We start from the raw sequence: 72089 nt of genomic DNA on the forward strand, positions 1-72089 counted from the left end.
AGAAGAAGAGGAAAACAAAAGTAGGAGAAAAGCAAAAGAAGAAGGAACGGGGTAGACAAGGTTTTGATTATAGGTTAACCTGTGTGTCAGTGTAATTAAAGATGCGGAGTCTGAGAGGTTGGAATAATTTATAAATTGTTACACACGCGCAGGGCTGTTGGACTGACGCTTGTCGAGAAAATGAGTGTCGGGTTACGCAGGGCTGTTCCAACTGTTCCATGAACCTTGCTCTTATTCGTTCTTTGAGTTCCATTATCTCTGTCGGCAAAAAAATGTCAAATTTTGCATACAACTATTGTTAAATTACGATCGTTTTCGCAATGCAATCCTGGGGAGCTCTCTGTAGGTTACCGACAATTATGAGAAAGTCCCAGTTTAAGGTCTAAATCATATAATTGATAAAAAGTTTGCTGTAAATGTTGCTTAAAATTCCCTCAGAATTTCAAAATTTTCCGCTCGCGCTTCGGACTCAAGTAAAGATACAGAGATTGTTAAATTTGATATGTATATCTCAATTTGTTCCTTTTTTTGGAAAATGTTAAGTTTCAAGTCAGAACATCAACAGTTTTCAGCTCGCACTTCTGTATTGACAGTAATGAGAATCTCACGGTTTGGAGTTGCTCTAAATTTCTAAAATAAAAAAAAAATCAGCTAGCTCTTCGCGCTCGCATCATATATACCGTGAAAATGTTGCTTAAATTTCCCTCAGAATTTCTAAATTTCCGCTCGCGCTTCGCGCTTGCATTGACACACACAGATTATTAAAGGTCAAGTCCACCTCAGAAAAATGTTTATTTGAATCAATATATAGAAATCAGACAAACATTAATGCTAAAATTTCATCAAAATCGGATGTAAAATAAGAAAGTTATGACATTTTAAAGTTTCGCTTATTTTTCACAAAATAGTTATGTGCACGTTTCGTCGCACGCACCACGAACTGCCTCTCCGCGCAGTTCGATGCGAAAGTTAGTTTTGCAGAGAATCCATTTAAAAAGAAGGTTTTTTAAAACCAGCAATAAGTGCACCTACAAGGAGAGCAAATTATTTACCAGTGTCTTCGTTCGATAGTTCAGGTTCCAAGGTTTCATCCCGTATCTTTACATTTTCTTGAAGTAAATTATTATATTAACGCCACGGTGGGCATCGTAACAGAGAGAACGGTTCGTGGTGAAATCGCGAGGCGTGATAGCGCACTGTATTTGCGCAGAGAGGACGGTTCGTGGTGCGTGCGACGAATTTAGTCACATGCAAAATAGAGAATCGATGATGTCACTCACTCATTATTCCTTTTTTTAATTATACAATATTTCCTTGTTTACAGATTTGACAATAAAGACCAACTTGACTGAAAAACAAAATTTTAAACACAGGTAATTCCATATGTTCAGGGCAAAATAAAGCTTTGTTTCACAGGAAAATGAAGAGCAATTAGAATATTTCATATTTCATATAATAAAATACAAAAGAAATAGTGAGTGAGTGAAGTCATCAGTTCCCTCATTTGCATACGAACAGAATGTGAATATTACTATTTTGTAAAATGAAGCGAAACTTAAAAATGTCATAACTTTCTCATTTTACAGCCGATTTTGATGAAATTTTCTTTGTTATGTTTGTTGGATTTTTCTCTTTTTATCTAAATCCACTTTTAATTGGGATGGACTTGTCCTTTAAATTGCATCTGCATATTGGAGTATGTTCTTTATATAAAAAAGGTGAAAATTTCAAGAGTTGTCAGCTCGTAAATCTGAACCAGCAGTGAACCATTTTCTAAATGTTGGACAGTGCTCAAAATGTTCCCTTTTCGGGTCAGCAAATCAAAATTTCAGCTCGCGTTTCGCGCTCGCATTACTTTTGAGATACAAATCTGGTTTAATTACTGATGCAGAAACTGAGTTTGTTTTAGTGTAAAACATGAAAATATTTAGACTTCAAGTCAAAATATATATTAAAAAAAAATTATCATTCAGTGATACCCTTCCTTTACATGATTACGCAAACTGCATGGAATGTCTGATATCTAATATAAGTTTTACTAGAAAATAAAGTTAATGATAGCAAAGAGTGCTTTGCTTTTATTTTTAAATCTGAAGAATCAGAAAAAAATCTAAATCTGAAGAAAATTTCAGCTCGCGTTGCGCGCTTGTTTACTGCGTTCTTTATCAAAAATATGTTGAACCCGTCCAGTTTACAGGTGCAATAACTAAAAAAAAAATCAGCTCGCGCTTTGCGCTCGGTTTATTTGAAAGGTATTATATTCATGACTCACTACAAACAGTTGATAAACGTGCACTTTTTCAGAAAGTATCAGCTCGCGCTCACATGAATTAGTATCTATGCATATTATTTATGTAAAAAGTGCCTACAATGTCCAGTTTTCTAGTGGGAAAATCAAATTTCAACTCGCTCTTCGCGCTCGCATCAATTGGTTGATATATTCAGCACTCTCTTCATGGTTACAATCGAGTTTTCAGGTCGAAATATAGAATTATTCAGCTAGCGCTTCGTGCTCCCTATTGGGATTGGAGAGTAATGTATTCTTTCATGGATCGCTGCGAACAGTCTTTTTGCTGGCCAGTGTATTAAGATTTTCAGCTCGCGCTTAGCGCTCGTATGGATCGTTAAGGTAGATTCCCCCATGATGATTACAAAAGTTGCTCACAATGTTAAATTTTCAGAGCTAAATTTATAAATATAAAAAAAATTAGCTCACGCTTCGCGCTCGGACCACATTAAATACCTTATGATGCTTCTAAAAAGGGGAATTTAGTTAGGATTGACTCCTTCGAAAATAATACACTGTTGGTCATAAAGGTGGAATATTTTTTTTCACCAAATTTTCACAGCGTAATTATTACAACATGATTTGAATATGGTATTTATGGTGCATGATAACCACTTTACTTTATTATTCTGCCTTTTACACACGTTTGACAATGATATTTTACTTCTTTTTTGTGATTTCATGGACAAATTTGCATCAAACTTGAGTCATTGTTCTTACTCAGTCGCTAGTATCGGGTATGTCCACCCCTGGCACGAACCAGCACATGCAGACGTCGTGACATGCTGTCCACAAGCTTGTTGATGACGTCAACAGGCATAGCGTCCCATTCTTCCCTCAGAGCATCTGCCAACTCCTGCAGATTTTGAGGAATGACCTCTCTGTCGTTGATGGCTCGGCCTAGGGCATCCCATGCATGCTCTATGTGGTTCATATCCGGCGAACAAGCTGGCCATGGCAACTGTACGACGCCCTCTGCCTCCAGGAATTCCCTTACTGCAGCGGCCCTGTGCGGACTTGCGTTGTCATCCTGCAGTCGGAAATTGTGCCCATACGCTCGTCTTGCATATGGAAGACAGTGGAACTCCAAGATATCCCTGTAGGCGGTGGCGTTGACGTTTCCGTCCGGAACCACCAGTGGCGTTTTCCCTCCATAATGGATGCCGGCCCATATCATCACTGAGCCACCTCCGCCTTCAGTCGTCTCGTGGATACATTCATCACGAAGGTTTTCCCCGGCTAATAGACGAACTCGTTGTCTCCCATCCTTTCGGTCAAGGATGAACCGGCTCTCGTCCGTGAAGACCACATGTTGCCAATGTCCTGGATGAAGCCTCCTGTGCTCCCTAGCCCAAAGAAGACGAGCTACTCTGTGGCGAACAGACAGGCGTGGACATTTCGTCAACCTTCGTGCTCCGTAACCAAATTCGAGCAATCTGCGATTAACGGTTGATCGGGAAACGTTGATCCCATGATATCTCCTCCACAATCGACGAAGACAGCTCGTGGGCAATATCCGGTTTCTACGGCTGGAATTCAACAGTTGCCGATCATCTCTTCTTGTGGTCAATCTGGGACGTCCTGGAGATTTCCATGGCCGCCCATTCCCCTCCTCACATTGACGTTTCAGGATCTTAGAGACTGCACTCTGTGATATCCCTAAGACTTCTGCGATATCACTTTGCTTGTAGCCCTCCTGTCGCAGTGCTACCACTCTCTCGCGTGTTGCTTTTGCCGTTGGACCAGGCATAGTCCAGGGAACGTCTCTACCGATTTTTATTTCAAACGTACATGTACAAGGAACTCGAAAAAATGCAACCTTCTTATACATAGTGCAAAATCAGGGAAAGGGATAGAATATCGCATGCTTAGGCTTTTATAGTCTACAACAAAAGAATTTATTGCCTAATCCAAATTTCTCATGTTATAATGTCACCTGTGTAATGGGGAAACATTTTGTAATCACTCAATTACCATTTTGTCTACGCGTAGCCTTTCAAATACCAACAAAACTGTCGACTTTTATTCAAAATTATTTTATTCCACCTTCAAGACCAACAGTGTAAATAAAATCAGATTTCGGCGGTCGCGACGGGAAAATATTTATAACCCCCCCCCCCACCTTGAAAACTCATCCTGGGTATGACGAAAGAAAATGTGACTAAGGAGAATGTATGACACTTCCAAGATTCTTGACGTCGGTAATCGCTACCGATATTTATATGTCGGTTTTCAGTGCCTCCACATCCCCCTACTTGAAAAGGCCTAGCGACACCCCTGGACACAGGGCGTGTTTGTTTGGATTCCCATATGTTACAATGAATCGGAAATTGGTAGGCAGTCAGACCGGTCACACTTCGTAATTCCGAAGGTTCTTTATTCCGAAAGTTCTTATTTCCGAAACACGTAAATTGCCTATACCTCGATGTTCGTGAATCCGAAAACGAAAAAGGGTTCGTTCTTCCGAAGGTTCGATAATCCGAAAACGAAATAAGGTTCGTTTTTCCGAAGGTTCGGTAATCCGAAAACGAAATAAGTTTCATTTTTTCGAAGGTTCGTTAATCCGAAAACGAAATAAGGTTCGTTGTTCCGAAGATTCGTTAATCCGAAAACGAAATAAGGTTCGTTGTTCCGAAAGTTCGTTAATCCTAAAACGAAATAAGGTTCTTTTTCCGAAGGTTCGTTAATCCGAAAAATGAAAACCGGGAAAGCAGAGGCAGGGGGGGGGGGGCGGGGGACACTGTTGCCATTCAATTGTTATCAGGATGGGAAGGCAAGGGCGGCCGAACGAATTTTCGTTTAGGGGTTAAAGCAAAAAAGAAACTCATACGTCAAAATGGGCACGTTGGTGATATTTTCACCATAGGATTATCATCTGCTTGAAGTCATTGTGTGTTTGATAGTGATTAAGTAGAGAAAAACTTTTTTGAAGTGACTTCTAATTATGGCATAATGTATAATTAAGCTTTATTTTTCGGGAGAGGGTATAATGAGCGAGCGCCTTTGTAAAAAAAAAATCAAAGGTGAAGTTGTATAACTCGTTTTGGGGGGTCAATTATTCTTAAAACGGCATTATTGCGAGGTGTTACAAGCGTGAATCACAAGCTAAAACTTTAGGGTATTTCAATAAAAAATGATATTAAGCTTTTAAAAATCCTAGAAGATTTCTGCTGTCAATAAAAAGATGTGCATCTAACTAAAGACTTTAAAAAGAGTATTTTATTTCGAAAAAACATGAAAAACGGCATATTTATTTGTGAAAAAGGAACTTTTTGTGAAAAATTAATTTCCCTGTTTTTTATTTCATTTTGGGGATGCAAGTGCCCCCTGCCTCCCTCCCGGCGGATCAAACTTTCGTCAAATAGGTAGGGGGCAAATTTTTTTTCAGCCATATTTTCCTCGATTGGCAGCTTAAAGTTGATTTTTGTTTCTTTCTTTTAAAGGGTAGTCCTAACAGTCAATAATTAGCATTATACTTATGAAATAAAGTAAATATGTAATAACATGATTAACCCACTTTTAAATAATGCGAGCGCGAGGTATAGCTTTTTTTAATATGATGGGCAATATGTTTGTGAGCTTCAAATCGAGATGACTATGTAACTAATTTTGATAATAACTGCGAGCAAGAAGCGCGAACAGAAATTTTAAATATAAGCTCTGACCTGATCCAAAGGGGACATTTTAAGAACTTTTTGCAGTTAGCCATGAAGACGATGCGTGTTTCAAACAGTGGCGGCGGAACGTATTTTCCTTTTTTTTTTGGGGGGGGGGGCAAAGCAAAAAAAAGGGGGCCAATAGGGGCAATTTGGTGCAAACGGATATTTTCACCATGAGATTATCATCTGTGCAAAGGGGTTGTGTGTTTTGTAGTAATTAAATAAGTAATTTATAAATGATCACTGATTGATAAGTTATATATTTACGTTTCATTTATGCGAGCGTGGCGAGCAAGCGACTTGGGGTAAAAATCTTATCTGAAGATGTAAAATTCGCCTTTTTGATCAATTACTGTTAAAAGGGCATCCTTGTGAGATGTTGCGAGCGAATCACCTGCTCAAACTTTTGGAAATTTCATGTAGGCCTAGAATGATAATAATAATATAGATATTATTTACCCAGGGAAGCCACTTCAGTTCTTTTTTTACAAGAATGCTTAGAATGTCCAGTTTTCAGGTTGGAAAATCGGAAAAAAAAACGTTTCTCGCTCGCGTCGAGTATTGTTTATTGAGGAACTCACTCTATTCCTGGTTCCAAAAAAGGTATAAAATGTCCAGTTTTCAGGTTGGGATATCACAAATTTTGAGCTTGCGGTTCGCGCTCTCATTATTTAGTTCGTGAGTTATATATTATATTCACGAGTCACTATATGCAGTCCTTAAAAGGTTATTTTCTGAAGCCTGTTGCATTAAACTTTTTACCTGAGAAAACTCTGGTGAAAACCGAAAACTAAGGTTAGTCTGATTTCCGCCATTGACTTTAGCACAGGGCAAAAACTCTGGTAAAAACAACATGAGTTTTCTCAGATCATGTATGTTCCTCTGTCATGTCATGCATGCCCTTTTTATTTCATTTTATTTATCTTTTCCCCATCAATATCATCTAAATGATAACGTTATTTGTAACTGTTATTACTCATTACAGTGCTTGGCTAAATTGTTATCAATTTGTTTTTTTATCCTTATTTTTATTTCAACACCCTTTTTATTACTATGCTAATCATATCCTGGTTGGTGTAACAATTTTTTTTCTATTGCTACCTTAATATTTTGTCCTAATGAACATAATGAAGTTGTTCACACCATGCCTACATTCTTTTATTATTTCAGTATTTAGCATCCTATTATTGAACATTAAAATATCATTGCCTCAAACGGATAGACAATAGTAAGGTAGATTATGTACACCTTCAAGCGTGCATTATTCCTCTATTTGTAATATCTAGTGATCTACTCTAGCTATTTACATAAGTTTCTCTCTGTGTGGCCGAAACCTAGCCTCCATCATTGCATATATTTCACCTTCTCTTCACTCCAAGTTGAATATTTGATTCTATCATGCATGCCCTTTTAGTTATTTAAAATTACTGTTTTTGTTTTGTTTCCCTTTTTTCACCTTCATTTGCAACACAAATTTTACCAAATTACAAAAATTAGTTTAAGTCCTGTGTTCATTAGCTCTTGATCATGCCATGCATGCTGCATCATTATTCATCATTTTTTGTTCGCCCATCAGAGAATGAGTAAATATCTGTGTATTGTGAGCCAGTGGCCATGCTTGCCAAACATGCTCGCATCACTATTTATTGTTTGTTCTACTATACATCTCAAGTTGAATTATCAACATTTTGTTTAAAAAAGAAATTGTTTTCTACAGTTTGTCTATCCTTTTGTGATGATAGCTTCTAATGACTGATTTTACCAAAATGGCATTTTTTTTCTATTATCTATTTGTCATGTTTGTGGTTGAACATATTGGACATGATTCTTCATTCAATTCGTTAACTCCCAACCTTTTGTTCGCTCTCGCCGCACCTTTAAATTAATTTCTGAGAATTTGGTGATTGGTATTCATGATTGTTTGTCAGAATACAAAAAGGACTTGTGCTCGATAATCATATTCACTTATCATGCCTCGCATGCCAGATCCCTTACATGTTTTAGTATCTTGCAAGATCATAAAAGAACGCCAAAGACATGAAATCATTAAGTACAAATGTCTTCAGTTTCGATTAATGCCATACTTGACTTACTCCTTTATTCTTGTAACATCAACATTACCCAATTGTATGAGAGAAAATCGTTGTCATTAGCTCTTGATCATGCCAAGCATGCTTGCCTCATTATTCAACATTCGTCTATATTACTATCGATTTCCTATTGAATAATAAACTCTTCGTTTTAAATAAAAATGTTTGATTATGATAATGTCTGCCCTTTGTAATAAGTTTCAATGGCTGGCTTCACCAAATGGCAATCTTCCTTTTATATTAACCACTTGGTGCTTGAACATCTTTTCTTTCTATTCGCTAACTCCTAACTTTTTCTTAGCGCTTGCTACATCTATTAATCATGTTAATAATTACCGAGGATTTGGTGATTTGTATTCCTGATTGTTTGTCAGAATACAAAAAGGACTTGTGCTTAAATAATTATGTTCACTTATCATGCCACGCATGCCATTCCTCACATGTTTTAGTATCTTCCATGCAAGATCATTAAAGAGCGCCAAAGATATGCAAATCATTAAGTACAAATGTCTTCAGTTTCGATTAATGCCATACTTGACTTACTCCTTTATTCTTGTCACATTAACATTACCCAATTGTATGAGAGAAAATCTTTGTCATTAGCTCTTGATCATGCCAAGCATGCTTGCCTCATTATTCAACATTCGTCTATATTACTTTCGATTTCCTATTGAATAATAAACTCTTCGTTTAAAACAAAAATGTTTGATTATGATAATGTCTGCCCTTTGTAATAAGTTTCAATGGCTGGCTTCACCAAATGGCAATCTTCCTTTTATATTATCCACTTGGTGCTTGAACATCTTTTCTTTCTATTCGCTTACTCCTAACTTTTTGTTAGCGCTTGCTACATCTATTATTAATAATTACCGAGGATTTGGTGATTTGTATTCCTGATTGTTTGTCAGAATACAAAAAGGTCTTGTGCTTTAATAATTATGTTCACTTATCATGCCACGCATGCCATTCCTCACATGTTTTAGTATCTTCCATGCAAGATCATTAAAGAGCGCCAAAGATATGCAAATCATTAATTACAAATGTCTTCAGTTTCGATTAATGCCATACTTGACTTACTCCTTTATTCTCGTAACATTAACATCACCCAATTGTATGAGTAAGGATCTGTGTTATTAGCTCTTGATCATGCCAAGCATGCTTGCCTCATTATTCAACATTCATCTATATTACTATCGATTTTCAATTTAATAATCAACTCTTTGTATGAAAAAATGCTTAATCATGGTAATGTCTGCCCTTTGTAATAACTTCCATTGGCTGGCTTCACTAAATGGCAAAAAACTTCCTTTTATATTATCGATTTAGTGTTTTAACATGTTGGACATGACCCCTTCATTCAATATGTTAAGTCCTAACTTTTGTTAGCTCTTGCCACATCTATAAAATAATTACTGAGAATTTGGTGATTGGTATTCCTGATTGTTTGTCAGAATACAAAAAGGACTTGTGCTTAAATGATGATGTTCACTTATCATGCCACGCATGCCATTCTTCACATATTTTAGTATCTTCCATGCAAGATCATAAAAGAGCGCCAAAGATACTCAAATCATTTACTTCAAATGTCTTCAGTTTCGCATGCTTGACTTACTCCTTTATTCTTGTAACATTGACATTAGCCAATTTTATGAGTAAAGATCTGTGTTATAAGCTCTTGATCATGTCAAGCATGCTTGCCTCATTATCCAACATTCGTCTATTTTACTATCAATTTCCAATTGAATAATCAACACTTTGTTTAAAAAATGCTTGATTATGGTAATGTCTGCCCTTTGTGATAACTTCCAATGGCTGCTTCACCAAATGGCAATTTTCCTTTTATATTATCCACTTGGTGTTTGAACATACTGGACATGACCTCTCCTTCAATTCGTTAACTCCATGGTCCCATCCACGGGGGATTATTCTGTTGTTGCTGGGGGTGCTTAGCATTGTCATAGCGCCCCCCGTAGCAATGGATGATCCTGCGTGGATGGGTCAATGGTTAAATCCTAACTTTTTTTGTTCACTCTTGCCACACCTTTAAAATAATTACTGTGAATTTGGTGATTGGTATTCCTGATTGTTTCTCAGAATGCATGAAGGACCTGTGCTTAATTACGTTAATTTATCAAGCCATGCATGTCATATCCCTCACAAGTTTCGGTATCTTGCAAGATTATAAAAGAGTGCCAAAGATATGCAAATTATTAACTACAAATGTTTACAGTTTCAATTAATGACATGCTCGAATTACTCCTATATTCTTGTAACATTAACATTACCCAATTGTATAAAAAATATCTGTGTTTACTTGCTCTTAATCATGCCAAGCATGCTTGAATCACTTTTTATTGTCAATTTTACTATGGATTACTAGTTGAATAAAGGTGGTGTCACACCTTGGCGTTTTAGACAGCGTATGCCCGACGTATCAAAATTTCTCTAAAACGTCGGCATACGCTGAACTTTGAATTTTTTTTCAACTCTGGGCGTATACTTAGCGTATTCATAACGAGTTGGACGTATACATAACGTATTAGTAACTTATATCGAACGCTTCGTTAACTTATAAGTAACGTATTCCAACGTATGCTTAGCGTATTGCTGGAATACACAACTTTAGACAGCTGGCAGCCGTCTGTTTCGAGGAGTTTTTTAACATTTTTTTTTATTTCTCCTCGTACACAGACGGCTCGCTATCGTGCAGCCACCATTAGGGGACTTGCAATGCAAAATCCCCCCATCGGGGCTTTTCAATTTTTGTCTTTAATGAATAAAAATTTCGAAAATTATAGTGACCAGAGTGCAAATTTATATTCCCTCTTGGCATCAATTGCCAAAAAACGGAGAAAAATGAAGTTAAAAGGAACAAAAACAGTGACTTACCTCGGCTGTCGCGCAAATTCACTTCCCCGTTTTATCCGATCTTAAGTACATAAACATATGGCCATTTAGTCCCTGTACAGATCGCGCTAGAACTTCGGTCTCTGTATTTGGTGAGTGAAGCCAACGAAGTTCAGCTGAACAACCAACAAAACAGAGACCGAAGCTTTTGGTCTAACACAACTTATGCCCTACGATAGCCTAACTTATGCATAGCGCGCGGCAGCGTATTGCTGACGAACACGTGTCGTAGCCTATAAAAAGGCTGCCGCTCGACTATTCAAATCATAACCGCACGATACATCACCTATCAACATCACCGCCATGCCGAAGAAAACTCCTGTGAACCCCACCTTTATATACCAATTCCTATAAACATGATAAACGTTGTCAATACGCCATTATACAGTAGCTGTAAGTTATAAACACGTTCAGTAAGTTTTGTGGTCGTCCGGAGCACGTCTTCATACGTCAATATACGTTGGAGTTAAGTTACACATACGTTCAAAGCACGTTACTCATAGGTTAGAAGTAAGTTTTAGGGTACGCTGGACATTATCTCGACGTACATCGACTTATGAGTAACTTACGAGTAACGTGTGTCAACGTGTATCAACGATCGCGTAACTTGCCTACAACTTATGGCCCGCGTATGCGGGACGTATGAGCCATACGCTGGCATACGACCTCGCCGTATGACGACGTATACCAGCGTGTTTTAGCGTACTCTTAACGTATGCAAAACTTACCCGTAACGTATTCGACGTACGCCAGCGTATTCGCCAAATTCCTCATACGTCGGGCATACGCTGTCTAAAACGCCAAGGTGTGACAGCGCCTTAAGCGACATTTTGTTTGCACAATTTACTTGAGAAGGCAATGTCTGTCTTTTATTAATAATTACTTTTATTGGCTGGTTTCACCAAAATGGCAATCTTCCTTTTCTATTATCCATTTGATACTTCAACCAGGGTGACCAGATTTCACAAAATGAAATACGGGACAATTGACAAACGAAGATCAACAAAGAAGCCCACACAAAGTGTTAGACTTGTGAAAAAATATAAATAATTGGAAGGGAAGGTGAACGAAAGAATGAAGGAGAGAAAGAAGAGATGATTGAGAAGGAAAGAAAATAAAGGAAAACAGACAAAATAACAGAAAGTTAGAATAAAAGAAGGATGAAAGAAATAAAAGAGATAAAAAAAGTTTCCGTCATTCTTTGAAATGAATATAGAAAGAAAGAAAAAAAAAGAAAGAAAGAAAGAAAGAAAAGAAGGGGAGATGAGTAAATGTCTGAAAGACAAAATAAAGGAGAGAATTAAAGGGGAAAAGGGTAAGAAAAAGAAGGAGGAAAGAGATAATGAAGGAAATAAACATGTTTCCTTCATTCTTTGAAAGAAAGAAAATGGAAGGAAGGGAAAGATAGAAACAAAAGAAAGAAAGAAAGAATAAGAAGGGGAAAAATAAAGAAAGGAAGAAAGAGTGGAAGGGAAGAATGAAGGGAGGAGAGAACGAAAAAAAAAGAGAAAATAATGGAAGGAGCGAAAGAACGAAAAGAAACAGGAGACGAAGAGAGAAGGAAGCCAAGGTAATTATATGGAAAGAAAGAATGAAGGAAATAAAAAGGGATATTTGATAAAGAAGGAAAGTAAGAGAAAGAAGGAAAGAAAGAAAAATGAACAGAGAGAGAAAAGAAAATGTCTAGGAAAGAAAGATAGGAAACTAATATATAGATAAATGGTTTATTAATAAAAATCAAGACATCATCACGGCTAAGGCCGAAGTGCGATGTATTCAAATTAATAAAGACACAAAAAATATTCAAACAATAACACAGATAATTACAAAATAAATAATACGGATAAAGTATGGTATTGGAAATAAAGATAGATGGAACAAAAAAGGGCAAGCAGAAAGGATAGGGTATATATGAAAAGAAAGAAAAAGGGAAAAGTTCAAAATTCAAGTAAACAAAAAAATCCAGTCATCTAATAAAAATCATAATTTCATTTGGTGTTTTTTAAATGTATTTTTAAAATTTAAAAAATAAAATGTTTTAGAAATGAATAAAATTTCAAAGTGAAACATTATTGTTAAACTTAAAACTACATCGCGGCATCGCGTGCACACCAAGATTCAAAACGAAAGCTGAAACAACTAGATCTATAAAAACTCAATAACTTGTTCCTCCAATTACATCTCCAAATCATTAATCTTAGAATCCATAGCATAATTATAAGAATTTCCCGCCGATTTTGTGATTATTTTGGTGGAAAAACTGTTTATCATGTGAGACTGTTTCACCATTGAGAATTTGTTTCGATCCTACATGTCTAGCTAGTAGCCTGCCACACACAGGCAGGAGACCAGTTCGTTTGCAATGCATTGGGTTAGCAAGAAATCACCGCAGAACTTGCAAAAGTTTACAGTAAATATCAATTTAATTATTGTCCCTGCTTCGTCAGCTGTTGGTTTTTTAATGAAAGTTCGTCACTTTTAAATGTATTAACTACATTTTGTTCAATATTCTGAAATACGGGACAAATAGGCGTCCCGGGAAGGGTTTGTCGGGACGCCGGGACACAGGAGCAAAATACGGGACAATCCCGGAAAATACGGGACGTCTGGTCACCCTGACTTCAACATATTGGGCATGAGCCCTTCTTTCACTTCGTTGACTTTATTTTTGTTTGCTCTTGCCACACCTATAAAATAATTTCCGAGTATTTGGTGATTGGTATTCTTGATCGATTCTTAAAATACGAATAGGACTTGTGCTCAATTATGTTCAATTATCGTGCCACGTATGTCGTATTCCTTTATTCTTCACTATACGTATATGAAATTATATCTTGATATTTGAATGTACTATCTATTTAGGTGTATCTCACTACATATTATATTATTTCATTTTGGAGCTTCTCACTTTATGTCCTCCGCCAATGTCTGTTTCGATTATATTCGTTACGTTCTCACTGACTTTGCATCGTTCACACTTAGAGGTCTTTGCCTTACGTACGTTTTCCATGTTTTCGGGGTTTTTAAGAATCCTTTGTGTTGCGCCTCCTCGTCCTTCTTCATGTTCTTTATGCGTTTTGTGTTCTTCGCCTTCTCCCCCAGCCCTCGCTCTGTTACTTTGCTTGACTGCCTTTTATATGACCTTGACCGACACTTTATTTGACATAACACAACACTTTCGGATATGTACAGACTTCTTAGCATAGACAATACACCCCAGTTTCCATTTACATCATTGGATAATGATGACCTCTTTAGCGAATTGAGACCTCAGGATACTGTACTTAGCAACCCAATGAATCCCTCATTTTATGATAATTTTGTTACTAATAATATGAATTTAGCCTCGGACAAATTAGATCTCGATTTTGAACAGGATCATAATACATTGTATATTGCAAAATCCTTTTAGTATATTACGCAACATCAGGTAAATAATCTTACATGTCTTACAAAAATGTTAATGACGATACATTCTGCATATGTATGCCATATAAGAAGTTTAAATAAACATTTTTAAGAACTTCAGTTACTTTTGAATAACACTTCAAATTAAAAAAAAATGCCCCTTTTCTTTAATTGGCCTCATCGAGACATGGATATCGTGTGATTCTAACCATCCATTTTCACTTAACGGATATGATTTCGTAATGAGTAACCGAGAAGACAGACCTGGGGGTGGGGTAGCGTTCTATATTTCACATGACTATGAGTATACGGTTTGTGACTATCTCAACTCCATGAACCCAACTGTAGAATCTTTATTTATTGAAATTAATATTCGTGGTAGCAAAAATATGATTATTGGTGTGGTTTATAGACCCCCCAAACTCAAATACGAATGACTTTCTAACTTACCTTTCCGAAACAACAAATAATCTAGCTCTCGTTAATAAGGATGTAGTATTTATAGGTGATTTTAACATTGATTTATTGAAACACATCTCAAGATTTTCTTGAAACATTTTTTTCGGCCTCCTTCTTGCCACTGATTTCTAAACCTACTCGTGTAGTTAATGAAACTGCTACAGTAATTGACAATATTTTCTGCAACATTCTCCCTCCTCCCGATTCTTCTATAATACTTTCTGACATAACGGACCATTTCCCGATTCTTACTCATTTTTCATTAAGACGACCAATTAGACCGATACACCCCCAACAACGAAGACGTAGACCTACGCACGGAAATACAGCCAGTTTAGGTGCTTCTTTGGATAATGCCGACTGGTCAGTTGCATACAATTCTGTAGATGTTAATGCGTCATTTAACCTTTTTATGAATACTAGCAGCAATTACCCGTGGCAGCACAGGGGGTAGGAGTCATTTTTCTTTATCAAAGGTGTGGGGGAGAAGGGGGAGGGGGTGACATTCTTGTATGTACAGCTAGACTGCCTATTCAAACTGAAAGCGAAGCAGTTTATTGATGAAATATATTTAGACAACTGATTCATAGCAGACTTCTCTTTCAATATAGATAGGAGGTTCAATTAATCTTGGGTTGAACTGGAGGAAAAACTTCAGTAATCATTACAGAGTAAAATCCAAATCTAATTATAAAATGGAAAAATGTATTAGAACATGGTGTATTCAGTAAGCAGTGAAGAGGCAATTATTGTGGTATAAAAAATGTTATGATTACATTTATTAGGTCAGAAATAAACATGTAAGTACATTGCACATGTACCTTACAATATACATTAGACTGCAGTTGTTTGTGCTTTTTAAATTAAAGGTTGCTCAATCATATATAAGTATGGCAGGATGTCGAAAAGAAGTGAGAGTGAGAGAAAGGGGGGGGGTGATAAAATGAGTGAGACAGAAACAGTGGTGGGAAAAATGAGTCAGACAGACAGTGAGGAAAATGAGAGACAGAGAATGGGAAAAATGAGAGAGAGAGGGGAAAATGAATGACAGAGAGACAGAGGGGAAAATGAAAGAGACCCACAAGGGGAAAATGAATGAGAGAGAGAGATAGACAGACAGGGGGAAAAATGAATGAGAGAGACAGAGAGTGGGGGAAATGAATGTGAGAGACAGTGGGAAAATCAAAGAGAGATGAAGAGAGAGATATAGAAATTAAAGAATACAAAAGAGCGAGATAGAGAGAGAGAGAAACGGTTTTAGATATGAAGGAGCTAAAATATCTGCACACAAGCTCATTTGTGTAGTGTTACCACTTGGCATTTAGCATCAGGAATTAAAAGAAGGAAATTAAGCACTGAATTATTAAATTGGCAACACATGTTTGTAAAATCATTTTACCAATTCTTGTTTATTACGATCACACTACATTAGTATTCTGTTAATCACACAGAAATAAAGTTTAACATATGAATTGACGAACATAATACTAAATATAGTTCATTTATATTTGTAAATGAATTTTAGAGACATTAATTTTGTTGAATGTGTGTAACAAAGAAAAAAATGCCAGTGTTACCAATGTTCGGAAGAAAATCTGATTGAACTTGTCCTTAAATAAAAGGGTTAATAGCAAATCTATTAAGAAATTTTTAATTTTGGGTTTTGGAACTTAGCACTGAGTTGATTATCAGACTCAACCAAACAACTTCATCACATGTTGGAATTTAGATTTACTGCGGCATCAATCATTCAATATAAATATTATGTCTTACGTCAAAATACTAACCATGCACTGAACTGTGTGCAACAGAGCACTGGCACAGCTTGGCCTTGGAGCATTGAGTGGCAGGTAGCTGAATCTGTTAAAATACAGGATTAAATATAAAGGATGTTTTAATGAAACTGGGTAGGTAGGTCATAGGATTGACCTAATTATCAAGAAAAGATAACCTTCTCCCCAAGCTGAAACCCTAATATCCTAATCCTAACCCTAATCCTAACCCTAACCCTAATCCTAATCGTCATCCTAATCCTATGAATATTTAAGAATATTTATGAGCTTGCGTCTGCAGGATTGGTACCTATTTAGTGCTTACCGGCCTAGTATTGGATATAACCACACGCGTGTGGCCACATGTATGTGGCTGTATACACTGCCTATAACATAAAAACTTTCTTACCACTTATGACCAGCATTTGATAGTAGCCTAGGCCTAGGCTAGGGCTAGGCTATAGATTTCGGCCAAATCGTGTTTTTGGGAACCACTCGTAGATTTGTGTACGCGCACTTGTGTACGAAGTGAATGGAGGTGGAAATGGGGAACCGTGCGTGTGACTGAATAAAGCACTGCTGTATGAAATAATGAAGTGAACGGTGGTTCCCAATATCACGATAATGCCTAGATTTCTAGATCTTGAGCCTTTTAAGTAACAAATTTATCATTAATAAAATAAATTAATAGGTGTGTCAGAAAGTCGTACTCACCGGTACGGTAACCCTAACCACTGAGGACATCGGCCGATTACGGTATGTTGTTTACGTTTCAGCAGCGCCGCACACACATGCATATAATGCAGCCAGCGCATGAGTACGTACCGTATACTGTACCATACCCGGTCGACTGTCGGCATGATGGCATGCACGCTTTGTATTTCGCTGACCCGAGAGAGGTAAAAGGGACTGGGAACTTCGAAGCTATACTCAGGGCTGCGAAAAGGAATGCCAAAAAGTTACGAATTGTAAAAAAAAATTTAAATAATGCGACCAAAATACCACAAACAACCCCCCTCATGACAATCTGTGAACAATTTAACCATGTTTAGAAAAAAAATCCAGCTCTATTGAGTGGAAAACCACGGAGAAAAGCTGCTTCAAACAAACGGAAGGACACACAAGATTAGCCAAATTATAGTAAGGATATTTAATGAGAAATTAGACCTGCATATACCGTTAAAAAAAGATAAGCGTAATACATACAACACGATTTCTAAGTCACCATGGATATCGCCAGCTATCTTACGTTCGATGAGAAAAAACAACTTATTTTATAAATTCAAAATGAAAGATACAGAACAATAAAAAATAAAATACACATCTTATAAGAATACACTAAAATATTACGCATTGAAAAGAAAAATTACTTTGCGAGGCAGTTGGCTCTATATAAACACGACATGCAAAACACATGGAAGGTTCTGAAACAGACCATGAATCTCTCCAATAATAAATCAAGTATTTCCAAAATTAGATTTAATAATGTTATCGTTGATGATGGTGATAACCTTTCAAATATTTTTAATAACCATTTCTCTTCCATTGGCGCAAATCTGGCTAAAGATATTCCTCCCGCGACGAAAAGTTTTTCGGACTATCTCGGCCCGCCTAACCCAAATTCAATATTTTTTGCTCCAACATATAATCAAGAAGTTATTGATATAGTATCTGGTTTGAAAAATAAAAAAAGCCCTGGCTTTGATGAAATTAATAATTTTATTTTAAAATCCGTAATAAATTCTATTGTTTCCCCGCTGGTGCATATATTCAACCTTTCCTTAGAAAATGGTACAGTACCAAATCAAATGAAGATAGCCAAGGTAATTCCTTTATTTAAAAAAGGTGATAAGTTGGATGTCTGTAATTATCGACCCATCTCTCTTTTTTTGTCAATGCATAATATTTTATCTGATGTTCAATTTGGGTTTCGCGAAAAGCACAACACCACTCATGCCCTGATGAATTTTGTCAACAAAGTAGTCAATGCTCTAGACAAATCTAGTCACCTTGTGGGTATTTTCCTGGACTACTCCAAGGCCTTCGATACCATTAATCATGAAATCCTACTTAAAAAAATATCTCACTATGGTGTGCGAGGGAAGGCCTTGGAGTGGTTCAGGAGCTACCTAGTCAACAGACAACAATACGTGTTTGTAAAAGATTACAACTCCAATTTGAAATATGCTAACTGTGGAGCCCCCAGGGTAGCTTATTGGTCCAACTTCTTTTCACAATTTATTTGAATGATTTCTGTAGATCATCCGAAATATTGTTCCTTATCTTGTTTGCACATGATTCAACCTTATTTTTTTCTCATTAAAATCCACAAACTTTAGTTGATGTTATCAATTCTGAACTAATTAATGTTACTGAATGGATAAGAGCAAATCGACTATCTTTGAACGTTAACAAAACTAAATACATGTTATTTAGTAATTCCATAGACAACTTACCGATGAATATTATGTTTGATAACACCCCATTAGAAATGGTACCTTACACCAAATTTCTTGAAATAACAGTTGACAGAAAACTTTCTTGGAAAATCATGTTGAAAATATATCCAAAATAATTTCACGATATATAGGTATTATTATTAGGCTAAAATTTTGCATTCCCTCCACATCATTAATCATGATGTACTCATCCTTAATCTTGCTTTATTTAAATTACGGGATTCTTATTTGGGGTGATACCCATCAATATTTATTAGATAAATTGTTGCTTTTACAAAAGAAAGCACTTCGTATTATTTATAGTACATGTTTCCGTTCTCATACGAACCCACTTTTTATAGAAAGTAAACTGTTGGAAGTCAAAGACCTGTATTTACTACAGTTAGGGCACTTCATGTATAGTTATAATAATGCACTTCCCCATATTTTTGATGCCATGTTCCCTAAAAATCAATTTTATCATAACTACCCCACGAGACACTCTGACGAACTTCACATTCCACTTTACAGAACTTTACTGGCCAAAAATACATTCCTATTCAACGGTCCTAAATTCTGGAACTCACTAGCTAATAATATTAAAGACAGTGTCTCCTTAAATTCATTCAAACGTATAATTCTTCGCAACGGAACTAACACTTCATTATCTTGATTATAATCCTTACATTTTTAACTTTTATTTTTTTTTATCTTTTTTCATCTGATATTGTCTAGTTATATCATCCTTTGTTATTTCACCAGATCGAGCTGGTTCATGGTCAGCCCTTTCCCATTCTTAGTTTTCCTCCAAGTTATCTTGTCTTGTACTGTCCTGTCTCTTGTTTTGTCTTGTCTTCTATGTCTTGTCATCCCCTCTCTGTTTTTTTTTCCTTCTGTCTTGCGCCACATATCCTTTACAACGAAGACCTCTTTGTGTGAAAAGCTTTGCATCATTTCAGTAATTATGTTTGCATCAATATGATTTCTTTTGTTCTCTTTTTCTTTCCTCATATACGCATATAAGAATAATTCAACTATAATTTCTTCATTTCTAAGGATGATCCACACTTTACAAGCTTTGCTTCTTAGTGGATCCCCCTCATTTCCATTTATACTCTATATTATATATACTGTTTTTTCTGTTTTACGAAGTAAGAATGCCCTTTAAAATTGTACTTGATTTCTCTTGCCTTATTATGTTTTGAATGAAAATGAAATAAAAGAATTAAATTGAAATTGAAAGGTAAAAAGTTTTATGCAACGGGCCCCAGGTCAGTATATAAACAAATTACAGCTCGCGCTCGCGTTTTCTTTAAAAAGATACACATCTTTCTCACGATTACAAAAAAAAATGCTCAGAATGTTTAAGTTCACGACTTGTTACATAAAGTCAGTTTGAGCTTGCGATTTGCGCTTTCAACATCTCACAAGGATCATTATTAGTATTATTTTTTTATTACCAGCAGAAGCTGTTATTAAAAATGACATCCCCTCCGATACAAATCCTATGATCTAGAGGTTACTCGCACACGCCAACACACTTGATCCCTTGGATCTTTAAACCATTTGCTTAGGCAGCAATTGCTCAGATAAAATCGAAATTAGCCTATGCTTGATCCGGGCGCCTATTCTTAATAAAATACATGCTTTTGGCCACAACACACGGATGTATCATCGATCGTTATTACTATCATTGCATAATATCGTGTAATCTTGTAATGACAACACCGTTTCTGTTACCAAAATGAACTATTTTCATTTGCGGAAATACGAACCTTCTTTAATTTTTGGGATTAACGAACCTTATTTCGTTTTCGGATTGACGAACCTACGGAATTACGAATCTCATTTCATTTTCGGATTGACGAACCTTCGGAATTACGAACCTCATTTCGTTTTCGGACTAACGAACCTTCGGAATTACGAACCTTATTTCGTTTTCGGATTAATGAACCTTCAGAATTAATAACCTTATTTCGTTTTCGGATTGACGAATTCGGAATTACGAAGCTTGGGAATTACGAATGTATGCGGTCAGACCGCAGGTCCCTATGCTAATGAGCAAAAAGGTCAGATTCATCCAAATCATATCGTGGCTGAATCCTCCGCCTTGCAAAATCTCGTGATTCATGAGATTTTCTTTCTCTAAGAATTTGCCTGCTTTAACCTCAAGTCAAATTAAATATTATTGCACCATCAGATAGAGTAAATGTTACACTTTCATATTGGTCATTTATTTCGTATACAATACTTTGTTTTTAATAAATAATTAAGTAAATTTCTGGCCTGAAAATGTGTCTCAAAACTGAATTTTCTTCCTCTGTTTCCTCTTGCAAATTGTGCAAAACTTTTTTATTTTGAGCCTCAATGATATCTATATCACCATAAAGCCGAACTTTTGTACTTTCTCACAATGCCACTCTTGATATACGGCACATTTTAATCGGGTCAAGATCACACTTTCCTCACCAAGGTACAAGACGAGATTTCTGAAATTTTGTACTTGCATGAAATCAAGTGTTCTGATTAGCTGGATAAGGTTCACAGGCGCGAGATATTTGAGGAGATTACCACATGGGAAGTGTGACCTTCCCATGAACCCAGGCTCTGGAACCTATGGAATTTGCCAGTGTGTGGTCTGTTTGACCAATCAGAGTGCAGTATTCTTGTTTTCAAGCTGCTTTATGGACTTGGCAAATGAAAAGTGTGATCTTGACCCGATTAACCCAATTCTAATTTTGAAACCTATATCATTTTAAAGCATACATATTCAGCTTTATCATGATTTAAAAATCATTTGGGCTCAAACAAAAATAAGGTGTGAAAATAGCGGCTTTAGCCAGGTGAAAATAATTATTTTGTGGCATATTTTAAATTTTTACCTATATTACAAATCTTTCAAATTCGATACACAATTAGAGCAGCAATGACCGAAAGAAAAGAGGTGTTTTGGTCCGCATCAAGCTCATTAAATATGCAAAACATCTCAAGTTGTGAATATCACTTGGATAAAAGAAGCCACTTTCTTTTGACCTGCCGTCTGACTGTAGGTCTTAATTTAGACCTACTGATTTAGAAGTTTAGAAGACAGTGCATATTTGGAATTGCTTGCACCCCAAACCGCAAATTCATTGGTACCCTCTACATTCTGCATGTAACCAATAAGTTTACGATGTCGTAACAGAACGGACTCCCCTTAGTCTACAAATTTAGACCCACATCTGCAGTGTGTGTACCTCAGCTGATTCAACGAGTCTGCATAGCAGACTAGGTCTACTGAGGCTGCAGAAGTGGCTGCGCTCGCCTTTCAGGCTGGTTTGCTTCGCAAACCAGTAGCAGATCCCACCTCACGAGCCATTCAGAGTCTGCATAGCAGACTAGACTCCCCTCGCGTCTCAAAAAGGGATACATCGTGCGGTGCATTTTAAATTCTTTCTTTTAAAATAAATAAGCAAAAACACACTAGATGCAACCTTCCATTTTTTCTTTAGCCAAACAACCTTCATCAAGATTTGTCAGAAATTAATATTGTTCTCTCCTACCTTTTACTTTAGCGATACCCAATGGGCTCCCGGAGAGCCATTGAGTTCGACAAGACAGTCCTGTGGATGTTTATGGTCTGATGGTAACAACAATGACAATCACGGTCGATGGGACAGTAGGGCTTGCGGAGACGCACTGCCTTATATCTGTGAAAGACCACAAAGTAAATTACGACATTTTTATTGGCCTTCAAGTACTGTGTTATATAGTTCACAATTAATGCACGCCACAATAAGGCATAATTAAGAATTACACGCACGAGATACAATGTACATTCAGAGTAGTTCTAAGGATAACCTGTGTCTGTAATTATTCCAATGGCAGAGAAAATGATATGTATTATAAATTTCATAGGTTAGTGATGATAATCCTGATTGATAAACCATGCATCCTCATCTTAAAACCACGACCAGTTAACAGAAATATGTCATTATTTTAAAAATTGAAAATAATGTACGATTTAATTAGCGTACGTATCCACCTTGTTAGGTGCTCAAGGCGGTCTTATATTACCCGGCTAAGCTAGTCTACCTATTCAGGGGCTCACAGCTTTTTGAGGAATTACTCCCTGTCCGTCGGCACCCATTAACCTCACCCGGTGGACTGCAGTGCAATGTGGGTAAATTTCATGCTGAAGGAAAAACGCCATGGTTGGGAATCGAACCGACGTCCATCGGATTTAAAGAGAGCCTGAACCACAAGACCACAAAGCCACCAGTACCAGTCATTAGTAGTTTTTCGGTAGGCTAAAATAAGAGACTGGTAACTGATAGAGTTTGGAAAGCATTTGATTAGGTACATAAAAGAATGTAAAAAAAATATGAATATGAAAAATTAATGTTTAGACTGATACCTAATTCAATGTAGTTTCATAAATCAGCAAGACATCCAAAACGTTTAAAAATGCACCCCTTTCATAAAATATAATTCTCCTCTTACGCAGTCCCACTTGATGGAAAATGGATAAAAATTGCAGCAGTGAACGATGTTCAGTATTACTTCTCAACATTTTCATCGGATTACTTCAATGCACACGAGTATTGTCGGCAAATAGGAGGACATCTGGCGCAATTGAAAACATCAATCATTCACGTAAGTTATTTGATCAACAAAACTTTATAATATAGGCTTGATACCTTGCAAGAAAAAAAAACAGCTTTTTCTTGCCACTTCTTCTTTCGTTGTAATGATTTGGCGAGTGTCGTCTTTCTTTTATGCACCATGCACAGGGTAAACAGTAAATAAGGATATCATGTATGCTATAATCGGACGGGGGAGGGTCTGTGGCCGCTTCCCATGAATGGCATTATATTGTCATTGAATCTACAGTGCGTATCAAAAAAAAAAAAAAAACGGGACAGATTTGAAAAATCTATAAATTTTTGTTTCAAATTATGATCTTTATATTTTGGTGCTGGCTGATAGGTGCTCTGAGGTCTTATCCTTCAAATACCATTAAAATAATTTTGGTTTCGTTAATGCTTGAGCGAACAAGGAATGCATTTGTTTTGGGTTAAAAAGGAGGCTTGCGCCAGAATGACATAAAATGATGAATATGATCGAACTTCTTGCTAATCAGCAGATTTCCTCTTAACCCTTTTATTATCTTTGCCATAATTTTCAAATTTTGCGATCAAAATTTATTTCAAAATTTACTCATTTGCTTGAATATTTCTGTTGTTATTCCTTTTTAATAAGTTCTCTTTTAGCTTTGAACATTCCTTCTTTAGACAAGAACATTTTTTAACCAAAGTGTGGGAGAAAAGTGTGGGAAAGCGTGCTCTTTTTCAAATCATATCACTGCTTACTGCAAAGGTTATGGTGCCTTTGAACAGTGGCATACTGATGGGTGGGGGCTCGGGGTGCTCCCCCCCACAAAAAAAAGAAAATCACGACCGAGAAAAAAATGGAAAAGTAAACATAGAAAATGAAATATATCATTTTCTACATATTATGTCAAAATCACAAAATTTGATATTTTGATAAAAAAGTGGAAAAGTTTCCTTGCTCGCTTCACAAATTTTTAAAACATTTTACCAGATCTGCCACATCTCGCTCCTTCAAAATTGACTCAATACACCATTGCCATTGAAAGACATGAATCTTTTCCTGTTTTTTTTTTTCTGTCAAGTCCATAACTAAAACTTGGTGAAGGATTCAATTACCCTTGAAAATAGGATTCATGTCTTTTATAGGTACCACATAACATGATTTGTTTCACGTGATGAAAGGATTTGAATAATTACAAATTCTCCCAATTAATAATTCAAATCTTCTTGGGTTGACAATAAGTCTTCTTTTCTTACTTATGAAACAACAATCAAAGGTAAAAGAAGTCTAAATGAAATACGAAATAATTGAGGTAAATCAATTTGTAAATGAAATTTGACAGCATTATTCGAAAATTTTGCCAAAGATAATGAAAAGACTATTAGTCTGCTAATTAGCCAAAAGTATAATTTTCAAATTTCTAATTTCTGCCATTTTGGTGCAAGCCTCTTTTTGAACCACCGACAAAAACGTCCCGTGTTTGCTCAAGCATGAACAAAACTTATTTTAATGGCATTTCAAAGATAAGATCTAAAAGCATCTATTAACATCAAAATATAGATATGATTTGATTTTTTTTTCAAAACTGTCCCGTTTTTTTCTTTGATACGCACTGTATATAAGATCTTAGATATGCTTATATTGTTATACCGAAATAATGACAAAGTTAAAATTTGAAAACAAAATAACGAATGAAACCTATTCTGATACACATTTTACGAAGAGAAATTTCGGCATTTGTATAGCACACAACATTTTTCAGCATTCAGTCATATCTAACAATTCATTCTTCCAAATTCCTTTTTTTTCCATGGTTTACAGACAGCAGTGACAACTCAGTTCGAAAATATGCAGGTCTACAGGTTTTTCTTCGGGCTAGATGATCTGAGTAACGAAAATAATTTTCGATGGGCTGACGGCACGTTATTGAGCAAAACCCGGTAAGATTATTGTATCACCTGTCTTCCTTTTTATCTTCATGAACTTCTCAGTTACATTTACTATATTATTAACCGCTGTAGTAGTGGTAGTAGTACATGTAGTAGTGGTAGAAGTAGTTGTTGTAGTTAGTAGTAGACAGAAGTAGTAGAAGTATTAGTGTTAGTAGTAGAAGTAGTAACAGTAGTAGGAGACGTAGAAGAAGTAGTAGTAGTAAAAGTAGTAGTAGTAGACGTAGGAGTAGTATTAGTAGTAGTAATATGTTTATACTCTTTTAAAATTATAATGGCATTTGAAGTTTTTAATCTTGCAATGGTTAAAGATTTCAATGTTGATAGCTTATTCTTGTCGTGACCTAAAATTGGTGCAAAGCGATTGCTGAGAGGGGGGGGGGGGGGGGGGTCAGCATGCCTTAATTTTTTTGGAAATAACTCCAAAGCGAGTGAGCGGAGCGACCGAGCTTGTCATTATGGCGCATTTGCATATTGTAAGGTGAAATTGAAGACTTTCGTGCAAAATTTTTGTTAATTTTGTGAAAAAATCAAAAGATCGAGAAGGATGAGGGACTGTCTTCCTGCCCCCCCCCCCGGCCCGGCCCGGTCACGTGTGATGGCATTTCAAACAACACCCCCAAATAGTCAAAGCTTGTATACCCTACATGTTAATGAACTTTGACCGCGATCGTGTGACCCGAAATTCGTGCAAAATGAACAGTGATAGTAATTATACTTCTAAGTCCAATTTTCATGAAATAGGTACATGTACTTTTTAAATTATATTTTAAAAACTTAACTTTAGGCTAAAATTTAAACGTTGACGAAGCCACCGCCGCCCTCGCCATTGGAAAAGCGGTACCTATAATTTCACTTTGCTATGCAAGCGAGATGAAAATGTAATTTCCCGGCAAAAGAGATGAATTTAAAACTGGCGTTAGGGATTAGGGAATTTGATGAGAATAAATTGGTATTTGCCTTAATTGAGACATTATGTCAATGATTATTTTCGATACAATTGTAAATTTGCCTTATAGGGGAATCCTCACTGCATTGCATCCCGGTTAATTCTGATTTCATAATTTTGCTTTTTTTTCCGACTACATTCTAAGTACTTATTGGAATATAGAACTAAAGCATAGTAATAATTAGCTGTACCACTTAAATCACAACTCTCAATATTTTAAGATAACTATTTATGTAATTCAAATGGCTCAAGATAAATGAAATAATTGTTTTAAATGTTTACTAGAAAGAGAGAGAAGAGACGAGATATCAATATCTGACTCGTCGCATATTCAGCTACATCACATGCATACAAATTTTTCAAGAATTAATATATGTTTTTAATTATTATTTTTATCCGACTTTTTTATGTCATTGATATTGTATGCTCGTTTGACTTTACCTGTTCAAATACTTTTTATTGTAGAGACGATGTCCCCTTTTTATCATTAAAATTCATTCATCTGCCTACTTAAAACGATTGTTATAATTCACCAAGAGCATATTTTCTATGATTGCACCAACTTCCAGATATTCAGCATGGACTACCAATAACCCAGATAATTATAACGAGTACGAGCATTGTGTGGAAAGGAATCAATTCGATGGTTGGAATGATCGATATTGTAGCGGTCAAGAAAGATTTGTGTGCGAGAAACCAGAAGGTAGGTCTGAATCTATCAGATATCTTATTGGGAAATTTTGCACAGCGATGTACAGAGGATCCAAGAACATAGAAAATGTATTGTCAAACGTCCCTCAAGACAAATGATAACCAAAAAGTCTTGGTCGAAAGTCGGTTGTTCAAAACAAGTTTCCGGAGAAACGACATATTTGCAATTTTTCGTCAGTGCTGAAACTGAGGCGAAACTGTGAATGTAAATTTTCAATACATTTACGGTTTTCTTATGCGTCGCGGAGCAAAAAAAAAAAAATCTGGGACTGAAACATTTATTTTTTATATAAATATTGTCGCACATATTTTCAATTTAATATATATCATACCTCTGACGAAGTGACATTTCCAAGGAATTCAGGTTAACCCCGAAGAGCAAAGCGTCAAGGGGAATCAATGAGATGTTATTTATCGAAAGGCATTAGGCAATAACAATTTATATCATTACCATGATTACTGTCTATGTACATGTATAAGTCATATCCATTAACACGATTAATAGTTCCTAATCATTTTCAGTTCGGAAACTTAGTAGCATTGCGAGAAGTTTTCCAATAATTATTCAACTCATGTGATTACATTACGATAAACATTAACATCTTCGTTATGATCGGCTTTGTTAATGAAATAACATGCGTACCTATCCCCCCAAAAAAGTATATCATTATATGTATATGCATGAGTATAAACATATGTATATATATATATACATATATATATATATATATATTTAACATAAAAAATGAAAATATAAAAATAAATAAAATAGAAAAAATAAGAAATAGTAAAAGAATAAGCAAAACAATATAGATAATACAACTACTCCTACCATAAAGTTTAGCGAATATTTCTAGGTTTGCAGTCGGTAAAACTATTTCTAATTTGTATCATCTTCTCTCTGCAGTACCTCCACTTCATCTGATGGCGATGACGTCAACACCTTTCGGGAGTACCGGGAACACTCCAAGTTTCTCCTGCATTGTCTCATCTGACAACCCGCAGAATTACATTACATACACAGAAAGAGTAGTTAGACCAAGTCTCATGACAGATGGGTATACACTGAACGTACCGGGCATAGAAGTAACTCAGACCGGTGGCTTTACACAGAACCTTCCTGATGGAGCGACGTCCACTGGTGTTTATAAGTGTTCCAGTACATCTACAATTACTGGTACTTCAACATCAGCAGATGTGACGATTTTGTCACAAGATAGTACGTATAAACATAATCAATTTGAATTGATAATAGTGTGACCAAATAGGAATGAGAAAGTAAAATAGAAAATTAGCCGAAAATTTTCACACCCATTCTATCATAAACAAGTGGAATGCCTCTGGCCGTCTCACCTGCATCACGCGGTTCAATATAGCAGCAGTGCTGACTTTGAAAACTACTCTAACTCGCACAAGATGTTCAGTGATACATGGTTACTCTTATGTCCACTTTTTTATGAACTAGACCAATAAACTTACAGAGATATGATGGTTATTCAACAAAAAACCCCAATTCGGCCAAAGTTCAGTGACCTTTGACCTTGGTCATGTGACCTGAAATGCGCACAGGATGTTCAGTGATACTTGATTACTCTAATGTCCAAGTTTAACGAACTAGACCAATAAACTTTCAAAGTTATGATGGTAATTCAACAGATACCCCAATTCGGCCAAAGTTCATTGACCCTAAATGACCTTTGACCTTAATCATGAGACCTGAAACTTGCACAAAATGTTCAGTGATGCTTGATTACTATTATGTCCAAGTTTCATGAATCAGATCCATAAACTTTCAAAGTTATGATGGGAATTCAACAGATACCCCCAATTTGGCCAAAGGTCATTGACCGTAAATGACCTTTGACCTTAGTCATGTGACATAAAACTCATGCAGGATGTTCAGCGATACTTGATTAACCTTTTGATTAAGTTTCATGAGCTAGGTCCATATACTTCCTTAGTTATGATGACATTTCAAAAACTTAACCTCAGGTTAAGATTTTGATGTTGATTCCTCCAACATGGTCTAAGTTCATTGACCCTAAATGACCTTTGACCTTAGCCATGTGACATGAAACTCAAGTAGGATATTCAGTAATACTTGATTAATTTTATGGCCAAGTTTCATGAACTAGGTTTCTATACTTTCTAAGTTATGATGTCATTTCAAAAACTTAACCTTAGGTTAAGATTTGATGTTGACGCCGCCGCCGCCGTCGGAAAAGCGGCGCCTATAGTCTCACCCTGCTATGCAGGTGAGACAAAAACTAATAAATTTGCTAACCTGAAGCAGAATCAGTTGTTTTCAAATGATTTAAAAAAGAAATCAAATTCAACATGATTTTAAAATTTCAAATATACATGAAGCAGGAATTAGAGACTTTTTAAAAAATTATTTTAGAGGCTGTGTTTTTTGCAACGAAACCCTGTTATACCCATCTTGGATGTGAATTTGAAACGATGGACAAAATCATCATGATACTATTTCACATATTCCAGTATTTCGGATGCCAAAGTTTAAGATTTTTCATAGCTGAAATTCTTAATATTCAGGTTATAAGCTTATTTATACCCCCCCCCCCTCGAACCAAGACTTATTCAACGGGAATAGTTTTCTGTAGATAATGAAATCAATAATTTGGACTTTGAAAAAAAAATCAAATTATCTACAAGAGTAATTCTAAAAATTTGAAATTGTATAAGATTTATTTGATACCCTTTTTGCAAACCGCTCGAGGTTCCAATGAGACTGCTCAGTGGATCACAACATGTGCCTGAGTGAACACAAAACTTTAAACGATGTTTTCTGCTTATTTAAAAGCTGTAATTGTTTCTTTCCTTCATTCGATCAAGCAGCTGCTGATTATTGATGATTTTCATTTATATGAATTTTCAAGCTCAAAAAGATGTTTTAGTTTAATGGTATTTAATAATCTATATAAGAAAAACGATCATGATAAACGTTTCATTAGATCTTTCAAGTTATGGCCGATACCATTTAATTTCTTATGTTATCAATATTTTCTACCAATGGCCAATCGGTTTAAAGGGCATCTTCAACCAAGTGACGGTCGCCTCACCAAAACATTTTTTTTCCTTATTTCAACCAAGCAGCTGTTGGTTATTGATGATTTTCATTTATATGAATTTTCAAGCTCCAAAAGATGTTTTGGTTTGATGCTATTTAATAATCCATATAAGAAAAACGAACATGAAAAACGTTTCATTAGATTTTTCAAGTTATGGCCCATACCATTTGATTTGTTATGTTATCAATTTTTCTCTATTAATGGTCAATCGGTTTCTAGGACATTTTCAACCAAGTGACGGTCGCCTCACCAAAACAGTTTATCCCGGTGACAACATCACTCTCTCAGTGTCTACCACTGATAGCTACGCATCAGGGAAGGCTGAAATCCGGTGGAGCACCTTCTCAAACTTTGCAGAAGGATCCTTATCTCCAATTGGAGATGAAACTCTGACCTATGCCATTCGTTCAGCATCTGAGAGCGATGCAGACATTTACGGAACGTTCCAAAACAGAATGGAGGATAATCGTCTTTATAGCTTTATTCGAGTCATAGTTACTGGTAAGTTTGTTAATAATATCTGTTCATTATTTTTTTTTTCTGGCAATAGTGCAAGAGAAGCTAGTGCATCTATTAGGAAAATCGATGCAACCACAAATAAATGTTGACAATGTCACCACACATGTACACACACCCAACCAAACATCCTTACCCACACCCACATATAATGTGTACACTATGTTTAACTTTAAAGAGTTAGAAGCAAGTAATATCTTACTTTGATAATATATTTTTAAGGAGATTTTATATCATTCTCGATTGATTAGCCGGAACATACTCTCCAAAGCTTATTGTAAATTCGAATTATTTATAGATTCTTTCCAAAATATCTCATTTCTAAAACATGAAAAATTGGTGTATTACCAAAATATAGCAATTAACATTAATTCAAATTTTATAATTATAGTGCACTTCTAAAAAATCGCTGATATAGCTATCGATAATACAGACAGTAGTGTAAACTCAAAGATGTACATATATAAAGAGTTATAGGCCTTCAATGGTCTGCTGACCACAAATTAATATTACATTTCTCGTAGATCACCGATAATGATTATTCCAACATGTTTCCTACATTATCCCAGTCATCACAATGATGAATAAACCTAATTAGTCGTTGAGGATTGTGTAGTGTTATGTCATATTATATGCCATATCTTATAGAATGTTCCCGTGGTCGATGGAACCTACCGTTATGCAATCGTCTGTGTGATAACTGCTACAATGGAGGAATCTGTCATCCTCAATCAGGAACGTGTATCTGTCCTCCAGGATTCACTGGCAAGAACTGTTTAACTGGTGAGTTGCCATCTCCTACTCTGTAAAATAAAAAAGGATATTATTTCGAAGTTAACGCAATATCAACATCGCAGTGGAAAAGGGACAGGAATGTACTGTATACTCATGCAAACTTCTGAATCTCCAAAGAAAATGAAAGAAACAACACAATTGCCAAACGAAAATTTAAACTTTCGCAAAGCCTTCCATTAATAACCTCTTTATAATCATTATTATAACACAGTAAAAAATATACAACGCTGTTTACTATATGAACCTTGCAGTTATTGTTTCAACAGTTTAAAAAAGTATTTAAATCTTAAGCAACAAAGTTTAATTTTCAATAAATTAAACATGACTGTTTAAACGGTTAAACAAATACTGTGTAAGGTTCATATAGAAAACAGCGTTGCATAAATTCTTAAACAGCGTTTTTACTGTGTATATATTGAATAATTCATGCGTCTTTTTGAAAAAAACATTCTGAAAAATCTTTCATTAACTAATATCAGCGACTGTAAAACGGATATCCCGTTGAAGTCGGTTGAGATGATACATTTGCAAATGGTGATAAACTTTTGATAGATCGATTTATTCTAATCCCCCGGATCATGATTTACATTATTTCATTTCAGCATGCGATGAACACCGTTTTGGATGGGATTGTGAACTCAGATGTGGTGCTGGTAATGTTCTTGATGCTTGCATCGGAAGTCAGATCTGTCTACCAGATCCTTATGGATGCAACTGTCTCTCTGGTTATACAGGAATATACTGTGACGAACGTAAGTAATGGAGCAGTACGAAAATAACGATACATAATTATCTAGTTTCCGATCACATAGCTTTTATAGGGGGGGGGGGGAAGGTCGGTGTATCGGGGATGTGCGCAGGGCAGAACTGTAATGAGACGACTTATAGATGTAAATAAAATATAAAGAATATGAAGCAGGTATTGACATTTTCTTTGTAATTGGACCAGATCAGTGGACCAAACGAACCATATAAAAGAACCAACAAGGTTCATACCTACAAACCATATCAGATATCCCAAACAACCTTTTCTAATATTCGAGAAACAAAGCCCAACCTACCACATTAAAACTAAATAATCAAGCCCAACCAACCAAGCGTGTCCCTACTTATCATGGTAACCAAGTTAACAATCAAGCCGAACCCATTCAACCTACCAACGGTAAGGCATATCAGTGTAAAAACCAATAAAGATTGAAAAAACGAATGAAAAATCAGGTTCAAATAAAAAACCGATTAAAACATTCAACCATATAAATTAACCATAAACATTCCCAAACAAAATACTATTCCAATACCCATAAATCAATCCCAACCAACTGTGTCTATAGGATAGGCCTGCCTGAAATATTCTAACTGCATGTCAGTCGGTTAACAAATTCCGATCTCTTTAGTTGATATTTTTAATCATTTCACCGAAAGGGGGAGTCATTTTTCATTCATACAACTGAATTATTAGAGATCAAAGTGCTGTCAAGTATTGCAAAGCTTGTTATGATCAATAATATCCTCTCTTTTATTTCTTTTTATAGAGGTAGAATGTTTCCTCATTGTTAATTTTCCCCAGTGTCATCCCTAAAGGTATATGGAGACCGTGCCTTTTGATCTATTGCACCACTCCTCTGGAACTCCCTCCCTTCTTCGCTCCGTGAAATCGGCAGTGAATTCATCAAACTCACATGTTTCAGCAGATGTGTAATAACTAGCTTAATCTGATGAGCCTGCGCCTATGAATGTTTTTATTAGAAATATTGCGCAGTATAAATGCTGTGGATCCTCATCATCATCAAAATTCTGGAATATCCCCTGTCTCCATGGCTCTATGTAACCGTGTTCTTTATATAAGTGATTTCGTATAAACTCATCATACCGGAAATAATCTGTACAGATATCAGTGATTTACATGTATCAAGACAAGATTGTCGTCTTTCACCTCGAAGGAATTTGGTCCATGAATTATCTTTCGTTTATGTCTTCCTTTTTACACTCATGGTTTTAATATTCAGAATGTCCTCCAGGAAAGTTTGGTGTTGACTGCCTTCAAGACTGTCACTGTGCAGGCGGGGTGGCATGTGATGCTTTCACTGGAAGATGTGAAGGAAGCTGTGAGGATGGGTGGTCGGGGGAAGGCTGTCAAGGTATGTTCAGTTGATGGACAGCACTAGCGTATCCAGCATCAGCTGTGCTATGACAAAGAAATGTATGGGCCATGCACAAGCGTATAATAGAGTCACTATTGTCCCTAAACAATTGGGCCAATGAAATGCTTTGTAGAATCTGATGCTGGATTTGCGCCTGGACTGAGTCCTGCTTCATAATGTTAATGACATTTCAAAGCTACTGAAACTGTTCAATATGATTTGTTGATAGTTAAATTGTTATAGTATTTTTTTATTTATCATACCAAGTCTTCTTATTACTATATCGTTATTTGACCATATTTTAACATTTAGCCTTTTGTGTATGATGTAATGTAATTGTTTTGGGTTTTTTTTTTTGGGGGGGGGGGGCTACAATTAGATATTATACTTATAGGTTTTCAGTGTTAAATAATGAATAGTTTTTAGATTTTATGGTCATGTTACGATATTGCAAAACAATAACAATTAAATATAAGAAATTTGATTTACCTTTTTTATTACAGGAAATACAAGTATATTAGCCGACAAATTTAAAACAAGATATCTTACATCAATCTCTTGAAGTATCCGATGTACAATCCAGGGTTATAGTTCACATTTATGATAGTCCAGTATATAATCCAAATAAGATCCAAGTGCTTGGCGAAGATTCTGTAAATTCTGTTGAAGCACGATGAATAACAAGAGTCACTGTAATGAGTTGAAATTTCCGTGAAGACGATGTTGATGATAATTAACAGTCAATATCAGCAATCCATGGGTTGAAGAGTGTTCATTAAAGAGGTTGATGATCTCGATGAGAACTGAGAATTCCTCTCTCAAAATAACAAATAATTCCACAGGCAAATAATTCCACAGAAGATAAATATTCCAGGTGGAAACAAAGTCTGCTCTGACGTAAAGTCTGGCGTGAAACTCTGAGTTCTGATCTGATGTAATGATCTGATATGATGATGTCCTTGAAGAAACTGCCAATTTATATACAAATTATTCACTATTCTAGAGACCTCTAGTATTCACTATTATGGAAGGTTCTAGTATTCAAATTCTAGAAGACTCTTGAATGACCTCAGTGAAAGTAACATGTCAAAAACATAGTTAATCCTACAGTTATTTTCACTGCAGGCTGGCTATTTATTGTAGCGATTGTCTGCTTTTCCCCATTCAACAATAAAACTCCGTATAGCCTTTAAATAGGCAAGAGGCCTGCAGAACAAAAGCTTTTACAAACACATTCCGGAATGTTCTTTATCATTCTTGGCTGTGGATATCCTTAAAGAGGAAATAACTAAATAAATGAATGTAATTGCTCTTGCAATTTTTCTTATATGTAACAGTCAACAATATACATTACATTTATGAACTGATTTGAGAGGCATGGTTATTTCTAGAGGTTCAAGGGGACCGCAATGCGACTATGCCCGAGGGCTTTGAACGAGGGCATGGTCTGGCCGATGTGGTACCCGCGAACCGAAAGAAACAACCGTGTCTGCAGTCCACATATATTTTATGGACCGAATCAAACGTTAGATCCATGGGCCTAGACTAGATTTTAAACAAGTTAGGTCAGAAAGCCCTAGGCCCCAAGCTAACAGTAGGCCCTAACTTAACCCTGCCCCTGACGTTAGGTCTCGAAGACAAATACCAAAGCAGTCCATAGACTCAGTGCCAGTGGCGGAACGTGACCCGAAGGAGACAAAACATTGGAGGGGCATAGCATTGTTCACATAGAATACATCCCCTCCAATGCTTTGTCTCCTTCGGGTCACGGTTCGCCACTGCATTGACCCTATACCAATTACTAGGCCTAGACTTTGATATTTTTAAGAACCAGACTAGGGTCTGAACGACTAAGTAACGTTAACGGTCTTAGATCTAAATCTCCATTAACGTGAGAGTCTAGATTTAACATTAGATCTCGGCTACGTTTGATTAAACGGAACATTACTAGGCCTAGGTCTAAGTTAGTTCCAGATGTTGAGTCTACTCTTAAAGGTATTGTTTAACTTTGTGAGCAGCCGATTTAAAAAATTCTCAAACCAAGATTAAAAATGTGTACAAGTGCATGTATTAGAACTAATAAACCCTGAAAACAACCATTATAGAGAATGAAAAGCTAAAACTACAAGGCAAACCCCGAATTTGTAAATAGGTATCTTATACTATAGACTCCTAAATAGTACACATAAGTGTATGGGATGAAATTAAATTGGTGTTTCTGGTCACTTTATATTTCATTTTTTGAGCACTAAATACTCATTTTCGAATGCAATTTTTTATGGGCTTCATTTTTTGAACATATCACAGACACAGATGACAAGTGTGACCTTCTAGCTCAGATTTTTTAAAAGTCAAACCAATGTTAACCAATAACTTTAACTCCTGAACTAACGTTAGATCTCACGACAAAAGAACCTAACGTTGTCGTTGTCGTTGTCATAAACGAGTAGGCTAGATCTAGCCTAGGCCTAGATCGTTAGTAACGTTAGACTTATAAATCTAACTTTAGCGCAGTGACCATCTTATCTTTTCACCCGACTCACCTATTGCGAGCATACTCTTGAACGAAACAAGTCAACTGCAACAAGACTTGATGATCGATACATCCGGTATGTCCTTGATAAATTAGTCTTTCTTCAATAATGCGATATATGTTAACAGGAATTAACAAGCAAAAGTCAAAGATCGGCATCGGCATGTCATATCCGTTGCAGGCAATCGAATGGAGTGTTTCAGCCAAATTTTGCAATATATGTCCGTCGTTAACGTGTCGTGCACAGTAGAGCAGCATCTTCGCTGCGATCTGCTGAAACTAATCCTTCGATCCGAGGGATTTGTCCGCGTGGTTAAGGGGCGGGTCAGGGGTCAATGGGCAGAAATCTTCTTTACTATGCTCGTTGCTCTTGGTTACCACCTTAGCTTGTCGTTTTGCAGGCATTGACGCTTATATGACCTCAGTTTTGACCAATCAGAGGAACGGATTATTAGACATTCTTAAAGAGAGGTTTATAACATCACATATAGAGCGAATAGATAAGCCCATAGTGGAAACATATGCTTGCAGTCTTTGGGCACTGAAACCTTTTTTTTTTCATTTGACAATGTTGTAGCTGTACCATTGATGCATTCGTCGTTATTGCACTATAGTCTAACATCCAACTGATTTCGTCAATATTCGTATTTGGAATGGTGGATTCAGCTATGCAGTTCAGAAGCCGTGAACCGAACAATGAGGAGGGTCTATTTTATTTCTGTTTTAAACTAACCTTTGTAGGGAATCTTTTGACAAACAAGCAATGAGATTTTCTTTCAAAGCACATTATAGGATGAGCTATGAAAAGCAGCTTGCTGTCATTATTATCAATTATATTATCATTACAGTTCCATCCGTGTGTCCTGTTGGCTACTCTGGAATCAATTGCACTGAGATCTGTAACTGTCCTAATATGTCACAATGCGAGAAGGATTCTGGATTCTGTACAACATCAGGTGGACAATGTGAGGTTGGCTTTGTCGCTGAAACACCAGAAAAGCCAGACAGATGTTCCACGTGTAAGATATTTCTGTTTCATTAATGACTAATAATTGATTATGCATAAAATGTGTAAGCAGTAATTACTCAATCTGAACATAAAAAGTATAATACTGTTGCCCGATAGATGTCCTTTCAGCGGTGCATTATCATTTAGCCCAAATGATGATTAAAACACCTATATAATTTATAACAGGAATCCTACTTGGTACCCATTTACCTTTTTGGTAGAGTTCGGGTACTATCGGGTACAAAAAGTGGACGCCTTAGCTGTGATTCGAAAGCACTACCTTGTTCCAAAGGCAAAGTTAGAACCATGACGCTTACACATAAGACAAGATTACATGTTTCACAGTCATAATATAGGATATTGGTCATGGTGGTAGATGTTATTATTTTTCCAACTCCCACCAGCTTTGATGTTGAAAAGACAGGCCGACACTATGCAAATGACATGAATCACATTTTGAACAATAAATCGAATTCCGGGGAAGAGTAATTTACAGTATAGAGAACTAAGTATTAATTAGTTATGCACTTAATAAATTTAGCATTATTATTACTATTATCATCATGAGTATTATTATGATGATGATCATCATCATTATAATCACAATTAACAGTTATTTTGAACTATGCTTACGCCTTGTAGTTGCTGGATGTTTCGAGTCCTGTTCTAAGACATGCCATTGTGCTGCTATAGTCACGTGTGACGATGAGTCAGGTTCGTGCACTTCATGTCATCCAAGATGGTCGGGAGACAATTGCCAAACAGGTAAGTATCGAATGGCGATTTTAATCTTAATTTGTTACGTCTAAGAAATGACCACGAATCACCCGCAGTCAATGATGCTTTATCTTTCCCTCGCCTCAGCCTGTTAAAAGATGAAAAGCACAAAGAAATGTACTTTCTAGAGAATTTTTTTGGAGATAAACTCTATCAAAAGAGCAAGGCTTCAAGATTAAATTAGCATAAAAAACAATAATACCAAACTGCTTAACCGCATGATAGTCCGTTGGAGAACATCACCGACAGTTCGTGTTCGGGAATGAGCAGTAATGACAGTCTCAGTCCCTCAAATAACTGAAATATAATAGATTCCAAAGTTTTTAATCCGCTTCAGTTAGTTAAAGAGTGCACAATATCCCGTTCCTTAATTATGGATTATGCAAAATACATTTTACTAGCAGGATATGCTGCATTTTCATCGCCGTTATACAGTTCTTGAGACGTAATTGTCATGAACCCAGAATTAAAACATCGCTTTTTCTGCTCCACACTTTTTTAAATGAAGATCGTTTTACCGCTACTAGAGAAAAGACGAACCCAGGCACTGCAATCATTTCCTGCACATTCGATGCCGATTCAGACGGTAGCCTCTCCATGAGAGCTTCTATTGGGGACTTCTCAGCTGAAAGTTTTGTTACTGCAACTTCTACTGACACAAGCGATGGATCATCGTTGCAATCGAACTTTACACTTTCCATTGATGACATAGAAACTAAAACAATTTACTGTTTCGTTGGCATTTCAACCAGTGACGATGGATTTGCTTATATCAGCTTGGTCCCCCAGGGGACATTTGGTAGGTTCTGAATCATTTAAGAATCAACTTTTTGAATAATCCTTGCAACGAATAGTCATGTATCTACATGATACATGTATATGTAGACTTGAGTGTGATCGACTATTCTGCGCCACGGTCATGCAAGTGAAATTACGAAAGGGAAATTTGTATTGAGAAAGGCTAGGTATTTTATTGTATTTTCGAATAAATCATTTTGCATTTGACATTGTGGATGATTTTCTGTATGTGCTATATCCACGACCACAAGCCATATATCCACAAACTTCGTGTAAAGAGACATCGACGAATGTTGTTACATATACATCCAGACATTACAGGAATATGTAATATACAATGTACATTGGCATCATTAAATTGAAGGAATAGAGTGGGAAATTTTTAAAGCAGATTAGGACTAAAGCCAATTGCACATTTTGCAGAAACTTCATTTACCTATGCCAAGGGGTTCCTTGCATATGTGCCTTTTCATGGTAACCAACCGGGTAATTAATAATGCTTTAATGGAAACAATTCGAGACATTTGACACATTTTGAAATTAGATTACACGGACCAAATTTGGTCATGGTTCATTCTTTACCGTAAAAGGAAATTCATTACACATATAGAACAGTTGTTTGAAATATTTGTGCCCCTTTCAGTTCTTCCGGTCTTCAACAGCAAGCCTAGGTTAGCGGAGCAAGGCTACAATTATCTGGTTATTGCATGGGATTCTTGGAACCCTGGCGTTGATGTTGGAGATGGCCCTGTCATCGGTTATAAAGTATACGTTAACTCTTCGGATGGAAACGAAACTGTCACCTTTATTACCGCATCGGGTGTCCCGAGAGAGATGAGTACTTCAAGAAGAAAACGAGAAGATCCAAAATGGATAAATTCTCCAATGGTCGGAAGTCCAAGGAATTTGCCATCAAGGAAGAAGAGACAAGGGGATGCAGGAATACTGATGCACAACGTTACCGGTCTGGATAATGGTCAGTCGTATCAGATTAAGATTTCAGCAGTTCGTGATGGCCTGAACGGTGAAGGCGAAAAGGGTCCTGCTTTGAGTGTGACCACTCGCGAAATACCTGTAGGTGAGTCCATGAAGAAGATGAAAGTTTAGTCTTGTATGTTGTGTTTGTGCGTGTGTTGGCTACATCAGTATGACATTACCCATTGAGTTAGCGATTTTCACTTTTTATCGGATTTCTCCGCACTTTCAGAGTGCTTGATTTTCTTTTTATTTTGTTATTGTTGAACAAGATTTGATTTGTTTGAGCTCTCATAAACTATCGTCTTTGACTGCGAAAACAAATTCGACTTCAAAATTCTTTTAGATCAGAACAATAAATTAATCTTTAGGATTCAAATTAACCCCAGAGTTCAAATGATCACTTACCACAGCCAATCTTGTTCAGTTTATGGGGATTAAAATTATCAAATCAATTGCTATTACTGCATTTGGGGTTGTTTAGCCTTGACGCAACAACAAAATCGGGTTCTTAATTGATGGTTCCATGACATTTTTTTTCCGGCGACAATTGCTTTGCTGCAAATACAACAAACTATTGGCTAGCTTTGACTTTGGATTTAACACTTTACCTTTCTTAAACCTAACCCTAAAAATAGCATAATCCTTAGCCTCCCCGTATATCTTAGACCGAGCAATTGTTGCTGGAAGAAATGTCGTATAATCTTAATGAATACCTTCCTGATAATAATTATAAACCCTTATCTTGAATAGAAACGCCTATTGGTTCTTCTACTATTGGTCCTATCGTTGGTGGCGCTATAAGTGGAATAATCATCCTTCTGTTGATTGCCGGCCTGGTGATCATAGTAAAAATAAGAAGGTAATTAATGTGTCTCTACTGTTCCCTTAAAGTGTAAACTATCATCCATAAATATTGATCACTCGATTATTTTTTTTAAGGAAGGAAGAGGGGTTCGCTTATCTTCAGATGATTATTATGATACAATTGGAAAGAATTATCAAAGATTAAGAGAGTTAGTAGAATAGTGGTTATCGTACGATAATTGAAAGGAATCACTTGTTATACGAATTATATTTTTACTAGATGAACAAGAGAAGAAAATTTAAATTAGCATAACATTAAAAATGCCATTTGTACCGGGTATAACATAATGAAAAAAAAATTTATATGACAATTTGCAATTCTGCATGTATTAAAATAACAGTTATATGGACAAGAATATGTCAAGAAAATGATAGTCAATGACGTGTAGTTCTTACTATTCTATTGAATGTTATTGTTCCACGCATACAATTCTGCCTGCCTGATAGTCAATGACGTGTAGTTCTTACTATTCTATTGAATGTAATTGTTCCAGGCATACAATTCTGCCAATCTAACAATAAGGAAACTTAATTGTTACAACAATGTCGATTTTGAATTATTTTGGAAGAGTCAGTTTTTTCCACAATAATAATGACAAAAATAAAATAAGCAAAATTATAAATTGCCAAAGCTCTCCTTGTTTTCATCCAATCGTGATGAAATTTCAGTGTTAGGCTTTTTAATGCTTTTCCTTTCGTTCCTATGAAAATTCTGTTGGGATGAATCTCATATCATGTTTGCCATGCTGTGAGTGTAATGCACCTGCCATTTCTTATTTTAGGTGGTTTATTTTTATTATTTTTTTTCTTTGATTTAGGGATCGACCCGAAGAGGTTTCCAAACCTATGACTTACAAAAACGATGGATTTGTCGAAGGCAATGCCACTGGTATGTTAACACTGGGTCAGCTGTTATTCAAATTTTGGGCAAATTGTATTAAGCAGCAGTACACCTATGTGTAATATCTCAACCAAAAATAAAGTTAACAATTTCGTTTTAAATTTCCACTGTTGGTCCTTAGATGAATGATTTACAGGTGGTTTTGTTTTTTAAACACAGACCTATATTCTTAGCACTAGGTTCAACATTTAACATGAGGTAAAAGTGAACATATCCTGACCAGACAGTTATTTTTGTTTTCTCTGTAAATACCTTGTAATGCTGTTTTCATGTTCTTGGTTCGTTACTAGGTCAAGAGAGTAAAGCACAATGACATTGCCGGTGTCGACGACTGTTTGCCTCCGAAGTTTGGATGCAATCAGAGGATGCAATTATTTAGGGTTGTGCTTGCCTAACATTGCAATAATTGTCATCAAAAGATCGAAATACTCTAGCATCTGAACCGGCATGTGCAGTGTCACACCGTTGGTCACGGCAGGGGGGGGGGGGCACCAGCAAAAAATTTGAGTCACCTAGTGAGCGCGCGAAGCGCGCTCAGTTTCCAGGTATACTGACCTAATAGATACATTTTAAGGACAGTGACATATATTAAACAGTTATGTATCCCACTGAAGCACGAGTTTGAAATTTTTGATATTCAGACGTAAAAAGGGACATTATGATCAACTTATTGTGATCATGATACGTACCTTTCTTGCTAAACAATGAGAGCGCGAAGCGCGATCTGAAATTTTTGTATATATTGACCCCAAAAAGGGAGATTTTAAGGACTATACTTAAGGAATCCATTACATATCTCACCACAGTCATCTAATGCGAGTGCTAAGCGCTTGCTGATTTTGTTAGATAAACACATGAAGCACTTGAAATCATTGTAATCATGATGCTTAACGTACGCATCTCAATAATCAAATATTGCGAGCGCGAGTTGAAAAATTAGGAAATTCAGACCTGAAAAGGGGCACTCTAAAGCTTCTTTGTAGGAATTCACTAAGACGATACGTATTTAATTAACCAAATGATGCGATCACGAAGCGCGACCTGAAAATTTTGATATTGATATCAGAAAAAGGGACATTTTAAGGACTGATTCTAGGCATTCATGGAGAGCAGACACATCTTACCAATCAACTAATGCGAACATAAGCACGGACAAGAAATGTCTTATATTAAGACCTCAAAATGTGGCAATCACTTTAAGTAGTCATGAAAAAGAAGCATACTATTGTACATAAAATAATAATTTGAAGTGCGAGGAAGTATATTGAAAACAGGATGTTTTATTACAACATAATTATATATCTCGTTAAAGTTTAACAGACAATCTGAGAACCAGGAACAAAGAAGACATGGGCCCTAATCAAATTATGTTTCATAAAGTAATGAAAAAATGTGTCTCACGTAATATAACAGAATTATAGTATACTATAACATCATAATGAATAATAATTTCTTCTTTCCCATTATGTTTCTCTTCCTCTCTCTCTCTTACTTCTTTTTCTGTTTTTTGTTGTTGTTTAGTCAGCCGATTGGGGAGCTCGTGCCCCCCATGGCCCCCGTAGTTACGCCACTGGGCATGTGTGTGATCGCCCATTTAAAAGCATTTCATTTTCATGCGATAATTACTGACTACCCCGTGATAACGCGGTGGTTCAATCTTCCAACGTTTGTCTTTTCCATTCTAATCCCTTATACGAGATAAAGGCCAAGAAACAGACCAACCATCTCAGCGATATGAAAATCTGGGACCTAAGAGGCGGATTGAATCTCCAACGCAAGCTCCTTTGCCCGACCTACCAATTACTCGTTTAGATCAGAGTTACAAACCTACACGGGTTACAGTAGAGAAATCTTCAAGGGATCGTCGCATCATACCTGTCTCAAAGTTTGCCACTTTTGTTGAGAACAATAGGCACACTGACACATTCTATAAGGATTTCCTTGTGAGCAATTAGGAAGTTTTCACACTACGACGTAGAACAAATTTAAGAACACAGCACATGCATTGAAAAATCACCATTAAATCACAAATTTGGGAACCGGTAAAGCATTTTCGTCGTAAGTTTCACAGCTGACAAAAAACCGCAAACGTGTCGTTTGTTCAGAGAGGACTGTTGTTTGATTTGTAAATTTAATTTTCGACGAAGACATTTTGTTTGCTCTTTGTCATGAAAAGATTTGATAATTACATTTTCAATGTTCTTGAAAGCGTTTGTCATCTTAGTTCGAAAACTTCCTATTATTATTGTAATCCTAGCAACTCTCCATACATTTTAAACGTCTTCAAAATTCTTCAAGACATGTAATTTTTAGTTGTACTAATAATTCTGAGTATGATTTCTTCCTCGGGTCATTTTTTCACTTGAGGTATTAAGGGCCTCAACGGAAATAGGCCGTCCAAGCTTTCATGAAATTCTTAAATAAAATGAAATCAATCACTGAATTGGTTACACCTAGTTCCTACTGTCATAATTTGTGCCACGATCAACCCTAAAAGGACTGGGGGCCATAGTTCCCCCTCCCTGAATGCTTCGTGCGATATATCCGAAACGCAATAAGATAGAACCGCAAAATTCTATGACTTTATTCTATGACGTTTTATAGACCAAATTCGCGACATACAAGTATAGAATCGCGACGCCCCATGACTGTTTACGAGACAATGTCTTGCCAAAAATGACATTTTTTATAATTTGTCTACAAAGTCAAGGGAGATGAAACCCATAAAAGGGTTATTATATTTCGTTCTAAATGGTCTGATTAATTGCTAAATGATCTGTAAAAATGTCCATTAAAAGGAAATAATCAAAAGACGAACAAACAACGAAACACAAAGGAAAATATGTTGTTGGTGGCTTTTTTTTGCATTTCTTCTTTGTAGAAACCATATAATTAGATTACAAAGAAGGCATCTTATAAAAAGACAGAAAATTTGAAATTTAATTGGGTTTGAAATATGCAAATTGTGTTTTTCATAAATAAATTTGCATATCTTATTCATAAGAAATAAAAAAAATACCTTCCGATTTTTTTTAATGGCCTGTAGTTTACGTGGTAAAAAAATGTGCGTACCGAATTTCGGCGCGATTGCTCGAACGGCGGCCGAGATCAGAAGAGGGGAATCATGCCCCCCCGTCAATACCTCTCAAATAGCCCAGTACTGTTAGGGTTAAACCCTTGGTCTAAGCCGTGGAGTGATCGTATAGTGATCGTATAAGATCTTATCAGATCTTCAGATCAGACGCGGTATTGCTGAGATATAAAGGCCAATCTTAACGGATCATGCAACAGTTGGGATGAGGTGTTAGGGTATGTTCATAAAAGTAAAGGCATTGTTTATTTGACAAGTGTGAACTTAAGAACTGTACAGAACTGAAAAGCCTAGTACTACATAATTTTAGTTATGGTCGTGCTAGTAGTTAATTGTGCATATAAGATTGGCAATATACCTGATTTAATCAAAGCGATGGCGCAAATCTGTTGGACAACTATTCATTATGTTTTTTACTCCAACCAATTTGTGTGACAAGATTAATATGTGATTTTTTTTTACAGCTGGAAGATACAGGTCCTAACAAAATAATAATTGAAAAATACTTTGACACAAGTTTGATTATGATTACTTTTATACATTTTCTTATTTAATTTTTATTGTATTTTTAGAATTTGGCAAACGTTTGTCCTGGTCCTTCAACCTCCATGATAAGAAGTGCGTTGAAGAAAGAAAACCGGTCAAAGAGTCGAAACACCAACAACCATCCACGTAATTAAAAAATAATGTCAATGTGTGTTTTTTCATGAATACCTTTGTTTGCTAACTTGTTTCAAGACGGTAAAAATACTATCAGCAGCAGGGAATTGCCCTGCGAAGTGGGGGTGTTAGGGTGCTGAAGCATTCCCAAGATTAACATGGGTGAGTTGGGTGCTTGTCAATATCATAGGCAGTAAGTAGGATATGCTAAATAGAAATATACCAAAAATATTTTTCATTTTGAAGTTAAAACCTTTTATTTCGGCTTTTTTTGCGGTGACAATCTGATTTTAGGACAGTTCTTAGTTTTCAAATATTCTTCAAAACTGGCAATCCCAATTAAAAGAAAATCGTTCGCAGGACCTGCTGAATGAATGGTTTGTAAGCAGGTCCGTATGAACATGATGAAGAAAAAAATACAATAGCAAGCAAAAAAATGAGATAGCCAAATTATTCAAGGTTGAATTTACTAAAGACAAGTAAAGAAATATTATAAACATGACAGCTTTAACACGTACCACTCTCATTGATTGCCTATATTTTGATGTCATTTGGTTTTCACTTTATAACTTTATAGTTTTATTTTCATTCACATCAGTTTCTTGACAAATTAATTTTTGCTCAATAATATCGTTATCTTTTCTTTTACCCTAATATGGACAAACTTCCAGTGGATAGAAACCGGGTCATCCTAGAGTCTGTGGGCTCTTTAGATTCAGATTTCATCGATGCCAGCTATGTCAAGGTGAGTTTAATTTTTCAAATCGAGAGATTTCGGATGAAGATACTTAAGAGGACATTAAACAGCTGGAACAAGACAACGTTATAAACAGAATCTTATCTCAACATTTGATTTCTATGTTCCACCGATTACGCCTAATCGTTTCAACACCAAATGTTCTACATTAGAAGTCACTAATTTTTGTTCGACGTAATTTATGCACCACAGTTATTTGGCAAAATGTTTTTTTCCCCTATGAACTGCATTACCATGATGGAATAAGCATAAACCCATCGGGAAAACTTAGGCATGCGACCCTCATCATGGTCGAACGTCACCATTGTCAAAATTAAGAATATTCAGAAGTATAAACTGAACACATTTAAGTTGTTTAAATTAATGTAGATATCATATTGAACTATTTATTGAAGTAAATTTTGTCGTATACTCCTCCTAAGCTTGGCCCTAATATATATAATGTATATATCAGGGCCAAGCTTAGGACTCCAAACAGGGATATTTTAAGGACTATATTTTAAGCTTTGCCCTAATATACAATATATATATTAGGACCAAGCTTAGGAGGAGTATAATACGAATTTTACTTCAATAGATATTATATATATATAATTATGGGATGTTGACATTTTATCTTACAAGAAAACATAAGGAAACTTGCAATAGTCTTGGAAGATCAGAGCCATTATATCAATGGCTCTGAATAGAGTGATCCATCCGTATCTTTTCAAATGCAGTATTCTTGATATTTCGTACATTTGTTGTGATTGTCATACGGTAAATAAATCCGAAACAAACCATCACGAAATCGATGGGAATACATTCTGCGTGGGTGTGGGTGGAATGGTGTTACATGTATGTACGTGTGACATACCTACGTTGTAACAGTTACATAGACTGTCTAACAATTTTTATAATCATATCATATCAACTTTTAACTTGCTTTATAATGAGGATTTTTTTCTCTTCATGTGTATAGGGTATTCGATACAGGTTTATAACCACACAGATGCCTATGCCTAACACAGTCGCCGATTTCTGGGACGTGGTGTTTTACAACCAACCAACTGTTATCATCATGCTTAATGATGATAACAGACGTAACAAGGTGAGGGGCCTCCTGGAAAGAACATATTGTCCACAGTGTGTCCGGAGGTGTGTTCAGAGTGTGGAACAAAATATGAAATCATCTTCATACTGGTCAAAACCATCACGTTTCACGTTGTGAATCTCACGGTGCTACTTTATTAACTTACCGTGAAAAAGTATCAGTACATGCACTCTTCGATTCCACATTGACTGTCAGGAAAATGCTTGGACACAAACAGAGTACAGAGTCGAGGAGGTTTAAGTTTAGACTCCGTTTATTATCAGAGTACTCATGATGCAATTAATGAAATCATAGTTACTTAAAATTGGATGTCAATCAGAATATAATTAAATATTACAAATATATAACCAGGAAATTATGTTCAGTAACCAGTCTTGCATAAATCAAATCGTTTAAAATGAAATTGTGTGTGACTTCTATGGAAGCTGGCTAGAGTTCTAGGTCCGGAGATTTTGAAGTAAATGTTCCTTGCTTTAGGCAAAGCAAGTAGTGCGGACATGTAATGGCCAGATGGTACTGTTCTTACTTTCCTTTTGAAGATTAGCGAGTTGCAAATGGGTACAGCACGAAGATTCCATAACAGTTCCCCACCACACAGAGGCTTGACGCCATCATCTCTCACTCAGTATTGCGAGATTCACGAAGTTAATTCATCACACAGGAGGGGAAGTTCTATCACACGCTGTCTAACCCTTCAGTTGGCTTTATACTCTGTCCTAGTCCCCAAAGGGAGGAGCCACCTGTAATTACAATCCAAACTTCCATAGATAGCGATATGCAAATAATACCTTACCCAGGGTGACCAGACGTCCCGTATTTCCCGGGATTGTCCCGTATTTTGCTCCTGTGTCCCGGCGTCCCGACAGACCCTTCCCGGGACGCCTATTTGTCCCGTATTTCAGAATATTGAACAAAATGTAGTTTTAAAAGCGACGAATTTTCATTAAATAACCAACAGCTGACGAAGCATGGACAACAATTAAATCGATAACTGTAAACTTTTGCAAGTTCTGCGATGATTTCTTGCTAACCCAATACATTGCAAACGAACTGGCCTCCATGTGTGTGGCAGGCTACTAGCTAGGCATGTAGGATCGAAGCAAATTCTCAATGGTGCAAACAATCTCACAAGCATGATAAACAGTTTTTCCACCAAAATAATCACAAAATCGGCGGGAAATTTTTATAATTATACTATGGATTCTCAGATTAATAATTTGGAGATGTAATCGGAGGAACAAGTTATTGACTTTTCATAGATCTAGTTGTTTCAGCTTTCGTTTTGGGTCTTGGTGTGTACGATGCCGGGATATTTCACCTAATGTTTGACAATATGTTTCACTTTGAAATTTTTTTAATTTCTAAAACATTTTATTTTTTAAGTTTTAAAAATACATTAAAAAACCACCAAGTAAAATTATGATTTTCATTAGATGATTGGATTTTTTGTTTACTTGAAGTTTGAACTTTCTTTCTTTTATATATACTCTATCTTTTCTGCTTGCCCTTTTTGTTCCATCTATCTTTATTTTCTCGCTTTCTTTCCTAGACATTTTCTTTTCTCTTTCTCTGTTCATTTTTTCTTTCTTTCCTTCTTTCTCTTACTTTCCTTCTTCATCAAATATCCTTTTTTATTTCCTTCATCCTTTCTTTCCTTATAATTACCGTGGCTTCCTTCTCTCTTCATCTCCTGTTTCTTTTCGTTCTTTCTCTCCTCCCATTATTTTCTCCTTTTTTGCGTTCTCTCCTCCCTTCATTCTTCCCTTCCGCTCTTTCTTCCTTTCTTTATTTCTTCCCTTCGTATTTTTTCCCTTATTCTTTCTTTCTTTTGTTTCTTTCTTTCTTTCCCTACCTTAATTCCTTCCTTCCTCCAGTTTTCTTCTTTCTTTCTTTCAAAGAATAAAGGAAACATGTTTATTTCCTTCATTATTTCTTTCCTCCTTCTTTTTCTTACCTTTCCCCCTTTATTTTGTCTTTCAGACATTTATTCATCTTCGCTTTCTTTCTTTTTCTTTCTTTCTTTTCTTCTTTTTTTCTTTTTTCCTTTCTTTCTTTCTTTCTTCTTTATTTTTATTTTAATTTCAAAGAATGACGGAAACCTTATATTTTACCTCTTTTATTATTTCTTTCATCCTTCTTTTATTCTAACTTTCTGGTATTTTTTATTTTTCCCTTTATTTTCTTTCCTTCTCAATCATCTCTTTTCTTTCTCCTTCATTCTTCGGTTCACCTTCTCTTCCAATTCTTTATATTTTTCACAAGTCTAATACTTTGTGCGGGCTTCTTTGTTGATCTTCGTTTGTCAAATGTCCCGTATTTCATTTTGTGAAATCTGGTCACCCTGACCTTACCTCTATTGTAACGGTTTATTTCTGTTTGACACCCACAATTACTTTAGATCAAATAACAATAAAATCACAAGCAAATCATCATTTAGAAATATCTATGTGAAGTTAAAGATTAAGGTAAATACTTGTTTTACTGAATGAAATGTTAACTAATTTACATGCAATAACGAGACCACTATAAATCAGGATTAATCCTGAGCGGCAATTATTAATCAATCATCGATCTATCTTCACACATTATGCCTGATACAACTCCAGTCTTTATCATGTTTATACTAAAACATCCTTAAAATTCAATATCAAATTCGTCAGAGAATAACACATCATAGTATATAAGCGTGAAAACAAGACAATTTATAACTTACAATTCAGCTTGGTAGTGCTTGGCTTCAAAATAAATTCAGTAACATGGCTGATAAGGAATGGACATGCTAGAAGTCTTTCCTCTACATGTATGACCACCTAAATGGCTTCCTCAATTAGCAGTGAGACAAACTGAGAAACCCCTCACATACAACCCATTCACTTGTACACACTCATTCAAATCCGCTCAACCATCCTAGAGTCACTCTCACTACCACTCACACTCCTGCTCTAGCAACTTATTTGCATTACAAAGAAAAGCGAATTGCAGCTCTTGTATATCTGAAATGAAGAAAAAGTATTTGGTTACAAAGAAGGGTAGTTTTCTGACATTGACAAAATTGATGATTTCAACCATGTAAAAAATTCATCACCACATAGTCCACTACGTGAACATGCTGTGAACACATTGTACTCAGATTTGTTCAGCATGGATTATGGGCTCTTAATCATGGAGAGCCTTAAGATTCTTTCACAGATATATACATACATGTGATATTTACTTCATCAAAAACTTCTTCAGCCGTTACTAAAGAATCTTCCTACGCTACTAAATATGATTCATGTTAGCACCTAGATAGCTATAGCACATATTCATCTCATTCTTTGTGACTCAAAAAGAAAAAGTTGTGCATTTACATTGATGGCACATGTAAAATCTTCGTCTCTGTATGTAACAAAAAAATGAAAGTATGTAATTCTTATGGAGGTGGCCATTGGGGGTAATGCTTGATTGCTTTAGGAAAAACTTACAAGACAATCCTGGTGTTTGTTTAACACCATGTGGTGTTATAACGGCACTGTTGATGGAGTCTTAGGTGTTATGTTAAAAATCCCAGTGAATAATTGTACTACCTTAGGTTTCATTCTTCGAGACGCATCTCAATCAATATATGTTATTTGTTACATTTATCATTTATTAGGATGAGAGAGATGTTTTTTTTTTTTCAAGTTAACGGTAGGTAAGAAGTGTGATGACTGCATCGATGATGAAAGTCGGTAGATATGCAAGTTATTAGTCAATAAAATTTAACTTACATGTTTGCCTATCTTAACCCCTTTAGACTTGTGCCCAATACTGGTTGGACAGTGGTGTTGCCATTTTCGGATCTTTTTCTGTCACTACGGTGTCTGTCTCCGAGAACGAAGGACTGATAGAGAGGGAGATGCAAGTTACCAGAAATAATTCAAAGGTATACCCTTTCTTCAACTTTCAAGTTTATAAAATCTCATTAAGAAATTGAAATATTTGTTTACCTATCGCTCCTTTTCAATTTAAGTGCATTTTTGGCTCCCGTTTTATAAATACGGCTTATTTTATGTTACGATTAGATATTAACCAATATGATTAAATCATTTACTTAGCTTTAAATTATTATTAAAAATTCGTTGGTTTGACTCTTTAATGAAACGGACCCAATCTTATGGGTACTTGCTTAGTATTTAAAAAGGGGGTGGGGTGGAATATATCCAAACTGGTTGGGATATGGATGAATTCAAAGCACTCTAAAAAAATCTATACTCATAGCTCGCATGAAGCGTTTCAAATTACAAGTTCACAATAATAGAAACACATGTAAAATAATTGATCAAGTAACTAATGTGACATTTATCAAATCAAAAACAATAGATAGTATATATAATTCATATAAATTTACATAAACAAGTAGAAATAGAATGTAGGGGCCAGTCATCGTATGCAAATGCTTGAGTACATCGTAGGCGATATTGTACGACCTGATGAATGCCATTGACACAATACATTCTTAAAATCGAGTCGTGTGGAAATTTGTTTGTGAGGTAACATTTGCTACAATATAAGAGGACCCGCAACAAATAAGTAAATTTAATTAGGCTATTTCCATTTTTATTACAATAAATAAGAGAAATAATCAAAAAGTTGCTTACATAAACTCCCGTTGGAGGGTATAGACCGTTCTGGTTAATTCAAAATATGATAGCTCTAAAAGTCCAAATTATGATCCAAATTTGTTGGCAAGGAGTTCTTGAGTAAAAGCCCATGATGTTGGTGATCATGAAAGTGGTGTTGAGTTGCAATGGGCGATCATAGTCACTGAGCTAAAACATCCTTGTACACAGCCGATTTGAGCAATCCATGAGTTGAACAATGTTCCTTCGAACAGGTGGATGATCTAGATGAGATCTGAGAATTCCACTCAAATCATTTGCAGTCTCTTGATGATGGGGAAAAGAGTTCATCAGAATTTAATGTGGTATTCCACCATTGAATTCCTTGCTGTAAGATAACTTATCGAGACATTCTAGAATATTCGAGTGTACCTAAAAAATAGCATTTCTTGCAATTCCTTTTTATTAAGAAAGTGATCATTTTTCATCTGCAAACTTTCTCAGGAGTTTTGAATAACAAAATGGTTAAAATAATGTTCATACAATTATTCTTGTATGGAACATGTATGGGTGTCAATGTTTAATAATGAAGCAAATAGTACCTTAAAAATTTACAGATATCATGAATATATTTTAATACTCATTCTAGGCTCGTCATGTTGTGAAGCAGTACCAGTTCTTACACTGGCCAAATGAGGCCGAGCAGAAAGACAGTCGAGCTCGTCAACTTGTCAGTCTGATGATAAAAGTTCAGGAAACTTTAGAACGATCCCGAGAAGGGTTCCCAGTACTTGTTCATTGCTTGTGAGTAAGGGAGATCAACCATGCCTGTGCATTGTAATACGACTGTATTCCTAGTTCCTCGAAAGTGTTCACCACTGTATCTTCTTTCCCTGCACTTAACACTATTGGGATATGGGGATTTACCGTAATATCAATTGAGTGGATCCGATAAATGAGTTGTCTAATCTGGTATGTTTGTGTTGTCTACGCTAAATGATAAAATTACTCTCACGTCTTTTTTTCTAAAGACAGGCAGAAAGATTATTAAAACATTAAATCATTATCAAAGATTTTTTTGCAAGCGTGTTAGACCAATTTACAGAACGATTAATGCTGGTATTTATTTGTTATTTTATTTATTTAGTTTTCTAAATATGTAGGCAACGTGATGAATTTGTTAACACTTTTACGTATTTATAGGAATGGAGTTGGCCGAACTGGCGTATTTTGTAGCACGCTTGAGTGCATCGCACAAGTAAGCGAAGAGGACGCTGTTGATGTCTTTCACGTGGTGAAGATGCTCAGAACTGAAAGGATGCATTTCGTACAAACCGAGGTAACATTTACCAGTACTGTGTGTGGGGGGGGGAGGGTCTCGGATGGAGTGAGAGTGTGTACGTGCGTCTGTTTGAGAACGCCGGTTTTTAGGAAAGTGTGAAATCGCATAGTTGTAAGTACATGAATATGGTCATGTGCCCACCGAGTGCATTTTTGCATGTGAGTGGGTGTGCGACTATGGCTGGCTTTTTGTATTGTTTATGAGGGTTAGCGTTACTCATGTGCATGTATTATTTTTTTTATTTCTTGCAATGCAGGAAGAATATTCGCTCATCTACGAGCTGATAAAAGAATATCTTGAAGAAAATTATTACGAGAAACCGTTTCCCAAGGTCTCGCCGAACGATCACACTTACACGTATGTCGATTCCCCTCTGGCCCCAGGTTCCGGTGAGAGTGAGCATGTATACGCACAACTGCAAGAGGGCGCCCCCTATAAAGGAGTGTATACCCCACTGAAGACAGAAAGATAATTCTGTTGGGACAAAGGCTCTTCCAGCTATGAATTCCATGAACTCGGGAACGGTTTATAAAGGAAAAAAATGAAAGACGCACTGGCATTCACTGAAAACCTAAACTTTTAAGCGTGTAGACTTGTTGGTCATCAAGGTGGTCAACAAGTTTATAGTCAGCGAACAAGCTGAGAGTTACTTTTACGAGTTTGACTATACAGATTGAATAACAACACTTCATAATGATGTTTATGTTATAATTTAAGTGTTCTAAAATTCATTTTTTAAATTAATTTTGTTAAGGCAGTAAGTCGACTCTTGATGGAAAATATATTTATTCTATACCCAGTTACCTGTTTTTGAAAAAATATATATATATATATATTGGGAGTATTTGTGAGAAAGGAATCGTTGTTGCACGGGGGAAGGGTGGCAGAAAGACGGCCTCTACAACCCTCCCCCAAAAAATGTTCAACATGCACGCAAGCATAAATTGTGCACGTCAATTATCAAATTTCAACCTAGTAAATAGCATCTTTATGACAAGATTGGCAGATTCGCACCCTCACTTTCTTATCATTAAAGGTACGTATTTTGACCTCAATCCCCATTAATTTATTTTCATTGACCGTAAAAAACAAAACGTTATATTATCAAATTTCATTTAATTATATGCATTTTCCTCTCATGTAAAAGCGGATCTATCTCTGTTGTTTATATTTCATTTATAGTCATATTAGAAACATTTTTGTGTCATTATGTATAATAGAATTTTATTTTTGTATGTTGCGTTTCAAACAAACAAAATACCTTATTGTGTAATGTCAAGGTGTTAAGTACATTCTATTGGGTTTTTTTTATTTTTGTTTTGTCGAATTCAGAATATTTTGTGACAGGCAAACACTAAGCCGATGATTTGGATTTTACGGGGCTCACAATGCTTGCAAAGGACGCGAATCAAATAAGAAGAAAATATGGCAAAGTCCATCAGTCATTATATGTAGCAACAGTATCGCTCATTTTTTTCACCTGGAATAGGACGCCTTTTCTATACGCTAATTTTTTTTTAAATCATTGTAACATGTTAAACGTTCTCAAATCGTATATGTGATGTTCGCGTCCTTCGCAAGATCTTGGTGTCTCCCTTGACTTGTGCAGCGTTGTGGCCCAGTGGATTAGTCTCCGGACTCTGAAACAAAGGGTTGTGGGTTCGAATCCTAGCCGTGGCGTAAATTCCTTCGGGAAAAAATGTATCCACATTGTGCTGCACTCGACCCAGGTGACGTTAATGGGTACCCGGTAGAATTTCATTCCTTGAAAGCTTCAGCGCCTATGGATATGGTGGCTCGGCTACAGCCGGGGTAATAATATAATACCAATTATCAAAGCGCATTTAAGTATACTGCGCTATATAAATTGACATATTATAAAAATATTGTTTTTATTCACATTTTCATTCTATAACCTATTTGCGCTTTTACATATTGAAATTACCATCTGACTTATTATATCGATTCTGTTCCAAGCCTTTCCGGGGATTTTCATTAAGCACCTAGACAGTGATGTTCACCTACTAATTAGTTTTGAGCCAATCAGTTACAAGGATATAAGTAGCTTATAACAGTCAGTACTAAATAATTCCTTAATGGAAATGCTCCCCACATTTAGTTTGAAGGCATTTGAATATTAAAGAAAAACTTTGACATTTCCATTATTAGACAAACTTAGACGACATTTTGTTTAATCTTTTCAATGTTGATGTTAGCCTATATCTGTAATCAAATGGTATCTACTCGTGAATGGAAGTGCCCCCCCCCCCCGGACATACGATCCATCTTATGTAAAAATATATTTGAATTCTCAATTTGAATGAGTTCAATATTGGGCTTTCTTTTTTAATGTGAAAACCCTACGCGATGTTTCACGACCTTTTAAACAAAAAAGTATAATCGTTTTACATGGAGTATTATTACAACAAAAAAGTAGGCGTATTATATCTTCCGTCTTACATGGAAGAAAGTCAGCGCGAATATCTTTTTTTATATAAGTGATAAAATATTCATTGCCTCTGCAGTGCATCCTTGAATGACAAATAATGAAAATATTGACTTAGTTGCCAATTGGGATTATCCCTTGATTGCCATTTGTGAATTTGTAAAAACTTGTATAAACATGGATGGTAATTAACAAGTATTGTGTAAACATCGCGTTTTGTTTCACTTCCTATTGATAATTCATATCCATTATGTAGCCCCGTAATACAAAATTCAATTCGAAGAAATTAAATGTCGTCAAATCTTTGCATGAAACGTGAAAAAAAAAATTAAAATGGACTTTATGCCTATCAATGATTAGTGTCAATCAATGAGGAAAATACAGTATAAAGACCAGTTCGAACTATAACACAAACACAGTGTCATGATTAAGGCTAAAATATGATTTGAAGAGGTAAATTGAAATCCGACAAGCATAATAGTGAAATTTCATTAAAATTAGATAAGGAATATATACGTCATGACATCTTTAAGTTTTGCTTTATTTCAGTGAAGCATTTTTTTTCCTTGCATGTGTTCATGAATACGTAATCAACAAACTATATATTGTCATGTCTCCGTTTATTCTGTTTTATTTTATGTTATAATCAATCAAAATGTTTCCAACGAGAAGGGGGTGATTGAATAGTAATTTTTTTTTGTGAGATCATCTTTACACAACTTAATTTCTTGCAATGCAGACACTGTATATACAAACATGTATGGAAATAATATGACATATGACAAAAACGTAAAAATTACCATATGATTGTGATTTTTTGCATGATTCGCCCCCTCCCCCGCTTTTAGTTTTGTGTGGTTCAGCCAGCCCCCCCCCCCCCTCCCCCCACTTTGAAAAACGTTCCGCGGTCCCTAGATGTAATTGATAATAGCTTGCCTTGAATATACATTTTTTATTGATTTTTTTCCAATGACCATCGCCAGTACCAAAACCGAAGAAACATAAAGCTAATGTAAGGAAAGAATTAATTTATTTTCTGGTCGTGTAGTCACGTGATATGATAATCACAAGATTTATCACCATTTTTAAAAGGTATGTCATGATTTTTTTTGTAAGGGAAAGTATTATAGAGATTTATTTAAAGGATGTTTTTATTGTAATCTCTGAAATCAAAATACACATTCACATTTTCATGAACAGGTTGTACAAATTATTTCAAGCATGATCATAAATATACATCAAACTTCAGAGACACCGGAAATTAACAATGATGTGTTTCAACAATTATAAAATGGAATGTTTACAAGATGTTTTAAATGACATGAGAGAAAAAAAATGATGTTCACCCCCCCCCCCCCTCCCAGTTATATGAAGCGCCCTCCCCGTTTTGACTATGCCCAGGGACTCCAATTCCCCGTATTATAGTTTTCTTCCAAAAAAATAAAGAGAAACGAATATGGGTTTTTGTTTAGTTGTTTTTGTTTTGTGGTTTTGGTTTTCGCTGTATATAGCCCTCTGCCTCCTTATACAGTGCATATAAAAAAATCGGGACAGATTTGAAAAGTCTATAAGATTTTTGTTTCAAATTATGATCTCCTTATTTTGGTGTCAATAGGTGCTCAAAGGTCCTATCCTTCAAATGCCATTAAAATAATTCAGTTTCGTTCATGCTTGAGCGAAAACGGAATGTTTTTGTCTGTGGTTAAAAAGGAGGCTTGCGCCAGAATGGCATAAAATGATGATCGGACTTCTAGCTAATCAGCAGACTTCCTCTCAACCATTTCATTATCTTTGCCATAATTTTCAAATTATGCGGTCAAAATTCATTTTCAAATTTAATTATTTGCTTAAAGATTTTTGTTGTTGTGCCTTTTTTTATATGTTCTCTTTTAGCTTTGAATATTCCTTTTTTAGGCAAGAACATTTTTTTAAACCGAAGTATGGGAGAGCCTGTTTTTTTTTTCAAATCATTTCATTGCGTGCTACAAAGCTTATAAGATAAGATTTATTGACTCTATCGACCCCCTCTCGGGTATGAGAGTACAAACATAAAAACATATTTACAAAATATATACAAGCATAATAGATGTGAACATAATAGTATATAAAAATATTCAGCCTATATAGAATACAGAGTAAATACAACATGTAATGTACATGAATGATATAACACAGAGCATTAAGAGTTTAATATGGATTGTATAGATTAAATAAACAAAAACTAGTATCATACTTGAGCTATTTTTTTGTATAGTTTTATTTCATTTTTTTCTTCGAGTTTGTATTTGTTTGTATTTTAAAACGTTTTACAAGACTAGCCTGTCTGGCCGTTTGATTATCCTACCGCTACGGGTACGTACAATTATTGGTATTACTTTTGTTACTATATAGGCACATCGTCCTCAATACTTGACTTGGGAGTTCTGGCAAATTTTGCTATTTTTTTAAGCTGGCAAGTATCAGCAGAATTAAATAACTTAGATATTTTAAGTGCACTTGACCTGATGTTATTGATATGTCTTGGTATATACAAGTTTCTCTCCTTCTGGAAGAAAGGACATTCAAAAAGGTAATGAAATTCATCACCTGAGTTTGAGGATAAACAAAGTGGACAAATCATACCTACTATTATTTACATGTACAGGTAGTGCATGTGACCGACAACGAAATTTGCTCAGAGTAACAATATCTTTCTTGCTTAATACTAACAAGTATGTTTCCATATGAGGATCATTTTTAAACATCCTATAATTCGTACAAATACGGTTAGACCAGGTTGACGATTTCCAATCTTGTTGACACATGTCAGAAAGACGTGTTTTCAGAACATTGAGAATCCATTGACTGCTATGTCCATTACCCTGATGCAACCAAATGTTACCTAACCCTGCATTTTGAAAAATATCTTTGATACATTTTAGCCAGAGTGATGTGAAGGATGATTCATTGACAGTGTGCATGTGATTAAGCAGGTTATATAAAATATTTGAATACTTCTGTTGTTTTCCCTTAATTATTCTTAACCATTATCCAACCATTCTACATTTGACTTGGTTCAATATCGGTCCACGTCCTGTTTCACCGTACACCATGCAGTCTGGTGTACATCTATTTACATGTAGCATTGTCCTCAAGAATTTCCTATGGAAAATTTCAATCTGCTTTATGCACTCAAACCCCCACACTTCACAACCATACAGTAATACCGGCAATACCATATGATCAAATAAGTGGCACTGTGTATCTACTGAAAGTTGTAATCTTTTTGCTTTTACCAGCATACAATATAAAGCCTTTCTGGCCTGTGTCACTTGCTTTGATATTGCTTTCTTAAAACTACCATTATAATTGAATCGAATTCCAAGGTATACAAAATCATCTACAACATCAATCACATCACCACTTAGAGTGAAACTAGGTACATTTCTAACTTTTCCTTTAGAGAAAATAACAATCTTGGTTTTGCTTGTATTGACAGTCAACTGCCAAGTATTACAATAATTTTTTACTCCGTCTAATGCTTTTTGCAATTCTTCTGGACTTTCTGCTAAAATTATGGTATCATCAGCATACAATAGACAGTGAAGTTTAACAAAGGTTTCTACATCTTCATCATCTAGGTAGCCACGTATGTCATTTACCAAAGAGCTAAGACCACCGTAGAATCTGCTAAGATGTTCTTGAAAATCATTCAAGTATATTGCAAATAACAAGGGGGAAAGGTTTTCCCCCTGGCGAACGCCAATGTTACATGTAGAAAATTCAGAACATTTACCATTTACAGTAACACAAGACTTTGCATATTTGTAAATGTTGTTGATAATAGTAAATATTTTGCCATTAACGCCTAACTTCAACAGTTTAAGCCATAAACTTATTCTATCAATTAGATCAAAAGCTTTTTATAATCGATAAAAGCACAGTATAGACGTTTCTGTTTATTCTTTTTTTTAACATAAAAATAAATTATAGACTTCAAAGCAAACACATGGTCAGTCGTTGAATAGCCTGAACGAAAACCAGCCTGCTCTTCCCCAATTATTTGTTCAGCATCGAGGAACTGCGTAATCCTTTGATTCAAAATAGATGTAAATAGCTTACCTAAACAGCTTAACAGTGTGATTCCCCTATAATTATCTGGCTTGGTATCTTGCCCCTTGTTTTATAGATGGAGACAATTATTCCAATACACCATTCTGTGGGGACATAGCCACTATTCAAAACAACATTGAAAAATTTCACTAAAATTTTAAGCATGCTTCGTGGACAACTTTTCAAAAATTCATTTCGTAACAAATCCTTTCCACAGGCTTTAGCATTCTTTAAGTTCATTATCATTTTTTCAACTTCGTTTATTGTAATTGGTGCATTCAATACGTCATTTCAATCACCTCAATTAGTTACAAGGTCTACTAAAGTTATATCGTTTTCAGACAGACTATTACCTAAGGAGCGAAAGTGTCTTGCAAAATCAGATAACAAAACTTTGTCACCAGACATGCCAGAGTGTTTCTTATTCTCACTAGCATTCAACTTTTTCCAGTACGCCTTTGGATTATCTGTCTTCAAAGAACGAAGAGAGTCATTTAAGTTCTTCTCATATTGTCTTTTTTTACCTCTTAAAAACCTTTTATAATGTCTACTGGCGTTATCAAGAGGGTTCAATTTCCTTCTTCTTATGCGGTTCTTAATGTTTAAATACTCACTCCTTGCTGCATTACATTCTGCATCAAACCACGGTTTATTCTCAACACTTCTCTTCCTTTGCTTATGGTACCTTTAAACAGTGGCATACCATGACCAAGAAAAAAAGTGGTAAGGAAATTAAAAGAAAACATAGAACATGAAATATGATGTCATTTTCTGAATATTATATCAAAATCGCAAAATCTTATATTTTAACAAAAAAAGGGGAACGTTTGCTTGCTCGCTTCACAACTTTCTTAATTCATTTTACCCGATCTGCCATATCTTGCTCCTTCAAAATTGACTCAATACATAATTGCCATTGAAAGACATGAATCATTTCTTGTTTTTCCTGTCAAGCACATAATTAAATTTGGTAAGGGATTTAATAACCCCTTGAAAATAGGATTCATGTCTTTTATAGGTGCCACAGCATAATTTGTTTCACGTGACAAAAGGATTTGAATAATTACAAATTCTCCCAATTAATAATGCAAATCTTCTAACTTGGCTTGACAAAAAGTATTCTTTTCTTACATATGAAAAAAACCCAAGGGTAAAAGAAGTTTAAATGGAAAACTAAATAATTCAGTTAAATAGATAAATTTGTAAATGGAATTTGACCGCATAATTCGAAAATTATGGCAAAGATAATGAAAACATTAAGAGGAAGTCTGCTGATTAGCCAAAAGTCTAATCAAATTTCTCATGTCTGCCATTTTGGCGCAAGCCTCTATTTGAACCCCAGACAAAAACGTCCCGTGCTCGCTCAAGCATGAACAAAATTTATTTCTTTAATTGGCATTTCAAAGATAAGATCTATTCGCATCTATTAACATCAAAATATAGATATTTTGAAACTATTTTTTATAGACTTTCAAGACTGTCCCTTTTTTTATACACACTGTATATTCGTTAGTTTAGATTTTCCGTTTTCCTTGAATGTAAAGACATCTTGCCTCTATCTATGGCCGCATGTTTTCTTTCTATTCTTCTTCTTTAAATTTCCTTTTATATCAATACATGGTTGTGAGTGCGTCCTTTTCCTATGAAGATTCAAAATTTTACAAAGATTACAAAATGATTGACTAAACGTTTCTTTTCTTCATCATTTATTTCTACACCTACAAGAATCCCCCTGAATAAATTACCTATAGATATGAAACAAAACATCTCCTCACGTTATTATGGCAAAACAAACACCTCTTTACATTCCAAACCAAACATCTCCTTACATTATTATTCCAAACCAAACAAGCATATTTACATTCCAAAAATAGAGGACGATAAACTTCATCCTCTTTTTTACATGAACAAGGATTCTTTTCCTATCAAGAAGTTTTTATTTGTCATATACAAAATAAAATACATACATGTACATGAAATAAAGTATATCTTTACAAATATATGAATACATTGAAAACCCATATAATTAACACTTCTTTTTCTCTTTTTTGCTTAATTGTTACAATAAAACCTAATATTAAACTCAACACACTCATTTTTTTCTAGTGTCAAACATTCACAACATACCAGATTTTACAAATACACAAAATCAATAATTTTCACAATCTAGTCGAATTGAAGTCATGAAGGTATTCATTGTCATATCTATGCAGACGACGTGCGGCTGTATATCTTCGCAGACCCAAGCTAGCTCTCAACACATTATCTGTGTGTGTTAGACCTGCAGCGGTCGATGCAGAGCAACATGTTGAAACTGAACTGTGAAAAAACAGATTTCCTGGTTGTTGCCAACCCCCGCTATCTCCATCTTGTGTCCGATGTTAGTCTCGTCATTGGTGAAACTGTAGTGCAACCTTCCTCTTAACATGCTTAAGTCAGAAGCCTGGGTGTTGTGATTGACTCCTCCCTGAAGATGAATCGCCACGTTTCATCCCTTTCCAGTTCGCTGCATTTTCATCTCTCAAATATAGCTCGTATAAGTCCTTTCCTATAAGCCAGGCGACTTCAACGAGCTCAGAATCGCGCAGCCAAATTTTAGTTCTGAAGTGGTATTCCTTGCCAAGATATGCAAGAAGCGTGATAATGCCTCTCCCCTTCTACATCAATTACACTGGCTTCCTGTCCATAAGCGTGTCACATACAAAATCCTCACCATTGCCTACAAATGCATCCATAATTGTGCTCCACCCTATCTTAATTACCTAGTTTCTCTGTACCAGAGGTGAAAGGGGTGGAATACGATCGGGTAATGATACAACCCTTTTCCTCAGGGGACCGATCGTTCGCTGCTGCCGAACCACGCCTCTGGAACCAGCTCCTCCGCTGCATCCATGAATCGTCATCTCTTGGAGCATTTCAGCGGTCATTAAAGACATCCCTTTTTAATTGTTAATATTCTTGTTATTTATGCCTGTATGTATTTTTTTTTCACAATTTTGATTTTGCTCATTGTGTAAAGCGCTGTGATACAATCATTGTTAAGAGCGCTATATTGTATTAACAAGGATTTTCATACCCCCCCGACCCACACACACCTTGGCCTCATTCCTCAAATATTTCATATCTTATAATAACATCAGTCTCGGCCCTGAACCCTACCTTACCCCCCCCCCCCATTTGTTTTGTATACTAAGGGGTTTAAAAATAGCCAAGAAGCAAGAAAAAAAGGCGAAGGCAAAACAAAACAGTACAAATTGATACATGTTTATATCGATTCACAACATCTCACTTTTTTGTAAAGCATTTTTGGGGTGTTAATTCATGATTATCGTTGCAATTCTATACGTAAGTAGTCTAAATATTTTAAAAACAATGAACTAAATTTTCTGTATTCTGACGTCCGCTTTAAGTGAGGCCATATGGTCTAACTCCGTGTTAAATTATGAGAAGACAACAATTTCAAAATTGCGCTCACGTAATACTAGCCATACACCTTTGCTTGGTTTTCCTCAGTGGTTTGATCATGAAGAGTCCTGTTTCCGTAATTACTCACAGCCCTTTCATACGGTTAAAAAATCGTATTTTCAATGATGATTCCAGTGAAATATAATGCTAAATAATGACGAATATTTAGCACATGTGAAACCAAACTAGAACATGATTAGAATCACGAACGCTGATCAAAGTCACGATTACAAAAGCAATCATCATTACAATGATGATTCAAGATTCACGTATGAAAAGACCCGTTTTCAGTTATGGATGATGTTTCGAGAGTCAATAAAGCTGTCAAATCGAAATTGTACTGTTTAAGATCGCAACCTTAAATCCTGGTTGTCAATCTGCAGTTCAGATTGTGACCAAATTCACTTTCACAAATAATGTTGATACAAAATATCGATGTTCTTGTATTGTTAATTCGAAATAACATATTTACTTGGGCTTTCCTTACTATTCCTAAATTATCGTATTTTTTCTGAATTTCCGAATAAGATGTATCATCCAACATTAAAACATTCCGGGCGCATGATTGACTTGGCTTATTGTTCTGCAAAGTAAATGTGTGATTTCAAAACGGAAATCATAAGACTGCATGAATATTGATAGACTCTTTATCACCCCTACTCCCTGGCCATTCACATATTGTAAAAACGATGTTTAAATTTTAAGCACGTTGTTTAATCCCGTCTCTCTAAAAAATATTAATTTTAAACAATTGTTAAAAGTTTTTGTGTACTTTATGAACTTAAATAAGACAACTTGTTTAAAGTTTTAAAAGCCGTTAACAACTTTCATAAACCTTAAACAACTTCCAACTTGTAACAAACTTTTTATAAGTTTTTTTTTAACTTTAAATATAAAACAGCGTTTGTACAGTGTATGGATTCTGATGACCCTCTACACTCTTTCTAATTGCTTTAAATAACTCACTGCAAAAGCATCGGTGTTAGTTTAAGACCAGTCCATTGCGGGAAAACACCTTTGTGAATCGAATTTTTTAATTGAATTTATTTTTTCTCATTTATTCGCTTTTTAACATGCAAATAAAAGATACAATCATTCAAGTGTTTAAGTACATCAGTTTGTAGATGGGCACTCGAACAACACCAGCTTTATGCATGTGTAGTGTTAAAACAACATAGGTGTTATTTTACTGGTTTTAGTTGTTCTAACACTACGCTTTTCGATATAGATGCCAGGTTGTAGTTAAATTAACAACATTTATCTAGCTGATTAAGTCATGTGCATGTTTTATAGCATAGTAAATACGGATTAATTTCCCGCCTTTGTTATAGTTATGTCTTTTTAAATTATAAATTCCGTTTTTATTCTTTTTAGCATTTTACAATTATATCATACGTTATTTCAATGATTAGACGGAAAACTAAAAATTGTCAGTAATTAAGAACTTCATTAAATTGTAATCATAATTTGATCCTGGCCTTTATGGTCCCATGTATACATTTGCGTGTTTCACACACAAAAAACGAGAATGTGTGATAACAGTGGTGGTAATATTTGTATAAAGTGGCCTCAATTGTGTGGAATCATACACCATGCAACATCAACAACATTTTTTGACAAGTAATTATTTGAAAGGATACACGTGGATGAGCAGGTAGATAGCTGCATTAGCAATGATTAGGGGATATCGCAACTACTCGTTTGAGGAAGTAGAGACGGATCTAATTCCGGCTTCAAACATACACACACACACACACAGTTCCCGTCGGGAAAATACTTTACAGGTTTGCAAACCAGTAATTATCCAATACTTTTGAAAGTTGTATTACTATTTGACTTGAGTCGCCGAGTTTTGGGAGCTTTTAAAACACGATGAGGATAAAATAGCAGCGTGTAGTGGATTTGGATATTCAGACGATTCTATGATTGACAATTTGGAATTATGAAGGAATTCGACACAACGTTTGGTCTTAGGAAGTCACCTCTTACTCCAATTTCTACGTCACAGTGGATCATTCTATCGATTCTCTTTCTGATGGCAAGGCAAGGTAGGATGTTTAAACGAAATACTATTGAAAATAACTCCCTCAGGAAACATTGAGAACAAATCGAGAGAGTAAATAAAATGATCAACCTGTAGCAATGTGTTTGATGAACCCTTTAGACATTCCGTCTCAGTCAGTGTGCACATTAATTCGTCTTTTTTAGGAAGGGGAGGGGTGAATACCCGCTATTCGAAAAATCGACTATTATCTGGACTGTTTTAGTTGTGTGCGTGGAGCAGTGGGATGAAGAGGTGTGTGCGGGTGCATGGAAGGAGGGTGCGTGTGTGTTTTTTTTTTCAAATTTGTGTGTTCGAAGTTTCGTTAAAAGTAATGTGGAAAATTCCTCATCTCACTTCATTGACATTCACAATTTTTACTGACGGTTTTCGTTTTCTGATTTTTTTTTTTTTAATGAGGGGACGGTGTGTTCTATAGACTTGGTTCAGACTGGCTACCGAGACCAGTTACCAAAGTTATGTAGTCAGCTTTACAATGGAAAATTATAGCAGTAAAGACATGCATACTCTTTGGTATACTATCATCATGGTAGCATTTAAAGAAAAGTTTTTTTAAAACCAGCAGTGAATTGAAGTGAATTATTTACGCTACAGTAGGCATCGTAACCAAGTGGACGGTTCGTAGTGAAATCGCGAGGCGCGATAGCGGACTGTATCTATTCCACGAACCGTCCTCTGTCTTACAATGCCCACTGTGGCGTAAATAATTAACTTCAAGAAAATATAAAGATACGGGACGAAACTTTGGAGCCTGACCTTTTGAACGAAGACACCGGTAAACAATTTGCTCTCCTTGTAGGTGCACTTATTGCTGGTTTTAAAAAAACTTTTCTTTAAATGCGTTTTCTGCAAAATTAACCTCCGCATCTAATTGCGCAGAGAGGACGGTTCGTGGTGCGTACGACGATTTGTTGTCGGTCCGTAGTATTATGAAAAGGAACTCAGGTCCAGATCCGACGGGGAGTAGTCCTCCCCCCCCCCCTCGTTCTCATTTTTTTCTTTTTTTTCTTTCTTTTTTTAATTACTTGTTTTTATGTGATCAGAAATAACCGACACCCAGAGTACTACTGTTAGTAGAAGTAGTAGTAGAAGTAGTAATAGTAGTAGTAGTAGTAGTAGTAGTAGTAGTAGTAGTAACACTCGACCCTTGTGAAGGGAATGGGTACCCGGCAGAATTAATTCCTTGCATGCACTGAGTGCCGGTGATGGTAGCTCGAGCTAAAGCAGGGGTAATAAAAGCAGTGTTTTCTATCCTCAGGCAAAAGGCGCTTTATAAATGCAGCTATTATTATCATTAGTAGTAGTAGTAGAAGTAGTAATAAGTAGTGGTAGTAGTAGTCAGAGGCGCCGATCCTGGCGGATAAGAGGGGCACGGGGGCGATCGCCCCACCAATGAAAATACTGGGAACAAACATACCGTCCCCCTCCAATAATTCTGGATGTGAAAAAATAAAATAAGATTGTACTATTACACAGGAATTGGCAAGCGAGATTGAAATACACAACTCGTTGTTTATTTAAAATCGTGCTCAAAACGTCCGCTTTTCATATTGGCCTATAACAATTTTCATCTCGCGCTTCGCGTTCGCATCATTTCTTTAGCGAAAGTCCATACTTTTCATGATTAAATGGTGAATAGAGAGTCCCGTTTTCAGTTCTAAGCCTCAAAACAACTCCAGCTTCGATTTGCAATGATCTTTTTTTGGATGTATTAAAAACGTCCATTAAAGTGTCAATTCCTTTCAGATCGAAATATCAACATTTTCATCTCGCGCTTTGCCCTCGCATCTATTGTTCTTTTAGATTAATCATTGGTACCAAAAACTCTTATCAAGTTTTCAGGTCAGAATATAAAGAAATTTCAGCTCGCTCTCGGCACTCGCATTATCAGTGTAGTGAGATATGTATCCTCCTCATGAGTCATATATATGTAGATATATATATATGTGTATATATATATATGTGTGTGTGTGAGTTTGTCCTTTGTGATCGAGTGCTTTTGGAACAATGATTCTGCCCCCCCCCATCTGAGAAATGGATCGACGCCTATACAGTGCGTATCCAAAAAAAAGGTTAACACTTAGAAAAAATCCTGTAAAATTATATATTTATAATATCCTGACGATTTTTCCACATTTTAGCATTGGTACATATCCATTTAAGCAAGTGACGATATAACTGTCGAAAAATATTTCCGCTTGAGTGAGCACCACTTACTTTTGAAAAGTTGGTGAAAAATGATTTGCGCAGAACTTTGAAATAGTTATGCGAATAAAAGTAGACCTTAATCATGAAGAACACGTGGAAATTAGCTAGTAAAATTGATTTGAAGATATCTTTTACATTTGTAAACTTGTTTCCTTGCCCAAAACAGTTCGAATAGTGCATCGCGCCCCACCCCACTCCCCCACACACCGAGTCCATCGTGACGATATTTGCTTTACACTGAGCTGTGATTTACATGAAATGGCTTAGGCTTCATTTTCATTTTGTTAATCATTGCCAAGCTTGGAAAAAGTGTGGAGAAACAAGTGTTAAATGAAAAATGAAATGTAAACCAACTTTAAATGATAAAAAACTTAGTAAAAAATGCTGGCGATGTCTGATATAAAATTTTGTTCAGATTCAGTTATGTCCTCGATCTAGCTGGCACAAAAGGGGTAAAGGTTGTGCTTATTAAGTGTTGAAATTTCAAAATTGGGCGGCAAATTTGTTACAGAATGCTTGAATGTATCCATCTTATTTCAATTGGCTAAAAGTGCTAGGGAAATTTATGAGAAATGCTTCGCATGTTTAGTTTGATTTCGCCCTTTCCCCTTGACACAGCGTGAAAACAAGCATTTCTGCGCAAACAGATTTCTGCGAGCTTTGCAAAAATGGACAGTTCTCACTCAAGTGTAACATTCTGTCAAAACTTTTACTTTCATTGGATAGATGAGACCCAAACCCATAATTATATGTGAAAAAATTACCCACATGTTGTATATTTTTAAATCCCAGGGCTGTTTCAAAGTGTAAACTTTTTTTATATGCACTGTAGTAGGAGTAGTACCATTATTCAGGGGCCGCGGAACGGTTGTGAAAGTGTGTATGGGGGGGGGGGAGGCTGACCATGTCAAAAACTCCACAATTATATGGTCACTTTCTAAAGGTTTGTACACGGTTTGGGTAAAAATGGGGAGGGGCTGATGCCCCCCCCCCCCGGTTCCGCGGCCCCTGTAATTCAATAGTCGTCATCATCATATCTAAGCTACTATTTCATCATTATCGTCATCATAATCAGCGTTACTACTGATATTACTATCATCCATATTTTTCTATTATGATTTGATATAATGCATACTTGTTTCGATGTAGGGAGTGGTCAGATATGCAACACGCCTAATTGGCGAGAATATGGCAATAAACAGTACCTTCTAGTGAGTAACATTGGTAGAACATGGAATGATGCTAAGGATTACTGCCGTTCACAGGGCGGAGACCTCGCAGTTATAACTTCTCATGAACAAAACGTAAGTACTTGTTCCTATTGTGAACACATCCATGTTTAAGTCTATACGTCGATTATCTATGATAAAATATTAAAAGACAAGTCCACTCCCAACTAAAAGTTGATTCGAATAAAAATAGAAAGATCCAGCAACCATACCAGTGGCCACTGCAAAGTTTCATCAAAATCGGATGTAAAATAAGAAAGTTATGACATTTTTATTTTGTGCTTACTTACACTAAACAGTTATACGTACGTGGTGGTTGGCATGCAAATGAGGGGACTGGTGACATAATCCACTCACTTTTCTTTTTTTTTTTTTTATGAAATGTGAAATAACCTTATATTTCTCCACATTAACATGTGAAACATATTGTTATTGCTCCTTGAACATGTGGAATTATCATAGATTGGACATTTGTGCTTCAGTCAAGTTGGTGATAATTGTCAAATCTGAAAAAAATAAATACCGTCTATACGTCAAAACAATAAAAAACAAAATAAATTGTGAATGAGGGACATCATCGATTCCCTCATTTGCATATCACTGACTTGTGCACATAAATGCTAATTGAAGATAAGCGAAACCTTAAAATGTCAGAACTTTCTTATTGTACACCCGATTTTGATGAAAGTTCTATCGCCATGCTTCGGAATTATTTCTTATTCATTCAATCACCATTCTTCTGACGCGAACTTTTGTATTTGCATTGTACAGGAATGCACCACCTTGGCATATTCTTGATATGAAATTGCACTTTTTAAGGCCACAGGTCAATCAAGCTTTGGTATAAAAAAATTATCAAATAATTCTTACAATTAAACAATTAGAGTTCTTGCTCAGGAAAAAGAATGTTTGCAGAGAAAACAAATTTCAGAATTTTTGTATTGCAGTTTGGAGAACCTCATGCAGCTATAACAGATGGAATAAAAATCGAAGAAGGAGGGAAAAACATTTTTTCAAAGTTAAAAAGGCGCCTGCTTTTTATCGATTTTCGTGTAGAAGCTTTGTGTTACTCACCTGGCACTGTCTTAAAGCAAACACGATTAACCTGATCGACAAATGAGGCCTGGAGTAACCAGGCCTTGGACCTATGAAGAGATGGACATTCAACGCTTAGACAATGAATTTACTAAAGGGTGTTGTCATCTGAATAACATTTTCTTCATAAAGTAGGTTCCAAAAGAAACTTATCAAACCTTTACAATCGCACTACGCAAATCCACTTAGTCAAAATGATCGAAATTTTGACATAATCTAGCTTCAATAATCTTTACTAAGTTCATGTAAAAAAATGAGAGATTGGTTCAATCGCTAAGAGGCTGTAGCCCCTCGAATTCACTGGCATCGGAGATAGGACTACACGGTTTATTCAAGTTCACAGTATGACCATAGCCATGTTTAATATTATTGATTGCCTCAATAACTAAGAATTTTCAGAAAGTTCAAGTGAAAATTTAAAGACAAGTAATGAGGTGAAAGATACATAATGCCTGAATGGATTCAATAGCAGTCAAGCAAAGAATTACCATTTGATTTAACCCCATTATTTCCACTGGTCTTTTGCCATTTTGTTACTTTGGATTCCGGAACCAAATTGATTTGAGGGACTACAGCCTTGTTCTCAAACCATTCACTTGATTAATGACACGTACTTTGTAAAGATTATTCAAGCTAGCTCGTGTCAAAAATGTGTTTATTTTGACTGAGTTAAATTTGTGTAGTGCGCTTGTGAAGTTTGATAAGTTTCTTTTACATCCCAATTTACTTGTCTACTTTGGCCCTATGATCGTTACCGTTAGAAGGCAGCAGTTCGTGATTGGAACTTTATATTTCACAGATATGCACAGCTGATAACAAATCACTTAAATCGTAAAAAGCGATGTGCAGTTCTTGCTAACATTTGGTAATCTTAGTTCCATCTGTTTTATATGGGAAAATGTCTGCATATTTTGTTATATCGGCAAATTTGTCATTGATTGTTAGCCATTAAAATTCCATTTTCCCAAGTTTCTCCATAATTTTACAGATATACGTGGCACACACCGTGTTCAGATCGTGTATCTTTCAATGTAATTAGAGTCCTTGCGTGCGTTCGGAAGTGTCCGGATCGTATAATATGATATTTTATATCACATAAGTCTTCTGCTTCTCAAGTTTGCTGCTCCAAATGTGAGGCATGTTCATTGAAAGGCACATGCTGAAACATGGTATCAGCCGACAAAACTAAGACCGGGGAAGCCTTGTAGTCATGGTAATTGCTATTTGTCACAACACACGTATGTTCTTATTAAGATATACATAATCAAGTGACGGTGACTATCATTGGATCAAAGAAATGCTCGCGTTTACCGTCCATCTCTTCATATATCCATTTTGGAAACACTTCTGTTGTTTTTTTCAATCGCGATCATCACGAAAAGCGATATCGATAGTCCAAAATTATATAAACTTTAGTCTTTATAGATATATAATAAATTTCATTCAGTTTCACTGATGTTGAGCGATGAATTTTTCTGCATAATTATTGAAGCATGATTTTGTGAATTCATTTGTTACTGAATTTATCCGCTGTATATGAATATGTTATTACTATGACAGTTTGCACAATTATTTGTATGATGGATAATTATCTTTTGTGAACCAAATGAACCAATGTATCATTACTTTGATTATGAACTGAATTAACAAACATTATTTAAAAAAAAATCATGGTGTCAGGCGGGTTAGGTCAATGAACATTTGTTTGTTAATTATTGTTTTTATTCTTTACCTAAGCAGACCTAAGCAATAGGGAGTTTTCGCACAACGACGTATACGGACGATCAAATAACAGAGAAATGCGTTGTCACATGCCCGTCATAACAAAGAAAAAACACGAAGTTATCGTCGAAAATTTGTGATCAAAACGGCAGTTTTTGTCATTTCACGAGCAGTTTCAATACATTCACTTCGTTCAGGAATCCTCCGTACGTCGCGAAAAGGACACTATCCATTATTTCTATCAATTAACGATTTTGATGTTATCTCTGTTAATTTTCAGTCTTTCTTGAACACTTATACATTGAAAAGAACGAGTGGATATTTCTACTGGATAGGCCTGAGTGACATAGATGGTGACGGGGGATACACTTGGGTAAACAACACTCCATCCGGGTAAGTGTTCAAAAAAATATTCAGTTTAACATTACATACTCCAAAGGGAGAGGTGCAAAAAACGGTATAGAAATATCGCAAATCCTTTTTTTTTCCTTAAAAATCACTTTGATAAATATTTCCTCATATACTGGAACTTTTCGCTCGCTCATATTATCAAGTGAAGGCTGTCAGAAATGTACAATAAGAGTGGACCTATTTTCTGTACTCACTGTGCTATTGTTTTGGGGA

At 35.8% G+C, this 72089-nt stretch overlaps 2 protein-coding genes across 2 annotated transcripts in view; both read left to right on the forward strand.

Moving 5' to 3' along the window:
• The first annotated feature begins 26936 nt into the window (after positions 1-26936).
• On the forward strand, positions 26937-53672 carry LOC121406172. The gene is made up of 20 exons (XM_041597194.1): positions 26937-27214; positions 28130-28441; positions 30531-30812; positions 31476-31610; positions 32225-32374; positions 33629-33760; positions 37145-37315; positions 37948-38070; positions 38591-38881; positions 39524-39958; positions 40609-40717; positions 41541-41611; positions 43322-43566; positions 45287-45386; positions 46046-46119; positions 47093-47221; positions 51000-51128; positions 52454-52608; positions 53008-53143; positions 53403-53672. Exons 1-20 carry the CDS (start codon positions 27061-27063, stop codon positions 53616-53618), a joined length of 3549 nt encoding a protein of 1182 aa, XP_041453128.1. The 5' UTR covers positions 26937-27060; the 3' UTR covers positions 53619-53672.
• An 11239-nt stretch (positions 53673-64911) lies between these two features.
• The window catches only part of LOC121406086 (macrophage mannose receptor 1-like), a 13848-nt gene continuing 6670 nt past the window's right edge, over positions 64912-72089 (forward strand). Inside the window, exons 1-3 of the mRNA XM_041597096.1 lie at positions 64912-65197; positions 68569-68723; positions 71746-71858. Of these exons, the coding sequence (XP_041453030.1) occupies positions 65092-65197; positions 68569-68723; positions 71746-71858 (374 nt within the window). The 5' untranslated portion in view covers positions 64912-65091. The remainder of the gene's footprint in view (positions 65198-68568; positions 68724-71745; positions 71859-72089) is intronic.

This window comes from Lytechinus variegatus, chromosome 19 (assembly GCF_018143015.1).
Source record: "Lytechinus variegatus isolate NC3 chromosome 19, Lvar_3.0, whole genome shotgun sequence".
Classification (NCBI taxonomy): domain Eukaryota; kingdom Metazoa; phylum Echinodermata; class Echinoidea; order Temnopleuroida; family Toxopneustidae; genus Lytechinus; species Lytechinus variegatus.

Bases quoted from the DNA above. Each gene is read 5' to 3' on its own strand.
- LOC121406172 (XM_041597194.1), top strand. From the start codon at position 27,061: ATGATTGCACCAACTTCCAGATATTCAGCATGGACTACCAATAACCCA. The intron at 43,567-45,286 runs GTGAGCAATTAG...TTGTATTTTTAG, and splicing joins CATTCTATAAGGATTTCCTT to AATTTGGCAAACGTTTGTCC. The intron at 45,387-46,045 runs GTAATTAAAAAA...ACAAACTTCCAG, and splicing joins AAACACCAACAACCATCCAC to TGGATAGAAACCGGGTCATC.